Source organism: Ochotona curzoniae, unplaced genomic scaffold (genome assembly GCF_017591425.1).
Source record: "Ochotona curzoniae isolate NIBS_2020 unplaced genomic scaffold, NIBS_Ocur_1.0 scaffold_3835, whole genome shotgun sequence".
NCBI classification, from domain to species: Eukaryota; Metazoa; Chordata; class Mammalia; order Lagomorpha; family Ochotonidae; genus Ochotona; species Ochotona curzoniae.
Genome location: NW_024467114.1, coordinates 37,369,140 through 37,441,228, shown reverse-complemented (window position 1 = coordinate 37,441,228; position 72,089 = coordinate 37,369,140). Strand labels below are relative to the sequence as shown.

The 72,089-nt window shown below is 42.8% G+C and overlaps 1 protein-coding gene and 2 pseudogenes across 3 annotated transcripts; 2 read left to right on the top strand and 1 right to left on the bottom strand.

Annotated features, from left to right (window-relative positions):
* The first annotated feature begins 20,691 nt into the window (after positions 1-20,691).
* Positions 20,692-21,208, top strand: LOC121145793 (annotated as a pseudogene).
* Positions 21,209-27,807: 6,599 nt separating this feature from the next.
* Positions 27,808-57,444, bottom strand: LOC121145792 (annotated as a pseudogene).
* Positions 57,445-58,005: 561 nt separating this feature from the next.
* Positions 58,006-63,166, top strand: CD99 (CD99 molecule (Xg blood group)). Of its 3 annotated transcripts, none has more exons than XM_040964629.1 (8): positions 58,010-58,270; positions 58,865-58,895; positions 61,092-61,139; positions 61,546-61,605; positions 61,708-61,752; positions 61,857-61,898; positions 62,264-62,377; positions 62,956-63,166. In XM_040964629.1, exons 1-8 carry the CDS (start codon positions 58,205-58,207, stop codon positions 62,970-62,972), a joined length of 423 nt encoding a protein of 140 aa, XP_040820563.1. In that variant the 5' UTR covers positions 58,010-58,204; the 3' UTR covers positions 62,973-63,166. The 3 variants fall into 3 exon arrangements, with proteins under 3 accessions (XP_040820564.1, XP_040820563.1, XP_040820562.1); XM_040964628.1 differs by having other exon boundaries at positions 58,011-58,280; positions 58,869-58,895; XM_040964630.1 differs by lacking the exon at positions 61,092-61,139 and having other exon boundaries at positions 58,006-58,280; positions 58,869-58,895.
* Positions 63,167-72,089: the final 8,923 nt, after the last annotated feature.

Here is a 72,089-nt window from a genome sequence, read left to right as displayed (position 1 = left end):
GTGATCAAGTGAATGCAGAATATAGTTCAAGGACTAAGCAGGAATGCGAAAACAGGGGCAAAGGATCTTGCAAGAACATCTAAAGGAGATAGAAGGAACACTAGGGGCATTCTGTATTCTGGAATCCTAGGAAAATGAGCTAAGAAGACAGGAGCACTGCTGTGTTTCTTGTTGTTGACAGGAACACTGGGGCTGCACATTCACACTATTGCTACTGACACAAAACATGTATGATATGTGGATGATAGGCACAGACTAGATGACAGCTTAAGAAGCTTACAGGAATAGAAGGCAGCAGAAGAGCATTGAAGCTGTAGTATTTAGGCTCATGTGCAAACCTTACCATTTTATGGTGGTATCATTTAACTCTGTGTGCCCACTTGGTGATTGCTATGATGAATGTAATTGACTCAGAGTTGTCAATCCTGATATTTAAAGAGCAAGCCAGGTGTTTATGTGGATGCTATATCTACAAGGGTGATGACTGCTACCTTGGGCAGGTTATGTGAGAAGCAGGGAGGGGTAGGGTGAACTGGGAAGGAAATCTGAGGAGAGAAATGGAGGTGGGCTTTTCTTTAGAGGACAGACTCCTACATATGTCCCAAAGAAGTAGAAAAGGAAAGCCCATAGTTTTGATTGGAGGCTGACAGCTATGATGTTCCAAAATAGTCAAGGATTCCAGTGTTTAGGCCAACCTAAGCTCACTGCTGTCTTCTCTCAGCCACCGTGAAGAAATCCCTGGGGAAGAGAATGAAGTGACAGCTCATCCAAAAGCAATGCAGCGACCAAGCCAGATGAAAGTTCCAGCTGCTCAAGAAATCTGTCACCAAGAGCACTCTGACATCCACAAGAGCAGCAAAGCTTATTTCCTGGCAGGGGCTGCTGCCAGTCCTTGGTCCCTCTATGCCAAAACAGGGTCTTATAAGGCAGTTAACTCCATAGAAACCCTCCCCTGAGAAGCAGCAGAGGGAGGGTGGTGACACTGTGGGTGTTTTATTTTAAGGAGTCATCCTAGAATGAATAAACTCTCCATATTCCAATGGTGCAGTCTAGGTTCTGCTTCTCTGAGTTTGAATTCTGAGCAGATGGAAATGGTTCCAAGTTTACTGTGTGAGCTTGTCTCATAGTGGAGTGCTCTGGATGCACTCCATCTTGTGGAGAGCTAGTCCAGGCCTTTCTTGTTTTGTTTTTGTTTTTGTTTTTTTTGTTAATTTCACTGTCTTTATCTGAAGACCCAAACATACTTAGACATAGAACTGCTGCCAATAAGTCAGTTATCTGGGACAGTTGGCATCTTCCTAACCTAGGACACTGATTAAACATAGAAATTGACTTGTAGACCTGCAGGTAATACCTCTTAGAAAACTGCATGAAGGAGAAAAAGCCACCAGACAGGACTACAATGTCAAAAGTTAACAGAAGAAACAGAGGCGCAATGAATATAACCGAAGACTCCCCAGGAAAGGAACAAAAGCCTTTACCACCCTCAGAGATAACTGAGGAAGCCATTGAAAAATTGGGGGACACAGAATTCAGAAAACGTATTAAAATGCTTCTTACCAACAATGAGAAGCACATAACACAAGAGTTCAAAGAATTCAAAGAATTTGTTACACAGGAAATGAATCAGATGAAAGCTGACATTTCAGAAGTAAAGAATAGAGTGGAGCAATTTAAAAGTACAGTGGAGAGTCTAAAAAATAGAATGAATGGTGCAGAAGAAAGAATATCAAAATTAGAAGCTATTTCCTGTCACCAGAGGGAAACAAACAAAAAGCTTGAAGCAGAGCTACGCCAAGCTAAAAAACTTTACAAGAATTAGGGATTCAGGCAAGATGGCAGCATAGGGTAAAGACACGTTCAGTAAGATGGAGAATTTTTAGACAGGGCAAAGTATAAGCAGATTACAGGGAAAAAATAGGGGTCAGTCAGTAAGCAGGGTGTACCTGGAGACCCCCCTGTCCCCTGGACACAAGGAATCTGTGGTGTTGGCACAGCAGTATTGCAGTGGACAGAAAAACTCAACAGCATCAGCAAGTGGCAACTCAGACCCTGGCAATCCAGGCTTCACACAGCTCTTGTGACAGCCAGGGAGGAGCCTGGATCTGCGTGGGGAGCTCGGGAGGCAAGTGCAATCTGGGACCTGCCAGTCACGCTGGGTGATTGGGACCAGCCACAGGCAGAGAAAGATTAGGAGACTCAGGGCACCATCTTGTGTGGAGAGGTGGATTGTGGAATTGACAGAGTGGCACAGTGGAGGCTCATTTCTGGCTGATCACATGGAACTGATCCAAGTGGGGAGGGTAGCACTAGCTTTGCTCCCTGCTGGGTCTGTGTGGTCCCTGAAGCTGAAAGTCAGCAGCTACATTCTCCAGCAGTGTCCTGCCTGGCACCATCTCGGGTAGCAGGGCATCAGGGCATCAAGTGTGGACTTCAAGTGAAGGACCAGACTGGGCTTGTTACTAGCTAATTGCACTGAGCTGAGCCCACAGCACCAGCCTTGCAACCTGCAGGGTCCCTGGAGCTGACAGCCAACAGCCCCCTGATCTTTGTTGGTGTCCCTACAGGTGCCATCTTGGACACAATTTTGCTGTGATGTGGCCTTTGGCCATGAAGTTTATGATGACTTTTTTGAATCTGCTCAACATTCTTCTGTCCCTTGCACTGAAAATACTTATCTTCAAATTGGTTTCCCTCTGTGAACAATACCACATGCATTCAATTCACATGAGTCCCCTTAATCTTGCTTCAAATGTATTTTGTTATCATAATTAAAACAACTTGGTAACTTGGCAGTTCATTAGTGATTTCTACGTTCTGTTTCTTCAGTGTTCTCACCAGAAGATTCTTCACTGTATTATTCTGATACAACATCAAAAGGCTGAAATCCTAACCCAAGTAGCCTACTTCTTCCATCACACATCAAGGGCAGCTTTTGGGGCTGGGGAACTCATGCCAGGGTCTGAGGCTGGGGACTCATGCCAGGGTAGAGTAGGCCTGGGGATTCACCCACATGCTTGAATTCTGGGTGGGCAGTAATGAGTCATAGAAGCCAGACTGGCATGCTGGTGTTGGTATACTGTTGGACTGGGCTTCAAACTCACACATGTGCTTGGAGTACTGAGTACAGGATCAGGTCTGGGGACCCAGGCATATTGGAGTCCTAGGTGGGTTGACAAGGTTCTAGGCCACCCTGCCGCCCTTTCAGGAGACTCGGCTCAGGAAATAGCAATTTCAAGGAGGGAATTTGGATTATTTTTCTGGATCATACCAATGCACCTGCCAACATGAGAGAATTGAGGTGGATTATAAGCATCTACCACCACCCACCAGTGAACATCAGAGCTAGGGCTGGGAGGGCTGGACCACAATACCTATCAGTGAGTGTTGGAGCAGGGGATGGTCACATTAGCCACTATATTAGAGAATCAGGCCTGGGGAGATTCTGAGGAGGATATGTGCCCATGTGGGAATGCAATATCCACTGGTTTGCTCAAGAGCTGGTGATGGTAACAGGCCATAATAGTCATGGCCATGGAATGAACAGACACTCATGGGTACTGGGTTGGAAAAAGGCTTTGGTGTCCCTGACCGTAGCACTTGCAGGCCCACCTCAGAATTTGTTGTGCAGCAGGCTGGGCCACAACTTCTACCAGCACCACAAAAGCAGAGACTAGAATGTGGACTATGCCAATTTAAAAATAGCACCCACTGGCACACATGAGATTTGGGTCTGGGAGTAGGCCTGGTGTGGAAAGTTGGAGAGCTCCCTTGTAAGGCCATAGCTCACACTGGTTGGCATACACATTAGGGCTGAATATGGAACAGACTGGGCAAAGCTTCTCCATTTGTCAGTAGGTGTGTGGACTGGCTTAGGGGGTGGACAGTGCAGGGCTGAGCCAAACCATATCACATTGATATGTACAGGAGGTAAGAGGGAATGTGAGCCAGTTTGTGTTAGGCTATCACACTTACTGGTTTGCATGGAAGCCAGACATTGGGGCAAACTGGCTGCAGCACCCATCAGTGACAGTTGGGACTGGGAAAAGGCTGAGCCAGGCCATGCTGTAGAATCCAATGCAAAAGCCAAGCTAGGGGGCCTGGCGGCTTGGCCTAGCGACTAAAGTCCGTGCCTTGAACACCCCGGGATACCATATGGGCATCAGTTCTAATCCCGGCAGCTTCACTTCCCATCCAGCTCCCTGCTTGTGGCCTGGGAAAGCAGTTGAGGATGGCCCAAGGCTTTGGGACCCTGTACCCACGTAGGAGACCCCGAAGAAGTTGCTGGCTCCTGGCTTCGGGATTGGCATAGCATTGGCCATTGAGCTCACTTGGGGATTGAATCATCGGACGGAAGATCTTCCTCTCTGTCTCTCCTCCTCTCTGTATATCTGACTTTCCAACAAATAAATAAATAAATCTTAAGAAAAAAAAAAAAAAGCCAAGCTATGGCCCAGCAGCGTAGCCTAGTGGCTAAAGTCCTTGCCTTCAAATGCGCCGGAATCCCATATGGGTGCCGGTTCTAATCCCAGCAGCTCCACTTCCCATGCAGCTCCCTGCTTGTGGCCTGGGAAAGCAGTCAAGGATGGGCCAAAGTTTTGGGACCCTGCACCCATGTGGGATCCTGGCTTTGGATCGGCATAGCATCGGCTGTTGCGCTTACTTGGGGAGTGAATCACCAGACAGAAGATCTTCCTATCTGTCTCTCCTCCTCTCTGTATATCTGACTTTCCAATAAATAAATAAATCTTAAAAAAAAAGCCAAGCTAGTGGATAGGCTATTCTGGGCTAAATTCCAGCAATCACCACCACACACAAGATCTGTAGCATCCCTCCGCAGGGGAGTGGACTAGGTCTGGGATGTTCCAGGCTGGGATAGACTCCAGCACCTGCTTGTGATCATGAGAGCCAGGGTGTAGGACATTCCGGGCTACATCTCTCCTCTTGCTGAGCCATGCAAAAGCTGAGTTTGGACATGGGCCAGGTAGAATTTGGCTGTAGCATCCAATGGTAAAAGCCAGCACGGCTGTGCAGTAGTTGGGCAAGGCAACTTTACCTGCTGGGTCAGCAAGTGGGACAAGTAAGGTTGGGTAAAGAACTCACTGGTATATGAGATATGCAACTGGGAAGTGACTTGAAAAAAGAGCTTGGGAAACTGCTCTGCTAGAACACAGTGCCTACAGTTGAGTGCAAGAATCGAGGTTGGGAGTAGCCTGGACCAAAGCATCTACTGGCAGACACAAGTACCAGAATGGGGTGCAGGATAGATTGAGTTGAACCACAATACCAGTCTGTTCACATTAGGGCCAGGACTGGGGACTGTCTGGGCTGGGATAGGATTTACCACCTGCCGGAAGATTCTAAGATGAGGCAAGCTATGCAGGATTGCATCACATCACCAACCAGCACATGTAAGACATTGAGGGTGTGGAGGTTAGCACTGTAGGTGGACTGTGGGGACTTCCTTGCTGGATTTCTGCTGGTGAGTGTGAGAACAGGGATATGGAGCTATTCAGGCTGGAAGGGCTATAACACTCATTGTCTTGCATGTGAGCTGGGTTAGGGGAGAGCCAGGCTGGGTTAAGTGACCTTATCAATTGATGCATGAATGAGCAAGAGTAAGTACAAGCTGATCAGGCTTTGCTGTAGCACCATCTGTCAAATGCTGGTACTTGGGGCAAGCTCTGTTAGGCTATACTACAGCACTACCTACAAAGTGCATGATCCAGAGCTGGAAGTGGGCCTAGTGGGGAAACTGTGGGCACCATGCTAATGTGCTATAGCCCCTCCTGGTGAACATAAGAACTAGGGTTGAGGGCAGGCTTTGCTGGACAGGTGGTAGCACTCACTGGCATAAATGTGTGCTGGATAGTGGGATCGGTAGGACTGAGATAAGTCACAGTACCCAAGGATATGTATAAGAATCAAATGGGTGTGACTCCCTGTGGGATGGAAGGCCCAGTTAGGTTCCAGGCCTTCCCCAGCCTGGGAACCTTTTGGATTGGGGCAGACAGCCTGGTGGTGTGAATCCATGGGGCACAGGATGCCCTGCGAGATTCAGGTGCCAAAGGGCCTGGACAAAACTCTCAGGCCTCCCAGAAGAGTGCTCTTAACATGATGGTGTGGACTTACATTTGGTCTTGGGGATGGCATAGGTCAGGTCAAGCAGGGACCTGAGTGTTCATGTTCAGGACAGGAATGATTTCCAAGGAAGATTCTATGGAAAAGGCCACTGTGCTTGCAAAGCTAGATCACGGAACTCAAGAGCGAGGGTTGAAACAGGGAACGGGTAATGTGAAGCTGGTCCATGACACTAACCAGCATGTGAGTGAATTAGGTCTGGGGGCAGAATCAGTGGGGGAGTATGTAAGCTTGTGCATGTTGAGCAACAATCTCTCATTGGCACATGCAAGATCTATGGCTGGGAACAGCCCTGGTTGAGGAGCTAGGGGGATTCCCCAGTTGGATTGGGATCCCTACTAGTCAGCATGAGAGCCGGAATGGGGCTAGAGGGCTGAGTTTGGCATGGTTGCAGGCTCCCTCAGCATGAGTGTGGACTGGGTCTGGGGAGCACCAGACTAGGCTAGATTTCAGTACCCACAGGTACTTGTGAAATCCAGGGTGGGTGTAGAAAGGGCTGGGCTAAGTCTCATCTGCTGAACCACATGAGAAATGTGTCTGGATGTAGACCAAGTGTGGCTGGGCTGCAACACTCAACAGTAAGAACTGGATTTGGTTTGGGCTAATTAGGCATGGACACTGTTCCTCCCAGGACAAAAGGTAGCCAAAGTCAACCTGGACCGTGGATCCACGCAGTCTGCACAAGATCTGCCACAGGGAGGTGCCTGAGAGAGGAATTTGGGGAATTTCTTTGGCAGGACACAGTGCCTTTAGGTGAGTGCAAGAACCAAGGCAAAGAGCAGCTCAAAATAGGCTAGGCTACAGTATTGGCCAGCATACATGTGGGTCAGGTCTGGGGGAGCTGGGCTGGGCCAGTTCATAACATCCACTGGCAGATCTGAAGACCAGGATGGGTTGTAGGCAGGGCCAGGACAGGCCACAACCAACCAGTTCACATGAAGATTAGCACTGGGTGCTGGCTGGGCCAGCATAGGCTAAAGCATTAATCAGCTGGAGCTGGATATGAAGACAGGTTAGATTGAACCAGGTTGAAGTACCTGCTGGTAGGTGCTGAGGTGAAACAAGCAATGCCAGTCTCGGGGTGTTGGGGCAGGGATAATAATCCCCAAGAGCTGGGGGCCTGGTGGAGCCCAGGTTGTCTGGCTCAGGTCCTTGTGCCCATCTGTGTGGTGGGTGCTAGGTTCATTAGCACCAAGAGCAGGATCCTGGCCTGCATCTTCTGGCCTGCTTGCACAGTGGCTGCCAGGTCCACGAGCACTTGTGGCGGGAATCCAGTGGACTCAGGGATGTCTGGCTCAGGTCCTTTAGTCAATCTGTACAGTGGGTGCTGGAACTGTAAGCTCTGGCAGTGGGATGATGTCCAGTGGGGCTCAGCTCTCCTGTCCCAGCTCCTAGAGCCTGCCTACACGGTGGGTGCCAGATCCATGAGCACACGGTGTAGGGGTTCTGGAAGGGTCCGGGTTGCCAGACTTAGGTCCTTGGGCTGACATGCAAGAACAGGTCCTTCTCTAAGGAATAGATGGTGTTGTGGATAGCTGGCCCTGAGCTACACGAGGGATATGGTAGCCCACTTGAGGCATTCAGAAGACATCTGTTACTATACCAGATGAAGGAGAACAGAACCGTTTGGACAACTACCCCAGCCCAAATATGACAACAGACCTGGGCAAATGGAGACTCTAATGTGGACTATGTCAGCCAATGAGTATTGAAACTGTTTCATCATCTTTTGATTAGTGAAATCGACAATAATTCAGAACTATTTAAACCACCTGGGCAGAGTCCTTGGAGTGTATATTACATCTGTATTGAGTGGCTGTTCCTCGTCCCCGGATGCTGAGGCAGTTGGGAGGCCGGGTGTAGTTTCTCCCCTGGTCTCCCCGCTTCCTTACCAATTACAGGCAAATGAAATGGAAAACTTAGAAACAATGATCACATCCACTTTCCCCTGACCCTCTCTCCTTCCTACCCTGATCAATTATGTAAACCTCACTTAAAACTAAATTTTTAAAGAAGAAATAATACACAAAAAAATGATATGACACTTGGGGAAAAAAATAACCGAATGGGATGTGGGGTCAATTGGACCAGTCTGTTCCATATACTGGCATTCACACAAACCAAGGCTGGGGTGGGTTTGGTGGGGGCTTTGGGGAGTTGCTCTGACTAGGCTACAGTTCCTGCTGGTGTTAATGAGGGCTGAGTGTGTGGTGACTGGATTGGGCTGGGCCACAGAATCTGTTGATTTGCATATGAAATGGGCCTGGAGACAGAACTGACCAGGCAACTGCAATCAACAGTGTGTGTGTATGCTGATGTGTGTAATGGACTGAACTGGACCCTGCACTGGCTGGCACACACACGAGTCAGGTCTGGGGTCACCTCCAGTAAGGTTTCTTTGGGGACCCTGAAAATGGGCCACTGGATTCAGTACTCCAACCACTGGGAAAATTGGAGGATCTGTGGTCTGGCTGTGAAATGCATGTCTTGGAACATATTGAGGTCAGACCAAATTGGACAACTTTCCCAGTAAAGCTTTAACACCAAATATCTGGGTGAGTGGAGGCTCTAACCATGAACTATGTGAGCTGACAAACCTTCCTCAACTTTGGAGCAACAAACACAACTGTTTAAATGACTTAAGCAGTATCCTTGGGATATGCTTCACATTAGGACCCTAGGGTGACATTGAGTGGTCATCTCACATCCCTGGGTACTGATGCAGTTAGGCTGCTGGGAGCTGCTCTCTGCCTTTATCTCCTCCCTTCCCCCAGCTACAGGAAGGAGAAAAAATGGAAACACTTGTGTCATCTTTTACCCCATTCCTCAACCCTTCCCATTTTAATCAGTGGTCAATATGGGCATCCATTCTTCTCAACTACGTAACCATCACAAAAAAAAAATAAATAAATAAAATACCCACAGTATTCCTCCTTATGGGAACTCCACAAAAGCTGTTATGTAAAAACTGTTTGTGAACCTGCTGGTGTCTCAAGTTTCTTCAGAAAATTGAGGCATTCTATAAGAATATGAATCTTGTGTCTTTTCAATGTTTGGCTCATGAGTATTCTGGAAATTTTCAGTATTACTTTGTGAAGGTTGAGTTGTAATAAATGTTACCAGAAAATTCCTTGGGCTTGGAAATTTCATCTGATTTAGAGTTTATGATGAATCTATTAAGAGCCCTCAACATTCTGTTTCCTTGTGCAGTGTACCTGCTTATCTTCATAATAATTTTCCGTAGGGCCCGGTGTGATGGCGCAGTGGTTAAGGTCCTCGCCTTGCATGCCCGGGATCCCATATGGGTGCCGGTTCTAATCCCGGCAGCCCCGCTTCCCATCCAGCTCCCTGCCTGTAGCCCGGGAAGGCAGTCGAGGATGGCCCAAAGTTTTAGGACCCTGCACCTGCACGGGAGACCCGGAAGAGGCTCCTGGCTTCAGACCAGCATAGCATCGGCTGTTGTGCTCACTTGGGGAGTGAATCATTGGACGGAAGATCTTCCTCTTTGTATATCTGCCTTTCCAATAAAAATAAAAAATAAATCTTTAAAAAAAAAATAACTTTCCTTAGAGAACACTCCCAATGACATTGTTCCCATAGGATGGCCACAAGCCTGTTTGGAAACTGAATTGTCAGTCATGGAATCTCAAAAATTTTCAGTTACTTTTGTAGTCCATTACAATTTCCCAAATCTGTTTCTCCCATGCTAACCAATCGTTTCTTCACCTTGGAGGTTGAAATCTTGATAATGTCAAAATGCACAGGTGAAGTTGGCAATGTGGGTCATTTGTAAGGTTTTGTAAGTTCAATCATTTCCTAAATGCACTGCTCTTTTGTTTGTCCTCAAAACAAATTGTTTTATTCCCCAATTAGAATTTTGCATCATAAAAATTCTGATTATATGAATTAAGCACAAATGGTTCCTTAAAAAGCTATGTAAAACTTTTGATGTCTCAAGACATTCTCAATATCTTCAGAATGATAGGCTCACTAAAATTCCTGGTTCTCTTTGTGTAATATATATTTAGCATTGCCATGGAAAGAAGATTTATACGGAATGTTACTTAAGCATCATTTGTTCTTTGTATTTGTCTTTGCAAATGCAGTATATGATCAGTGTCCTGAAAGTCCTCAACATCCTGTATCATGGTGCACTGGAATGCTTATTTTCTTGTGACTACCCCTTAGAGAACAGTACCCACTGCAAACTGTAAGCCTGGTTAAAGATGATCAGTCAGTCATGGTAACTAAAGCAATCTCAGTTAGTTTGTAGTTCATTAATGATTTCAACCAACCATTTCTTCAGTGTGCTCACTACTGGATTCTGTTCACTGGAGCTTGAAACCTTGATACACTGTCAAAATAGACTGGTAGGGCCTGGCACGGTGGCCTAGTGGCTAAAGTCCTCGCCTTCAATGCGCCCTGCAATCCCATATGGGTGCCGGTTCTAATCCTGGCAGCTCCACTTCCCTTCCAGCTCCCTGCTTGTGGCCTTAGAAGGCAGTCGACAATGGCCCAAAGCCTTGGGACCCTGCACCCACGTGGGAGACCCAGAAGAGGCTCCTGGCTTTGGATCGGCATAGCATCGGCCATTGCGCTCACTTGGGGAGTGAATCATTTGACGGAAGATCTTCCTCTCTGTCTCTCCTCCTCTCTGTATATCTGACTTTGTAATAAAAATAAATAAATCTTTAATTAAAAAAAAAAAGACTGATGCAGAGCATGCTCCATGTGTTATGTGTGTATGTGTAAGGTTTTCTAAGTTATTTTATTCATTTAGCCCAGCAGTGTTGTGTTGCCCTGAAAACATCAGTTACCAGTCTAATCTTAACCGCCCCGCCCCCGCCACCAAAAGCATTTTGCCTCACAAAAATCCTCACTATAGGAACTATACGAATGTGAGATGTCTGAAAATCTGTTGGAATCTCAAGTTACTTCTGAAAACAGAGGAATTCTGCAAGAAGAACAAGAGTTCTATCTCCTTGGAATATTAGTCTTGCCAACATTCTGGAGTTTCTCTGTGTAATATGTATTCAGGATTACTGCATGAAGGTTCAGTTGTATCGAATGTTATTGGGAAATCATTCGGGCTGTGAGGTTGTCACTGGATATGGACTTCATGACAGTTCTCTTGAGAGCCCTGTTTCCTGGTACACTGAGCATCCTTGATTTCTCACTAGTTAGCCTTAGAGAACACTCCCAGTGGCATTCTTCCCACGTAATTACCCTTAAAGCTGGTTGAAACTGAGTTGTCAAGTCACGGTATTTCCAAGATTTTTAGTTACCTTTGAATCCATTAGTTTTCCTTGGTGTACTCTGCCAACACTCTTTGTGCAGATGACTCCCCTCTGGAACAGGACTGAAAAGTGAATCGACAATGATGGTAACTGCTACAATGCTTCAGCTTGGACTGTCATGAGCAATTTCACAACTCAGTCATTCAGTGTGCTCACCAATGCATTCTATACCATGTAACTTTTTTCTTGCTAAAATAAATAGCTGTTGAACGCCGTATTATTTGGTAGGTTTTGTAGACTGTACCAAACCTAAACTCTAGGAATGCTTCACTTGCCCTCAAAACATCAGTTTTCAATTTGAAGCAATCCCCAAAACAACAATTTGTGTCTCAGAAATCCAAGATTATATGAATTCTGCAAGTACAATTTATTTGGAAGCTGCTTGAAAACCCATTTTTTTCTCAACCTATGTCTGAAAAGATAAGCATTCTGTAAGAGGAAAGAATTCTGTTTTTGAAATGATAAGTTCATTCATACTTTGGGTTCCCTCTGTATAATGTTTATTCATTACTACTTGGAGAAAGTGCATTTGTCCAAACTGTGACCAGAACATTATTTGGGCTAAGTAGTTGTTCCTGGAAATAGAATTTGTGACAATATTCTGGAGAAACTGCAGCCTTTTTTTGCCCAGTGCAGTGAACATGCTTATTTTCGCAGCAGTTTCACTTAATACATACAGTATTTGTCCCACATGAGCTCTATGAAATCTGCTTGAAAGATGAAATACTATTCTTAAAATGCACTTTCTTTGCAGTTCCATGACCAAATTTGACATTCTCTTTCTTCTGTGTACTTACCAATGGATTCTGTAACTTGGAGCATTAATTTTTGCTAAAACCTGGAAATAAACATGTCCTGTATGGATTCAGAGGATTATTCAGAAAGTTTTGTAAGTTCTATCAAACCTTAAGTCCAGGAATGTTAGGGCCCAGCAGCGTGGCCTAGAGGCTGAAGTCCTCGCCTTGAACGCACTGGGATCCCATATGGGTGCCGGTTCTAATCCTCGCAGCTCCACTTCCCATCCAGCTCCCTGCTTGTGGCCTGGAAAGCAGTCGACGACAGCCCAAAGCTTTGGGACCATGCACCGTGTGGGAGACCTGGAGGAAGTTCCTAGCTCCTGGTTCCAGATCGGCACAGCACCGGCCATTGCAGTCACTTGGGGAGTGAATCATCGGACGGAAGATCTCCCTCTCTGTCTCTCTTCCTCTTTGTATATCTGACTATCCAATAAATAAATAAATCTTTACAAAAAAAAGTCCAAGAATGTTTAGTTTGCCCCCAAAACACTGATTTTCCATTATTTTCTAAGTCAATTCCATAAACAACATCTTGCTACTCAGAAATTCTAAATTGTGCAAATCTGACAATACATCTTTTTTCAAGATCTTTCAGAAACATTTTTATTGCATGTTACTTCAAACTAGAGGCAATCTGCAAGAACAATTCTGTGTCTTTTCAATGCTGTGTTCACAAACATGCCAGCTTCTCTCTAATATGTATTCAACATTATTTGTTGAAAGAAGTGTTGTACGGAAAGTTCCTGGAAAATCACTTATGTTGTGAAGTTGTCTCTGGATATGGAATTTGTGATGAGTTTCTTAAGAGCCTATAACATTGCTTTTCAATGCTCTGAACAAGTATGTTTTATGCTTGTTTCCCAGAAAGAACAGAGCCAGAAGTATTGTTTCATATGATTCTGCTGAAATGACATGGGAACAGATGGTCAGCAAATGTAGCTGAACAAATCCAGTTACTTTGAAGTTTCATGAATGATTTCTTCAACACATTTTTTCAATAGGCTCGCCAAGATATTTTGCTCCTTAGAGCTTCGATTCTTGCTGAAACTTCAAAGAAAAAAGGCCAGACTGGAGCCTGTGTGCAATTTGAAAAATTTTGTGTATATTATCAAACATTAAGTTGAGGAATGTTTAATTTACCCTCAAATATCAGGTTTCAATATTTAGAAATTCCATGAGACTTCAGTAGACATGACTCCTTGAAACGTGTTTGAAGACTTGTTGAATCTCAAGTTATTTTCAAAATGTTCAGCACGGAAAACAAAAATTCCATATCGTTGGAATGTTAAAAACCAAGATTTGGGGTTTTCTCATCATAGTGTGTATTCAGCATTACTTTCTGAAAACACACTTATATGTAGTGCATTTGGACAATGAAGTTGTCTCTGGAGGTGGAGTTTAGGACATCTATCCTGAGAGCTTCAACATTCTGTTGCTCAATGTACTGAAAATGTTTGTTATCATACTAGTTTCTTTTAGAGTATAGTGTCCACTGCATTTATCTCATATAACTCCCCTGAATATTGGTTGAAAAATGAATTTTCAGTTAATGTTAACACCAGGATTGCAATCACTTCTCAGTTTTATGATCATTTTAACACTCGGGTTCTTCATTGTGCTCACCAAAGGATTCTGTTTCTTATTACTTTAATTATTTCAAATACAGCAAAAGAAACATTTGCAGAACCAGCTACATCTGTTGTTTGTAAGATTTTGGAAATGCTAGCAATCATTAAATACAGGAAGCTTTGCTTTTAAAATTTTTTATTTTTGTTGGTGTTTGCCTGGTTGATTAGGGTGGAAAGGGTTGAGAGTGGAAAGTGGGTGAGATCATTGTTTCCACCTTTTCTTTTTTTCTTCTTTCTGTATCTGGAGAAAGGGAGAAGATAAGGGGAGAAGTTGCACCCAGCCTCCCAACCACCTCAGTATCTGGGCATGGGGAGTGTTCATCCAATGTCATGCCAGGGTCCCCGATGTGAAGCATGCTTTGAAGGTTCCACCTAGCTGGTTTTGATTGTTCTGAAATACTGTTTATTTCACCAATCCAAGAATGAGGTAACCCTTTCAAGGTACATTGGCTAATATAGTCCATCTTATGGTCTCCATTCGCCCAGATATATGCTGTCATATTTGAGCTGGGGTAGTTGACCAATCCGTTCTGCCCTTCTTCCTCTGTTATGGTACCAGATGCCCACAGCATGCTAAAATGGGCTGCCATAGTATCCACGTGCATCTGGGCATGCTGCTTCCAGGTCCATCCAAGGCACTGTAGAGGCTTAGGTCCGACACTTGCATTCCATGGTCAGACTACAGATCCTGTGATTCATCCCATGGTTGAAGTTCCAAGTTCAGTGGTTCAGTTGAAATCCCCAAAGAAACCTTGTCTGAAGTGATCCCAGATCTGACTCTTATGTGTGCTTGCCAGTATGGTGTCCTGCTCTGTATGTCACCCAATGAATTTACACACACACTGGTAATTGCAATTGCTGGGTCAGTTCTGTCTCCAGCCCTGTCTCCTACATTAACCAATGGGTGCTACAGCCCAGCCCAATCCTGCCCACTAAACATTTGGCCCTCATGTACACTTGTGGGAACTGCAACATAATCAGAGCAACTTCAATAACCTCCACTAGGCCTGCCACCAGCCCTGGTTCCTGTGCTCGACAGTTTGTGCAGCATACTAGTCCAGACTTTCACACATTCCACTTAGCTCTCTTACACGTCAACTGGCATTGAAGCCTAGCTCAACTGAACCAACCATGCTTTCCACTCCACAGTCATGCCAGTAGGTGCCAGTGCTCATCTTTCCAGGCCTGCCCCCATTCCTGGTTCTCATGCTCATCAGTGGAAGTTGAAACCCATCAGAGAGATATGTACAATTTCCCTACTGGTCCCTCTTCCAGTCCTGAACCAGTTGGTTCTACAGTTTAGTTTGACAGTATTTGCTCCCAGTCCCAGTCCCAACCATCTGATACCGCAACACAGCCCAACCAGCCTATGCCAATTCTCATTGTGCTTGCACCAGTGGGTAAAGTCAGTTGGCCCAGCCTGGCTCTTCCCCAACCCAGCTCACATGCAATGCAACAGGTGTGACAGCTCTCCCCAGCCTGGTCGACCTCTGATTCCAACTCTCAAGCTCACCAGTGGGAGCAGTGGCCCAGCAAAGGAGACCACCACAGCACCCAATCAGGTTTGTACCACCCCTCTTGTGTGTGATGGCTGGGTGCTGTAGCCCAGTCTGGCATGGCCTACCTCACCTCAGTATTTGCCCATGTGTGCTGTAGCCTGGACTAGCCTGGCCTAACCACAGCTCATGCTGGTGGGTACTGCCATCTAGTCCAACCCAAGCCAGTCCCCAGTCCTAGCCCTAATACGAACGGGTTGGTGTTGTTCACGGATGTGCCAATGGGTTCTATTGACTGGCCGAGCTTTGATTCCTGCACTCACTGACAAGGACTGCATCTTGACAGAGGAGTTCTCCAAGCTCCTCCATCAGGTCTCCTCCAACTGGCAGATTTCTTCTCACACACTAGTTGGTCCTTGACTCAGCCCAACTTAGTTTGCCTCCTGCCCTGTCAGGAATAGTGGCCTTGCCCAACCAGCCTATACCTATTCTGGTTCTTACTGTTGGTTGATACAACCTAGCCACACTTGGTCCACGTCCAGACACAACTATGGTCTTGTTCAGTGGGGCAGAGAACTAGTCCATCCTGTCGTACACCCACTATGGCTTTCATGAGCAGCAGTGGGAGCTGGAGTTTAGCTCAATCTGGCACACCCATACCCGGTACACACCCATGAAAAGGACATTGCAGTCATGTCCAATCCAGGTCGTCACACCCATTTCAATTTTCACATTCACCAGTGGAACCAACAACCCAGCTGAAGTGTCCCCTTAGCTCCCAATCTAGGCCTGTTCCCAGCCACAGATCCTGTGCATGCCTGTGGTTGCTTTAATGTATATTGGTAGAGCTGCCCATCTTGGCCTTTGTCATTGAATGCTGCAGACTGACCTGTACCAGTCTGCCTCCAATCCCAACTCTGGCAGGCAGGTGCTATAACCTGATTCTGCTCAGTGCTACCATCTCTGACTCATGCAAACCAGTAGCTGTGGTAGCCTAGCTTGACATGACCTGCAATTCTGCCTGTTTGCTGCACATGGCAGTGGGCTAAGGTTAGCCTGGCTCTACCTGGTCCTCCCCACTTTAGAAGCAACCAAAACACTTGCTGACAGACAGAGCTACCTTGCCTGTCCTGACCGGCAGCAAGGCCTGAAGCACATGTTCACTAGCAAGAGCTTCAGCCCACCAGAGAGGTTTCCCAAGTTCCCCCACAAGACACAGAGCTCACATGTGGCCCCTCCATTCCAGTCTTTGTATGAACCTGTTTATGCTGCTGCCCTGTCTAACCCACTCTATACTTGGGTGGGGCTGCAAGTGCTGAAACCTGAAACTGCCCAGCCTATTTCCAACCCCAGTACCTATGAGTGTTGGAGGGTTTCATGGCTGTGTGTAGCTTAGCCCATCATTACCCCCAGCTCTTATGCTAACCAGTTAAAATTGCAGTTCCACAGGGGTGGACCCACATATCCCAACACAGAATCTATTCCCGGACCTGGTTCTTCCACATGCTAGTTATTTTCATGGGCCAGCCTAACGTGATCTGTTCACTGCTCTGACACTCACTGGCAGGTACTGTGATATAGTCCTGCGAGGGAGACCCCCACCACTAGCTTTAGTGTGGGCTGGTGTGTGATGGTAGGTGATATTCCATGCTAACTAGCCCAGCTCAGGTCTCCCATGTGGACTGGTGCATCAGTCTGACTCAGATAGGTCCTCTGGCTTCTCCTGTCCAAACTGCCTGGTCTCAGTCCACTTGCTTACCTACAAGAACCGTAGCCTTGTCCTTGGTAGTCCCTCAGAAGTCATTCTTCACCTGAAACATACTCCCTAAGCAGTTGTCCCTCTTCCACATTCCCCTGCCCCTTACCCTAATTAATCTACAGTCCCTACACACAGAAGTGCCTGGATTCCCCAGCCCAGCCTTCTGAAGTCCAGAGGGTGATGTGCTGGCTTACAGTTGTGCCTGCCCATAAGGGTTCCCAAGCTCCTGGCACGTGTGCTGGCCTGGGACCTTACTCTTCCACACACCCAAGTTCCAGGTCCATTCAAAGTCCCTCAGTCTTGGTCCACCTGCACACCAGGCCAGTATGCTAATCTGGCTTCCCCTCACCCAGCCCCGCCCCAGACCAAACATGTGGGGGAATCCCCCAGCTAGCTCCACCGGCCTGGACATGAGCCCCCAGGTCCCTGCACATGCTGATGCCATTCCCCTTGTCCTGTACATGCCCACATTCCCAGGTCCCCATGAGCTGCCTTGACAATATGGGTGCAGGAATTGCAGCAGCACTGCCCTTAGCCACGTCTGGGCAGAAATGCCGGAGTCCAGAAATGTTTCAAATATCTTCAAAATGTCAGTTCTCAATCTAATACTAAAGTAATTCTCAGATTGGAGAAGATGGCTGACCACGGAAGGGTTGTGTAGCTGTGTGTGTGGAGAGGTAGGGACAGAATTTGGTGGAGCAGAGAGCAGGAAGACTGGAATTGCTGGGAAAGGTGTCTGATACTCCCTGGAGTTGGCAGGACCAAGGCAGCTTCCATGGAGGCAAGAGAGGACCACAAAAAAAAAAAAAAAAAACACTCATGATGGCAATCTGCAGCCTGAATAGGTGGAAGTTGATGCCAACCAGGGCAAACGGACTCAGACAAAACCTGATGAGTCACACATCGATGCAAGGACAACCCTACTGAGAGTCTTAGCTTACCAAAAGGAGACAGAGAGAGGCAGAAGGTCTCTTAGACAAGGACACTGGTAAGAGAAAAATAGCCTGAGGAGGCAACCGTAGTCATAGACCCAAGCAGCCCCTTCTAGAGGAGGAAATGCCATTGGAGAAAGGGTAATTGGGGAGAGAAGCATCCGAGTGGGAGGCACATGCAATGAGATCTGAACAAACCCCCACCCGAACGCTCTTGGATGTGGGCCACCCAGGGAGACACTGGAATCACCTGAAATGGAGACGCGGGATGCTTCAGGGACAGGGGTTTCTTTCGATGACCCAGCAGTGTGAGGGTGGATTCCAAGAGTAGTGCCAGTGCCGAACAACCACCCAGCAGGCTGCAGGGGAATCGAACGGCAGAAGTGTGAATTCCAGGGAAAACAAAGGGACACAATAGCTGATGCTACTTGCATGTTGGGAGCAAGGGAAGGTGTGGTGGCCCAGAGCGCAGAGTCTAGTTGATGATTGCACACTGTGCAGCAACACCTGAACCACTCTTGCTCTAGGAGACTGCCTGGTGGACTGAGGTTACAAAGCCACGAGGCGGTGGGGTGCCTGTACACAGAACTAGTATGTACAGGCCTTGGGTAGCAACCCTGCTGTCAGAAATTGCAAAACTTCCCCCACTGCATACTTGACCAAGACTGGAAAATACAAATGCCAAGGAGAGTGAAAACACTGGTTGACCACAAGGTGGCAGCAGCCGACAAACATTCTGGTTGTGGTTGTCTGCCTTCTAAGTACGAGGTACAGTTAAAAAGAATCCCCATAAACCCACTTACCACTTCAAGAAAACTAACCATAGGGAAAACATCACATCCACTCAGGAGCAGGGACACATGGTATGTATCTCTGCCTCAAAAATTACCAGGTCAGAAGACACTTGTCCCAGAAACCTCCAACAACACATCAGAGGCCAAAACCTCAAAGTGACAAGAAAGCACATAGACATGAGAACAGGCAGCAGGAAAAGAAATTATTCAGATGAAGCAGCCAGCACCCCCCCAAAAAAATGACCCAAAGATCTCATCAGTCGCAGAGATGCAAGATGAAAACATCAAGGAACTACCAGATAAGGAATACCAAAAAATCACCATGAAACTTCAGAGGCAGAAGAAAGCATATCAAAATTAGAAGATAACCAAAATGAGAACACACAATTAATAAAATATCTGGAAGAAAGAAAATCTGAACAAAGCCAATAAATCTATACAAGAAATGAACAACACTGTCAAGAAATCCATATCGGAATTATAGAAATTCCAGAAGATGTGGAAAGACAGACAGGATGACAGGAGGGAAAGGAGATGTTCCCAAACTCTGGGAACATAAGGAAGCCAAATTCAGGAAGGACAAAGAACCACAAACAGATTCAACACCAAAAGACACTCACCCAAAGGTGTCATTACCAAGCTCCCCTCAAACGAATATAAAAAACAAATACTGAAACAAGCATGAAGAAAAGACAAATTAACATTTAGAGGAAAGCCAACCAGAATCACTGTGGATTTCTCAGCAGAGACCCTTCAAGCAAGAAGAGAATGCAGCAACAGCTTTTCTGACCCTAAAAGAGAACAACTGTCAACCAAGATTATTATATATACCCAGTAAAGCTCTCATTTCTATTTGAGACTGAAATAAAATACTTTCACAGTAAGGAGAAGCTAGAAGTATATGTCAACATTAAGCCAACTCTAGAAATGCTTCTCAGAAGTGTGCTGAAGTCAGAAAGAAAAGAAATAAACCAAAATCAAAGATGGCAAAGAGGAAGATCTTCTTATTAAGACACACAAAAGGATACAAAATTAAACACACACACACACACACACACACACACACACACACACACAGAGTCATGACAGGGCTAAATCGCAACCTTTCAGTACTATAACTCTGAACACAAATGGCCTAAACTCATCAATCAAAAGACATAGATTAACAAAATGGATCAAAAAACAGGACCCTATTGTCTGCTGCCTACAACAGACACATGTAATCAACAAAGAAGGTGAAAGTGAGAAGATTGAAAAGGACAAATCACAGCAGTGGAAAGGAGAAAAGAGCCAGTGTAGTTGCTCTAATATCAGATGATATAGACTTCACCATGAGATATATTGAAAGAGATAAGAATAGACATTACATAATGATAAAGGGAGTCATTCACCAAGAAGAAATAAAAATAATATACATTTATACACTAAACACAAGAGCACCTGGCTATATGAAACTACTATTGGTGGACTTAACGGGAGACATAGATGCCAATACATCAATCGTGGGAGACCTTAACTCCCTATTGATACCACTAAATAGATCAATGAAACAGAAACTCAGCAAAGAAATAACACAACTCATACAAACAATAGAACAAAATGAATCTAATATATCCTTCCATCCCAGGGACACAGAATATACATTTTTTAAAAACTGTACATGGCGTCTTCTCCAGGACTGACTACATGATAGGGCATAAAACAAGTCTTACCAGTTCAAAAATATTGAAATTATACCATGTATCTTCACAGACCATCACGGAGTGAAGCTGAAAAATCCATAAATTGAAATACCCCAGGAAATTTGCAAACTCTTGGAAGATGAACAACTTGCTTCTGAACAAACAATGGGTCAGAGAAGGAATCCGAGGGCCTATGGAACAGAAGCTTTCTTCAAGAACAAGAACAGCCCATTTCTCTGCTGCCCTCAAGCTGTGTGGAGGCAAGGCCTGGATGCATTCAAGCTTCAGCTTCACTCATCACCCACCGCTACTGTCAAGGAAGGCATCGCTGCTGGAAACGTAATAGACATGAGCACTACCACTCAAGAGGTGCTAAAGACTGTTCTCATCTGTGGCAGCCTTGTGTGTGGCATACAGGAAGCTAGCCAAAGCTTTCGATGAGCACCAAGCCCACTTTGTGTGCTTGTAGCTAGCTGTGCTGAGGTATGCCATGTGATATATCAAGTTGGTGGAGGCCCTATATGATAACAAGACACTTGTGAAATGGGCAGCCCTCTGTGACATTAACCAAGAGGGGAAACACTGTAAAGTGGTTGGCTGCAGTTGTGTAGTGGTTAAGAACTATGGCACAGAGTCTCAAGCCAAGGTTGCCATTGAGGAATACTTCAAGTGCAAGAATTAAATAAAAATTTCTCTCGCCAAAAACAATAAAATGAACAAACAAATCTGTATCTTTGTAATGTTAGGTTCACCAACATTCTGGTTCTCTCTGAGTAATATGTGCTCAGCATCACTTCATGAAGGAGCAGTTTTACCTGACAACCAAACATTTTGCTGTCCCGTGCAATGAACATCTTTTTTTCTCATTAGTTTTTTTTTTTTTGAAGAACAGTGCCAACTGCACTTGTTTCACATAATTCCCCTGAAACCTGTCAAAAATTAGCTTCAGAAATGGTAACTCCAAAAATGCTGTTATGTCTCAGTTCCAAGAACCCATTCACTGTGTTCACCAACAAATTCTGTGACTTGGAGCTTTAATTCTTGCTGTATTCAAAATCAATACACCAAACAGAACTTTGTGTCTCAAGAATCATAAATTAAATTAATTTGAAAATGTTTCTTTGAAATATGTTTAAAACCTGTTTATATATCAAGTTACAAATTAACGCAGGCATTTTTTAAATAACTTTGTAGTTTTGGAAAATTTTGGTGGAACTAAAGTTTTAAAGATACAGAAATATTTTTCTTCTTGCAGAAGGCTTCTGCTTTCAAAGTGACTTGAGAAACAAATGATTTTAAAGCAACATTCAAGAGAATCATATTTGGAGACAAAAAGCACTTTGAAAACTGCTTTAAAATTTTATTGCAATTTAAGGTTTTAGGGCAAACTAAACATCCTGGGAAAGATTTGATAGACCCTAAAAAACCTTCCAAATAACACAATAAGATTCATTTAGTATGCATTTGTTTTGACATTTTATTAAGATTTAAAGCTCCAGAGTATAGAATAAATTGGTGAGCACAGTGAAAATATGGATTGTTGAAATCACTCAGGGAACTGCATAATAACCGCATTTCTGGAATTACCATCACTGACAAGTAATTTTTCAACCAGGTTTCTAGGCTATCATGTGTAACAAATGCAGTTGGGGAATTAGTGGGAAAATAAGCCACTTTAGTGAGTAGGCAAAAGAATGAATATAGGTTTTCAGTGTAATGATCAGAAACTTCATATCCAGGTAAAACTTCACAGCCCAAATGATTTTGCAGGAAAAAGGTAAAATCAGTAAAAAAGGAATGCTCAGTATACATGTTGTACAGACAGGAACCTAGAATTTTGGTGAAACTAACATCTCAAAAATTCAGAGTTCTTTTTTATCTTGTAGAACACCTCTGTTTTCAGAAGAATCTTTAGATACAAATGGGCTTTCAAACATCTCTCAAGGCAACTGTGGTTGTCAAAATCATATAACAAAGAATTTCCGAGACGCGATATGTTTTTTGAGAATTTTTTTTCCGAATTAAATTGACAACAGATGTTTTAAGGTCCAATATTTCTGGAAATAAGGTTTGAAGAACTTTCAAAACCCTTGCAGTTAACACCTTGACTCCATACTGCAGGATTCCTGGGGCACAGGGCATTTACTTGGGAAATGTTTTAGAATTAAATTGTAAACTGAAGTTTTGAGAGCAAAAGAAGCATTGCCGTTAATAAGGCTGGGTAGATCTTACAAACCTTCCAAATAAACTGTACAGTGCATTCTGCAACCTGCTTGTTTCAATATTTGAACAAGAATTAAAGCTCCAAGGCACACTAAGGAGCCGGTTTGCAAATTACTCATAGTATTGCTCATTAACTGCATTCCTGGAGAAACCATGACAGACAACTCATTTGGTTTCAGAAGAATTATGTGGGATGAATGCATTTGGATCTGTTCGTAAGGGTAAATTAGGCTGAAAATAACCAGTTTTAGCACATGCCACAACAAAAGTTGAGGGCACTCAGGAAACATGGAAACCCAATATCCAGAGACAACTTTATAGCTCAAATTATTTTGTAGTAACATTCCATAAAACTGTTCTTTCATGAAGTAAAGGTAGATTACATGAGAGAACCCAGAAGGTTGGTGAACGTAACATTCCAAAGATGCAGAATTCTTGTCTTCTTGCAGAACTCCACTATTTTCAGAAATAACTATGCACACACAAGTTTTCAGAGGGAACGCTGTCATCCAAAATTGTGTAATTCAGATTTTCTGAGATGCAAAGTGTTCTTTTGAAAACTGCTTTACAGTCAAAATAAAAACTTAGGCCTTGAAGATAAATGAAAAACTCCTGAGAATAAGGCTTGACAGAACTTGGAAAACTTTCACATTTCTGAGAAACACGGTGTACTTCTGCAGTTTGCTTCTGAGTCAGATTGAAAACTGATGTTTTCAGGGCAAACAAAACATCACAGGACTTTTTTTTTTTTATTTACTTATTCTTTAGCGCAATGCACACAAGCTCCATTTCCAGGGACAATGCCACAGCTCAAAAGATGTTCTGGTACAATTCACTACAACTGCCCTTTCATGAAGTAATTCTGAATGCATATTAAGTGGGGTCATTTTGATAGGACTCAGGATGTAAGTGATTGTAACATTTCTTTTACTGGGTCACTGAATACAGTTATTTTCACATTAGTTTTTCTTAGAGAATAGTGCTCCTTGCATTTGTACACATAATTTCCCCTAAAGCTTGACTGAAAAAATGAATTGTTGGGGCCTGCCACGGTAGCCTAGTGGCTAAAGTCCTCATCTTGCACGCACTGGGATCCCATATGGGCTCTGGTTCTAATCCCGAAGGCCCTGCTTTCCGTCCAGCTCGCTGCTTGTGGCCTGGGAAAGCAGTCGAGGACGGCCCGATTCCAGTTGTTGTGGCCTCTTAGGTTTAAATCAGCTTACAGAAGATCTTCCTTTCTGTCTCTCATCCTCTGTGTATATCTGACTTTCTAATAAAAATAAATCTTAAAAAAAAAAGGAAAGAAAAAGAAAAATGAATTGTTCGTCATGGTATCTCCAGGAATGCAGTTACTTAGCAATTCCACAAGGGATTTCAATAACAGTATCTTTGGAATGTCAGTTTAAAAAAATAGTGCATTTTCTATGTAATGCCTTCTGCATTATTTCATGAAAAGAAGAGCAGTTTTATATTATTAGAAATTATTTGAGCTGTGGTCTCTGTGATTGAGTTTTTGATGGCTATTCTGAGCCTATTAAATATAAGTTTGTTTGTTTTCATATTAGTCTCCCTTAGAATCCAGCACCAATATCATTCTTCCCACATGATTCTCCTAAAATCTGGTTTAGAAATGAAATGCCAGTCATGGATAGCCACAGGAACTCCATGTGTGCTGGTGGAAAAGGAAGAGTGTAGCTCTTACAGAGCTAAATTCATATTTACTCTCTAAGACACCGATTTCTTCCAGCTTTTACTTATAAAGAAGAAAGGATACGTGCATCAAAGTCTGTGGGCAAGAATATAGCAGCTTTACTCAATGAATAGCCATGAGGAGAAATATAAGCTGTGCTATATTTAAAGAACTATACAAGGAGAACAAACTGACACCGTCACTAACATGGATGAATCTGCCATGCCAAGGAAGAAACAGAAGCCAGGGAGTTAGAACTTGCTGCATGACTTCATCCATGTTCATTTGAGCATAGAAAACTACAGGAGTATAGCTAAAGGAATGTAGGTAACTGTCAAACTGAATTAGACTAGACTGACTTAGATCTATTTCATTCTATAAAAATTACATCCTGCACTCCCCAAAAAAGTGGTTGGCAATTACGGCTCTGGTTTAATCTAGTTCTTTAAAGGATTAAGTGGTTTGTCTTCATTAGTCTTGAACCATTTATGTATATGCACTTCAGAGTGTTGGTGGGAAAATATAATTTGTAAAGAAAGGGTTTTGGCTGTAAAAATTATTGAATCTAAGTAATTTTCCATAATTGGTATTTCCCATTAACTGTGGCAAGATCCCTTCACATATAGTCACATATCAGTCTAATTAAAATATCTTTGTCAACTTAAAATGTCTTTAGAATTCATTGGTTGGGGTCCAGCACGATAGCATAATGATTAATGTTCTCTCCTTCAATGCACCAGGATCCCATATGGGCACCGGTTCTAATCTTGGCAGCTCCACTTCCCATCCAGTTTCCTGCTTGTGGCCTGGGAAAGCAGTCAAGGACGGCCCAAAGCCTTGGGTTCTTGCACCCGTGTAGGAGACCCGGAAAGAAGTTCCTGGCTCCTGGCTTCAGATTGGCACAGCATCGGCCGTTGCGGCCACTTGGGGAGTGAATCATTGGACAGAAGATCTTCCTCTCTGTCTCTCCTCCTCTCTGTACATCTGCCTTTGTAATAAAGTAAATAAACCTTAAAAAAAAATTCACTGGTTGGTACTCCGGATAATTTTTCCCATTATTTAGAAAGATTCTGGCATTCGCTGATCACTGAATATGCCTGAACCTGTGTGTGCTGAGGCACACAGCAGTGCCACTTACATCACTGAGGATGCACCTCTTATCTAGCTTTCTCTAAGGGATCTTTAGCTTTCCTCTTCAGCTCTCAGTCTCAGGGGGGAAATGGATTAAAATTCCAGAACAAGCATCTGTCTCCTCTTTACTAGAGTCACTTCATCCTATTTTCACTTTAAAAAAAGCAATATTCAAATTCCCAACTGATTGAAACACTTACGCATGTTGCATAGACTGTAAAGAGCTCATCATATTGAAATATCAAATTTTATAATAAAAGTTGGACTTATCAACTGTATGAGTAGTCATTTATAGTATGGAAATTGAAGACATAAGTGGTAACAGACCTAGTGAAGTGTAGATGGCATTGTCCTAAATAGAAGAGAGATTATTTATCCTAAAAGTGTGAGGGTCTTCCTTATTAGTTGGTTTATCACACAACCACCCCACCCAAAAAAAGTCAATATGTATTTACAAGTATAATCTGAAAGGATTTTGAAAAAAAAAACATCATACAACAAAAAGTTCAGGCTATAATAGCATGTGAGGACAGAAAATAATCAAAAAAAATTTTTTTCACAAATATAATTTTATTACATGTTTTATTTATGAGTATCAAACTGTTTTGAGAAAGTCAACATGACTGATTTTAAATCATGACAAATTAAGAATGCAAATGTATAACTCAATATTGAGTTTTTTTTTGTTTGTTTCTCTGTTTTCAGAGAAAGTGTTCTAAACTTGTCTAAATGTCTTGTATTGATTTTAACTACCTGAGGCTCTAAACTGTGATCACGGGTTTTCAATGCAAACTCCGTCACCATGACAGAATTTCTTAACTTTTAAGAAACTTTCTAAAGGCAACTTGATGAGTTTAAAACAGCAAAGTCTCTTCAACTGATCTGCCCAATTCACTTTGTCTGATTATTTGTAAACAGTCCCGGCTGGTTAAGATCTGAGACAACCTGCGTAAGTCCACTGCAAACACTTTTAAACTGATACAATATACAATTTACATTTCCATCTTTCAAACAGGAATTTACTATTCATTATGGGACTTGGATATAACTGTTCGGCCATAATTAAACTTTATTGATTATATTCTTACTTCTTGGGACAAAGTTCCTCTCTAAGAACCGAGTATCCAACGCCAGAATTTTTATGGACAAAGTGAAGGTCCTAAAATGTGTTTGACATTTTATAAGCTCTGCTGGCAGAGCTTGGAGGCTGCAGTGAGGCTAGGCTCAATGGCCAGAATAAAGGTACTTAAAAAAAAAAAGGGGCTCTTCCTCCTGTGCTTGAGATTTTATTAATTTGGGAACAAAAACAATAGTACATTTTTACTGATCAAAGCAATTACAGTGCCAATCAGATCACACACTTGCAAGTGAGTGATGAAATCAGGCGACAAGCATGGGAGGAGAGATGGGTGCAGTCCATGAAAATGAGCAGAGCAGCGGGATGTGATGGGGGAAATGACTAACACGATACTTCTTAAATTTACACAAATGCATGTGACCTTTTTAGAGGGGAAAAAAAGTCATTATCTCTCTTAAGAGAAAATCAGACAGGTTTTTCACTGATGGGTTACACATACTGGGAAAAAAATCAAGTCAATATAAAGCAGTAAAAAAATATAAAATACATGTTATTAAACTATCATTTATATTCTAATTCTCAAAAAAAATATGGAGAATGTCTATTTAAAGTAAAATCTTCCTGAGAAAAATCCAGAGTGGAAAAGCAACAATTTAGCAGATACCAATACTACACAGAGATAAACAATTTGGCACTTCTATTCGATTTTTAAAGAAAGTGAATACCACTATTGTTACACACAGATTCTCATTCTGGAGAAACAGGATATTGTCCTAAAAGGTTCAAATGTCTCCCATTCTTTTTCACTATTTGTACTTGCTGGCCAAAAGTTCCATAAATAGTAACATTTTAAATAGGGAAATCTTAATGTTCCGAAGGGAAACACTGCTTAGCAGATGCATTGTCCTGGAAATTCTTGCTGCAAATTTGCTCATATCCCTTGGATATGGCCGTTTGTTTCATTTCCTCTTTTTCAGGTTGTATTGTCCTCAAGTAAATAAAATAAGAAAAATTGACTCCGCTGTTACAATCGATTCCTTGGTTTCCGGTTTCTCTGAATGTGAACCAGTGTCAGCCCCAGAATCACCTTTGTGGAGGTGCTGCTTCCTGACTCTCACCGCAGGACCTTGAACATGGCTCTGTGTCAGCCATGGATGGTTCAGGCATTCTTCAGCCAACTGCTGAACCTCTGCATAAAGAAATGCATTTCATACTTAAGACAAATAGTCAAACTTCAGTTAAAAATTACAGCATCTTTTTTTCTAAGAAATAGAAAAAACAGAGCATAAGCTAACTGCATGTTTTGTATTTTATTTTGGGAAGTAAGAAGACTTGAAAAAAATCTTGTGATGAAAAGTAGGAAGTTTTGGAATTTGAGTGTAATTTCCTTTCAGATGGAAAAATCTGTGAGAATTAGCTGTCACATCATTATCAATCATCAGTGTTGACCCATCGAGTTATAAGCTATTTACTACATGACACTTTTGCAATATAATTTGACTAATACTGAAATTCAATCATAAAGCATAATCCATATTTTTCTAAAACACATTCACTTTTTTGCCACTTTTATTCCAACCTGTATGAAGACAGGGTTTTCTTCTAGTTTAAAATTTTCACTCTGATATTTTGGCTCAGCAACCACTTTGTTTAGAGCTGACGAATGAAAAAGTGACAGCGATCCATATTAAATAATGCTCAGGTTTCTTAAGTAAAAGTTTCCTAATGAAGTCAATTACCCAGTATCCAATTCTTTCCCCAGGACAACTTAAATTCATCTGTGAAATGTCCAAGAACGTTTCTGGCTTATCATCTCCTAAGAAAGGGGATGTTCCTGTAAGCATGACATATGTTAACACCGCAGCGCTCCTAAAAGGGGAAACGTGACAGCAGTGAATGCCACATTTCATTTCTCAGCACCAGCTGCAGAAATCTTCACGAGGGCTCTTACCACACTGTGTTGTGCTGATAGGATTGTTGGAAACTAAGAACCTCGGCAGCTGGTGGCAAAAGCAGAACAGCCCAGAGTCTAATTTCATATAAGACAGTCACCATTTGACTTTAGGCTGCAGCTGGACTGCTACTTCTTGTATTGTTGTTGCTACTGTGTAACAAGGACAGTTTTGCTTTTGAGATGGAGAAGACTCTTGGTAGAAAATCTGGAAGCTACCAAAACTAACTGGAAAACATTAAAACACGGCCTCAATCGAGGTGACTATTGTTTTGATATCTTACCTCACTGCCCCACATTCTGCAGCTTTCTGTGCTTTTTCAAGTATATTAGGCTACCTGTCAAAATTGGTTACTATATGTGGCTGTTGCTTTCCCTAAAAAACTGTGAAGTAACAGTTTGTAAATGTACCTAGTGGTAATTATGTATATTGGTAAGTAAATTAATGAAGTATTCTAGTCCATAAAAAAAAAAAGCTTTCAAGACTTTTCTTTATATAGCACGTTCTGCTAAAGTTAACTTAAATCACAGAACTTTAGAGCTACGAATTATTTTCTATACTATCATTGTCAATTGTTTTCTTCAACCCAGTCTTTTCCTGCCTTTCTTTGTCCTCTGAAATTTTCTTTTGTAAATTCTCAGTTCCTTCAAGGACTGTTTCTTTTACCCTGTCTCAGAAAGCAGGCCGGCTATGCCCCGTCCCCTCCACCCTCCTATGTAAGCCACCTCTGCCCCGTCCTCTCCACCCTGCTGTGCAGTCCACCTCTGCCCGTCTCCTCCACCCCACAGCACAGGCTGCCTCTGCCTGTCTCCTCCACCGTACAATGGAGGCCAGTTGTTTGCCCAGTTCACAACTACCCACAGGTGAAGAGCTCTCTCCCTGTCAGGCTCGGGCCAAAGCCTTCTCTACAGCTTGCCTTACTGCAGTAGAGAACTGTCTCCTTTCTGGAATCAGAGCCATTGTTTCCTAACCTCAAAACGCTGTCTGACCACTAAAGCTTTCTTTCAACTATTAATATTCTCATCTTTGGTGACAATTTGTAAATTTTCTACAGCTTTAATCTGCTAGTCTGTTTTCTTCTAGGTAATCTACCAAATGAAGTGAAAGGGCTTCTTTTGGCCCACAATAAACCCATGGTGCTGCCAACCTTCATGTTTCTTGTGCCAGGAGCGCTCCACCTTCTTTGGATCCACATGAATGTCTTCTCTGTTCCACGCTCCTAGCAAAACATTTATCACCAACCAGAATATCTATAAAGCTTGTTACTTATTAAAAAATCCTTAGTTTTACACAAGCTCGTACTTCATTAAAATCCTATTTCTTCAAGAACTGACCCCTTCAAATTCACAGATAACATTTTCACCCTACTCTCCTCTAAGTTGATCATTTTAAAATCTAATCCAAAAAAATTAATACCTTAGAGTAGAATTTCAGTATCAGCAGATGACTGGACCCACGTATATCATGCCACATGTGAACACTTGAGTGATATCTGACCCTCAGCACACACAGAGAATATTCAGGAACACTTACACACATTTCCAGGAGAATTCATCATTTCTCTGTGCTCTTCACTGTTCTTTGCTTTAAAGTCCAAAACCAACTATCTTGATGTCACCCAGTGGAGTTTCACTTGTCAACATGAGATTTTGCTGCTAAAATAAATAAACAAATAAATAAACTCAGATTAGGTAACATTATTTATAGCTCATAAAACATAGAGTTCACCTGTTGATTTCAGATTGAGGAATTTAACAGGAAGTGGTCATTTGCCTAAGAAATAGTTTTACAATACACTTGTTATTTGAAAGTAGGCTATTTCTCAACTGCCTTCCTTACACTGACTCTTCCCCAACATATAAATATACATTTATCTCTACTGTAAGATGAAAACCAAATGACTTACACTTTCCCTTTGACCCCAAATCTACTGAGCCAGCGCATATACCCTGTTCCCTCAAAGCACAACCTATTAAAAGCATAGTCAATTTCCATTCCATAGTACTTAATATCGCTACCAGTTTGGACTTATTATTTCCTCCCTAGACTGATAGTTTTCCCCACTTTATTCTCCACTGTAGAGTACATATAATGATTATATATATTTAGTGATATATAGATATGTATAATTATATATATATATATACACACACATATATATATATGTAATGTTTCTTCTTTAGCTATGAAAAGCTTGTTCCAGATCTTCACATGGATACCAAAATGTTCACTTGAGTCCCTTGGGTAAAATGCATAGCTACCAAATATGCATATTATCCCATATACATTAACCTACTTGTGTGTATGAACATACACACACATATATATGTAATTTTATGTGTATAGATATAAAATATAACTTCTGTGTAGTGAGTTATTGAAGAAATAACAAGAAAGAAAAATCCCTCTGTACAGGGTTAATATCTTTCAAATGGATATTTTCTCTCTGTGGTTGGTTGGTTGATTCCACAGACGCAGAATCTAAGACCTAAGCCTGTGGACAAAGCTCACAGTCAAAGGATGATGCCATCAAGGCTCATTTTCTCAAAGTTGGTATGGTTTTCCACTTTTAGTGACAGACATACTCTTAAACAGCGATGGAGAATAGGGATATATGTGGCAAGGGCTATCAAAGGTTACAGAATCAGCTTTATATGTCTGTGAAGTCAAGTTTACCCAATGGAGAGACACTTTCATATAACAAGACAAGCAGCTTTTTAATGAATAAGAATGTAAAATTCACTAATTATTTTGTTAAATATGAGATTTTGAATTTCTTTTTCTTTTAGAAAAGTCTGTCCTTTCTGTATTCTTACACTAGGAATATTTCCAAAACTAAGGTGAGAAGCATTAGTATTGATGAGAAATACCTTAATACAGCCCCCAGAGCATGCTTGGAGCTGATCACTAGCTCCTTTTCAAGGTTAATCACATGTGACTATTCAGTAGGCAATCTGCATTCCAACTCAGTCTTTCATCCCTAAGTAAGACACATACTCTTGACTTCTCAGGTGTTTGTTTTTGTAGCTTTGTGTAGGAAGCTCCCACCCTTCTCCCTGACATCTCCACCACTCCATGAATGGTCCATTTCATCACTTCAATTTTACAATGCCCTCTCTGAAATTTCTCTCCTTCCAGATGGCTGGTCATATTCTGTCCCTCACATCTAATACACAGCAAACTTATTCCATTGTCTATTAGTATGTTTGATTTTCTGTCTATTGGTTGGCTCTCTTGATGTGGGAATGAATGCATAAATTTCCTTTTCTTGCTCTTTTCTGTCCTGTCACTCCATTCCTGCAGGTTACACAACCTAAAAGATTCCTGTGCTTCCTTCTGAGCAAGTACATTACATTTTTGACATTGTTGTCCAGCCATTCCTTGTTGACACACTCTCCTCCTGGCTTGCATAATCAAAGAGTGGCCTGGCTATCTCATATTTCTCGGCCCATTTCTTCTCTCACTTTCCCACTGAACATTGAGTTTCTCATAGCTTAATCTTGGGGATCTTTTTCTAAATGTATAACCAATCTAAACTGAAGGCTTAAATGACACTTTTACCTTGTGACTCACAACATTTCTTTCAGACTTCTTCAACATTTCCTTACTATCTCTTCTTGAATGTCTCAGAGGAACCTCACAGTCAACAGGAACAAAACCAGACTCACATTTCCTCCAACCAGTGAGAACCTTGTTAGGGAATGCTGCCATAATTCGTCAGGATAGTGTAGAACACTAAGAGGTACCTTTCTCACAATGTCTTCCTTACTCTTCCCATGTCACCATATATCCCCATTTAAACATTTCCAAATGTCTGTTCTCCATCAATATAAAATTGTTTGTCATGCTTTCTTGCTTATCTGCCTTATAGTAAACAGTTGCCTTATTTCCATTTTTATCACATAGCAACAGAAGGATCTTTTGTGTATAAATGCAAAAATAAAAATAAATCATTGGTTATCCCCTTACATTAACTCATTAATAGCCTCCCACTGCTCTTGGATAATCTGCAGGTGTGGAATCTAACTTCTTGCCAGGTCTAGTTCTAATTCTGAGAAGAAAAAAAAGTTGCAACAGATGAGTTCTTGCTTTAAAAATGGCCTTAGGTGTTATGTGCTCTACTTATGATCCATCTCCCTGCTAATGAGCCTGGGGAAGCAATGAAAGATGGCCAAGTGTTTGGGTCTCTTCCACTCATGAGCCACTCTGGATGACATTCCAGACCCATGGCTTCAACCTGGCCAAACCCCTGAGATGGCAGGCACTTGGGGAATGAAACAACACACAGATCTCTTTCTCTGTGCCAATCTGCCTTTCAGGTAAAATAAATCTTAGCCCCCAAGATCACTTCCATTTTAGTAGTTTCAGAAGTGTAAATATTAGTAACAGGAAACCTCTACTATCAAAGAATTCATACCAGAATTCATAACTCTCTTTTCAGAGGACCTATCATACTCAGTTAACTGTTGTGGATTGTGTCATGATTTTAGCAAACAAAAGTGCCCAGGCAATAAATAGATGAGGATTTTTTTTTTTTTTTTGCCTGAAAGAATTAGAGAAAGTATGTGAATAGACAATAAAGGTTAAAAAAAAAAAAAGCATTATTCGGAAAACAAATTTTATTTCCTAAGCTATGTTCCAGAGGAAAGAATAAACAGTCATGGGTCCTTTTAGAACATTATGTTCCAATGGGACAAATAAAAACAGATGGACAATACAACCTCAGGTAGTTTTCAGTCAATGCTATGGAGAACTCCGATAGGGAGACAGGTGAGAGTGCGTGCTAGTGGTATGTGCCCGCACATACTACTGGAAGAGAAGGGTTCTGCAAAAAGGCCTTTGGAGCAGGACTGTGTAAGGCAGGGGCCAGGGATGACACTTATCTTGGGGGTAAGGTGGGGAGAGGGTGTTCAGAGTAGAAGGAAACCAAGGAGTAACAGCCCTGTGGCAAGAGCAAGCTGCCAGTGAAAAATCTACAATGGTAGAAGGCAAGTTGCATTTTCTTTAACTTCTAGATGTTTCTTTGGCTATAGGGAAAACAAAATCAAAACTATGTTGTACCATGATTATGAGTTCCCAGTCTTTTCAAGGCAATTTTAGGCTTACTGTGCTCCTAAACTTTTGCAGTCAAATACAATAAAATGTCAATTATTGAGGCAAATTCAGTGGAACCGCTTTGGCTCACTGACACTCATTACAGAACATGCTTTGCATCTTTTGGTATTAATGGACAAACAGTTGTTGAATCTTAGGATTCACTTGTGATTGGTAACTATGAAACTTCTGTAAATGTTTCTTAAAAACCTTTTGTTCCTTCAAAATAGTTAAGGTGTTTTCTCTTTTATATTTTCTTCACATTTCAGATTCCTGAAACATACATTCTTCAGTTACCATGTAAGAGCTAATCAGTTTGTACCAATGCTCTAAACTCTAAATTAGTATAATCAAATGAATAAAATGTAATTGTCTTACAAATTTAAGCCTAGTCACATGCTTTTATAATATATAACTTAAGAGACTTTAAAAAAAAATGAGGTAAAAACAGACGAAAGCTTGCTAAAAGAAGTTCTCACAAAATCAGAGTTAACTCATTTCAGCTGTATCATGTGGCGGCCAGACCTGGTTTTAACAACTTATTCTTCTAAACAAAGATGTAAGATGAAAATCTGTCAGTTTCTTAATGGGTAAATATACCTACTTTCAATGAGCTAAAGTGCACTGGCATGCGCCAGAAACAAAGGTAAATATTTCAGCATTTAAAATGCATTTAAACCCCTTCCTGGGAACCAAATTCGTGAGAAATAGTTTGTGGCATACAACACCTGTTTCCATTTAAATGGAGCCGACTTGGACAGCAGGGGAGAAATGAGGACATCAAGCAATACAGATGTAATCACAGAATAAACAGGAACACTGTAGATAATCCTTAAATAAAGGATACCATCTGTAGGGAGGTTTTCCCAAAGCCTTATTGCCGCATTTCATGGGAAATCCTTTTATATATCTTGCTAACTTCATGTCTCTGGAACAACCTATCTAACATTTACTGAAAAATCAACACTATTTTGTGATTTGGTGACTAAGCTCCCGGTAAAGTCAAGTTTAAGCTACTCAATAATGCTTCAGATAAAATTTCCTCAGGTTATGAAAGTTCTAGTAAATTAACTTATTAATATCCTGCTTTATGGGAAAAATAGGTCATAATCCTTTCTAAATTACTTTTGGAGATTGTCTTAGAAATAGTTTTATGTTATCCCTTTCATTTAAGTAAAACACTGATGATCAAACGATCAATGACTCAATTTAAATTTGAATGGAAAAGTCCCAGCTTCTACTCCATTCAACCATGCACAAACAGGGTGGACAAACTGATGATACGAAACTTCGCATTAACATTGCTGACTGATTATTGGGAGATAAAGTACACTGATTTTTTTTCTATATTGAATTTTAAGATTAGATCTTTCTATGCCTCTTTGGTCAGTTCTCCCACTAAAGTGAAAAGCAGGCCATTGTGCCAACCTTTTAAGTCAAAAAATGACTAAGACTATTTTAAGGTTTCTCATAATATTTTTTTTGTAACTTCACTGGTGTTGTTTTCTCAAAAATGTTAGTTCTGAGTTAACATTTTAATATTTTAAAAGAATCATATTTTCCCTTTTCTGTTTTTGTACATGGCATGGATTCCTAATTTATAGATGCCTAAATCCGCACCTAGTACTTCCCAAAGAATTTCCGATATAGTTCTTGGCTAACATCTTCAGTCAATCAGTCTTCTGACATACTGGTCATCTGGTGGTCTGCACTAAAGCCAAACGTATGATTCCGTAGTGTATGTCTTTATGGACACAACTCTAATTGTTAGTCTAATCACTAGAACTTCTTTCTGTCTTGGAGAGCAATTTCTTAACCAGAAAGGAGATAAGTAACCTACAAAGTCAGAGTGATCATATAAATTTGAATGATCAGTTTTTACAGAATTAAAATATATTCAACTTCGAGGCAGCATGAGAAAATAACTTTTTTAGCTATGTCTTTTGGAGGCTGAGGACTAACATTACATACATAAAGTCTCACTAGACGGAGAGCTATTAAAGGTCAGCGTTGGTGCAGACACTGCAGTCAGCCTGAAATGATCTTTTGGCAGAAACCACTCCCACCTGCACGGCTGCTACCAACCCCTTCTAAATTCTCTTTAAGTAGTTCATTTCGAGAAATGTCTGACTGAACACATGAAGAGTGCAAGGGCAGAAGAAAGGTTGAGAACACTGGACCAACTGTCTTCTTGTTTTTTTTTTTTTCAGATTTATTCATTTTTATTGGAAAGGCAGAATCACAGACAGAAAGAGAGACAGAGAGGAAGATCTTCCATCCGCTGATTCATTCCCCATATGGCCGCAATGACCAGAGCTGAGACGATCTGAATCCAGCAGCCAGGAGCCTCCTTTGAGTCTCCCACATGGGTGTAGGGTCCCAAGGACTTGGGCCATCCTCCACTGCTTTCCTAGGCCACAAGCAGGGAGCTGGGTCAGAAGTGGAGCAGCTGGAACATGAACCAGCACCCATATGGGATGCCAGCACTTGAAGGTGGAGGATTAGCCAGTTGAGCCACAGCACAGGCCCCCACCTGTCTTGTAGTTCCTCTGCATCTGGGAAACAGGGAGAGTCCATCATCATCATCATTATCATCAAGGCCTCCATTAAAGTTGTAAAGAATTCTATACAACTATTTTGTAGAAAAAGGAATATGATTTATGCTGAAGGTCTTGAGAAGAAAGGTGTATGATTTCCTTATGTAAATACATAGTTGAACCTGGTATTCAAGAACTTACTATTCACCTTTGACTCAATTCATGAGTCCTGGCCATAGGTTGTGCTATAATGAATGGAAAGCTTATTTCTTATATGTACAGTATCATTTCATCTGGAAGTCTTACTGACATCATAACACTACTGAATCAAAATGAAGTATAAAAATAAACATGATAAAAACTATAGCATAACCATGTCTTTTGAGAATTGTGCATGGCTAATATAAAAAAATACTTTTTAATCCAAGTCCTGTAAAGTTTGGACTGTTGAAGTAACCTCTTCCTGTTCTTTCTTCTGGAAGGAAGCATAGGTAGAAATTTCTTGCAGTAAGCATCTGTATTCCTAATGAACATGACAAAAGGAAAAAAAAAAAGCACAGTTTGACTACACATACCATGAGCGGTTTTAAACAGGGTACCTTCAACAATGACATTAGACCACTCCGCATTAACTTTCTGGGACTATATGCACTGCATTTGTATTGTCTTTCCATAATGTCATTATTTAGCCATCTCAGGATTATTAGACAATATAGAACTTACCTTCAAATGAAGAAGAATCACATCATGAGAGTGTGGAACACATTTCTAAGATCTGCCACATGAATTTTTGAGTGTTTTTGCGAAAGGTGCCACATCTATCAGTAACACACTGGTCAAAGGTTTCACGTAGGGTAGCACTAAAAAAGGGCAGAATTGAAGCAACAAGTAACTCATACGGAAAGAGTTCACACAGCTAAGCAATATCTTAATCATGGCCCAGTGAAACTGTATGTGAATATAAACTTGATAAAGCAACAGCCAATATGAGCAGAGCCAACTCAGTCTCAAAAGCAGCAGAAATGCATCATGGCACACTTTGAGTCTATGACTCAAGGAAAGGATGAGCAGATAACAAAAGGGCTAAAATCTTCCTAACTGGATAATAACGATGAAACTCAAATCAAAGTAGCTCTGTAAATCATAAGCAGGCCCAAACCAAATAAAACACAATGTGCTCAAATTGCTGAAAATCAGTGATGAAGAGAGGAATACTGTAAAAAGTACACTTGTAGGTAAACAAAAGAAAGAATGGTCATAGGTCAGTCATAAACAGTTCAAGGGAAAAGACAATGGAATGGCATTTTTAAACCCTGGGGGTGGAAGTGCAGGGAGAGATGTGTATGGTTGGAGAGGGCTAGTGGGGGATGAGGTAGAACAGAAGGTGGACAGCAGGGGATGAGGACAAAAGAATACAAAATACCACAGGTAAGGGTATGATGGGCTGAAATGTAATGCCAAATATTTACAGGAAGAAGCACTCAGAGTAAAACAGCACAGCATGTGGTCTTCAAGTCACACATTCCTGAAATGAAGCTTGACTCTGCTATAGCATAAACTTAAGCTGATTATGTCTGAGTTTTCCTCATAAGGTCTTGCTTTAAGATTTACAAATAATGTGCATTAAAATACACCCCTACTTATAAACAGTGTATGTAAAACATTTAAATAATGCAGCTTAAGCTAACTGGAAGGCTCAAGAGTATCAGCCACATAGTAAATGTTTAATATATTATAAAATTCTTCAGAAGGTTCAGGGAAATACCAAAATTATGCATGGATTACAAAATTATTTTTCATCAAAATAAACCTTTGTTTAAACTGTATATTTATGAATTTATAGAAGCACCCTTGTTTGACTACCACAAATTGTCTATGTTCACACAAGAACTAACAAGAACTGGTAAAACAAGATTTGCTACAAGCATGTATATCTATCTCTTTCAATAGATTTAGCATATGGAGGGAAGTAGCTATGTCATTTCCACTTTCATATTATCTATTAGTGTCTACTGCACATGCAAGTAAGTTCAGGTATCTGCATCTGACAATGTTTCCCAAACAACCATCTATTGACATGGCTGGGTATTTGGCTACATATTTGGCTACGTCCATATCTAGCACAAACCCACAATGATTTTCCAAACTCAAAATAGGATGCAAAAAATTTTGGCTAAATCACCCTGATTTTGGTGTCACCAAAGCCATGCAAGCTAGAGAATGATATTACCATATCTGAGTTACCTAATAGTAACAGGAGGAACCTAGAATTTATGCCATGGTGATCAGCTAAGAAACATTCGGTCATTCATTATGTGTGTGTTAAAGGAGATAAAGGAGTGAAGGGCTGCACTGCTGTCTTAGTCTAAGCAATGAAATATGTGGAGCTACAGAGGAAATGGGAAACAAAAGAAAAACTGGTATTAAAAGGAAAATGCAGGAAGATAGCTAGATGCAGAACATAGCTAAATTTAGAACAGAGAGTACAGACAAAGACTTTGAAATAATAGCATGTAAGTAATATTTAAGGCAACAAAAACACATGACTGTCACTAAGGTTAATCTATAAGAACATATATGAATACCAACAGTCTCATTGATGGAGCCTTGGGACCATTTCTATTTACATAGAATGGGGTAGAAAGCTCTAAGAGGAAAACTTTTTTGGGGAAAAAAAAAAAAAGGCTAGTTAAACTAAGGAAGAAAATAACTTCAAGAAAGAATATTTAATGTCAAGTGCCTGGAAAGAGTAAAGAAGTAAAAAGAATGTTACAATGAAGAGATTGATCTAAATAAACAGTTAGTGACCTGAAAATTTCAGAAGAGCAGATAGCATCACTTTGAAAAGCTTATAAATTCTTGGTGGGTAGAGATGAACTGATTATTTAGTAGAATAAAAACCAGTGGAAGATGACAAGAACTGAGAAGTAACAAAAAAAAAAAGCAAGAAAAACAGATAGTTGAAAACGGATGGAAGGCCTCTCTTTTTTTTCTCTTCTTTCATTGTAAAACCTATCTTTCAAATAAAAAAAGGAGAAAATAATAACTTTGAGTTAATGTGTTTACAGAAAACAAATAGAAAACAACAAAGACCACAGGTCCTAGAAAAGGTAGCCTGAGAACTACAGAAGAGAGATAAAGGTTTTTGTCTCGGAATTGGTTAGTTGCATCACTTCTGTGGAACAGAAAGTAAAGATATCAAAGCACGACTATCTGGGGCAGGGAAAAGTGCAAGTGTGACAGCTCCAACACCAAGCAGATACAACTCTTCAAGTCTGAGGTGGGTGTGGTGGTTCAGCCAGTTGGGGACCCATATCCTGGGGTCGAATCCCATATCTGCTTATGATCCAGCATTCCTGCTAATGCATACACTGGGAGGCAGCTGGGGATAGTTCAGTGTGTGGTTCCATGGGGAGACCCAGATGGAGGATAGCTTGGCTGGCCCCTGACTGGACTGGCCTTGCTACAGTTAGTGCAGGCATTTGGGGAAGTGAATCAACAAATGGATGGCTGTGTGCTTGCTCCCCTCTTGCTTTGCTTTTCAAATAAACATAAATAAATCTTAAAAGAAAAAAAAAAACCCTCAAATCTAAAACAACAGGAAAAACTAGAGGAGACAAAGGCATGGCAGCATGTATTTCAGATTTCAAATGGGAAAAGGACGAAGATTGAACTGCTCATGAGTGATGAGCTGAAATAGAAGGAAATAAAAAGAAATGAAGTCAGGAGTTTGCTAAAGAAGTACTGAGAAAAGTCTGAGAATTAAAAGCTGGAGAGCAGGTTTTATGATAACGGGCAAGGTAGCTTTTGTCAAAGAAAAATATTCAGAGGTTATTATCTAGATTAACTTTTGATTTCTCTCTGATCCTTAAACAAAAATCCAAGAACCTATATCAATGAGGCTTACTAAGATTCCTAAACCATCTAAAAACAAACAAAAAACAAACATGTAAACAAATTAAAACAGAGGCAGGCAATACTTACCATTCCAGAACCAAGATCACATGTGATGGAATCTCATAAATTTCATGAAAATTAATGACCCAAGGATTATCCTGTGCTAATTCAAGCACAGCAATTTCATGAATTATTTCCATCCAGCAATCTTGGCCTTTTCTTCTGTTTCTCATGAACTCAGCTGCAAATTCATTTCCAGCAACTTTATTTATGCATTTCCTCACCACTGCAAATTTCTCCCTAAGAATCAAACACAGGCATTCATTGTTCATCACTGACAAATTTCCAGAGATGATAATAAAATTTTCTAAATGCACACTGATATTCAAATTCAGCTTAGTGACAAAAGTAGCAAGATGACACAGGAATTTACAAAGATTGTATTTACAGTTTTAGCAAATAGAATAATTTTAATATCAAAATCCATGTTTCGGGCCCGGCGCAGTGGCGCAAGTGGTTAAAGGTCCTCGCCTAGCACCCCCGGGATCCCAAATGGGAGCCAGTTCTAATCCCGGCAGCCCCGCTTCCCTTCCAGCTCCCTGCCTGTGGCCCGGGAAAGCAGTTCGAGGACGGCCCAAAGCTTTGGGAACCTGCACCCTGTGGGAGACCCGGAAGAGGCTCCTGGCTTCGGGATCGGCATAGTATAGGCCCGTTGCGCTCACTTGGGGAGTGAATCATTGGACGGAAGATCTTCCTCTCTGTCTCTCCTCTCTGTATATCTGCCTTTCCAATGAAAAAATAATAAAAATAAATCTTAAAAAAAAAAATCCATGTTTCTAACTATAGAATCAGTGGTTGTGGTTTGTTTGGGACTACCAAAATCGTTGTTTCAGACACTTACTCCCTCTGAATGGGTGAACGGCACCTTCACAGGTGTGGGTGCCTGATAAAAGGAGTGTGTGGTCTTCTTCCTCTGGTGTTGCATTCACTTGCCTTTTATCTTCCATCATAAATTGATGCAGCAAGCGGGTCCTTGCCATTTAAGGCTACTACATCTTAGAATTCCCAGCCTGCAGAATCATGAACCAAATAAACTTACATTTTCAAAAATTTTCCAGTGTGCTATACTTTAAAGCAGCACAAAATGGAAAAAACAAATGATCGAACATTAAAAGTCAATATATTCTGCATAATTATATATGTACACCTAGATGTGTTAACATTCACACATAAAATGATATAAATCCTTAAAGTTCTGAGCTCTCAGCATTGGATGTGGCCTAATCAAAGCTGCTGTGAGCATCTGGGGAGAAAGCCAACAGACAGGAGCTCTGTCTCTGTGTCAACTCCAGGAGCTGTCAACAGTTTTTTCTGTTCCATGAGTGATATCAACAACCCATTTCTTTTTTGTCTTCACCAATGGATTCTGTATCTTAGAGCTTTCATTCCTGGCAATACGCTGAAATAAACACATGTAAAGTGGGTTCTATATGTTATTTACAAGGGCTTATAAGTCCAATAATGTTTTTTTTCAAAACATAAGTTTTTAATCCAATTCCAAAGCAATTCCCGAAACATCTCTTTGTATCTCAGAAATCCTTCATTATATGAATTTAGCAGTTATGGTTCCTTTGAGAGCTGTTTATATCAAGTTACTTCTGAAAACAGAGGTATTTTGCAAGAATTCTGTATCTTGGAAGGTTAGGTTACCAATATTTGGGTTTTCACAGGATAATATGTATTCATGTATTCATGATTCCTTCATGAAAGAGTAGTTGTATTGAATGCCTTTGGGCAGTGAAAGTGTCTCTGGATATGGAGCTCATGACAAGTTTCTGGAAATTCCTAAACATTCTGTTTCCTGCTACACTGAACATGCTTATTTTCTCATTATTTTTCCTTGGAGAAAACTGCCATCTGCATGTGTCCCACATACTCCCCTGAAACCTGGCTAAACAATGGATTGTCAGTCATGGCTAACTCCAGGCATGTAGTTACTTTGAAGTTCATGGGTGATATAGAAAACAGATTTCTTCAGTGTCCTCACCAATGAATTTTGTAACTAGGGTTTTTAATTCCTGTGAAAATATCAAAATAAAACACATGCAGAATGGATTCTGTATAGTATTTGGAATGATTTAAGTTCTGGCAATCCTTTTTCCAGGAATATTTGCTTTGCTTCAAATCAATCTCAATCCCCCAAACAAGCCTTTGCATCTCAGAACTTTCACATTACATGATTTCACAAACAGAATAACCTGGAGTACTCTTTGAAGACCTGTTTGTATCTCAAGGTATTCATAACAACACAGGTGTTCTGCAAGAACAAGAATTCTGTAACTTTAAAATGTTAGATTCACTAACATTCTGCGATCTCTGCATAGTATGGATTCAGTACTACTTTATGAAAGGGCAGTTGTACTAAATGTTATTGGAAAATCATTTTGCCCGTGGATGAAATTTATGACAAATTTCCTGAAAGACTTCAACACTCTGACCTGGTGAGAACAACACCGATTGTTATCAACCCATATGACTCCCCCAAAAATGAGCTGAAAAATGAATTGTCAAAGAAAGTCCAGGAATGCAGTTATTTGTTGCTGCGTAAGGTATTTCAACAAATCATTTCTTCAGAATGCTCATCAATGGATTACATGCGTTGGAGCATCAGTTCTTGCTAGAACACTCAAGGGACTCTGTGTGTTATCTGTAACATTTTCAAAGTTTTATCATTTCCTAAGTTCAGAAATGTACTGTTTGCCCTCAAAACATCAGTTTTTAATTTAATTCTATAGTAATTTCCAAAACACCACTTTGTGCCTCAGGAATCCTGAACTATACAAATTTGGCAAATACAATTTCCTTGAAACCTGTTTTAAAACTTTTTTCATCTCAAGTTACTTCTGAAAACCTAAGTATTCTGCAAGAACAAGAATCCTTAAACCTAAAAAATAAAATAAGTTATTCTGTTATCACTGCAATTTTGTTTTCCAACATTTTGCATTGTGTTCTGTGACATGTATTCAGCATTTCTTCAGGAAAGAGTAGTTGTACCTAGTGTTCCTGGAAACTCCTTTGGGACATGAACTTTTCTCTGGATATGAAGTTTCTGAAAAGTTTTCTTAGATGCTACAGCACTCTGCTGCCTAGCACACTGAACACACTTATTGTCACACTAGCTTTCCTTACAGAACACTGCCAAGTGCAGTCACCCCGAACGATCCTCTAAAAACCTGGTGAAAATTGCATTGTCAGTTATAACTCCAGGAATGTAACTCTTTATAGATCATCTTATAGCTCAACATCCCATTTCTGAATTATTCTCATCAATGTATTCTGTTCATTGGAGCTTTATTGTTCGCTTAAAAAAAAGAAGATATACGGGACCCAGCGCAGTGGCGCAAGTGGTTAAGGTCCTCGCCTTGAACACCCGGGATCCCATATGGGTGCCGGTTCTATCCCGGCAGCCCCGCTTCCCTTCCAGCTCCCTGCCTGTGGCCCGGGAAAGCAGTCGAGGACGGCCCAAGGCTTTGGGACCCTGCACCCACATGGGAGAGCCGGAAGAGGCTCCTGGCTTCGGATCGGCATAGCATCGGCCGTTGCGCTCACTTGGGGAGTGAATCATCGGACGGAGGATCTTCCTCTCTGTCTCTCCTCTCTGTATATCTGCCTTTCCAATAAAAAAATAATAAAAATAAATCTTAAAAAAAAAGAAGATATAAACTTGGGCAGATTGGAATTTGTGTGTAATTAGGAAGGTTTTTAAGATCTATCAAGCCTTACATCCAGGAAGGTTTCATTTGCCTTGGAAACAATTTTCAGTCTAATTCTAAAATAGTTTTCAAGCACACTGCACCTGAGAAGTTCTGTATTGCATTAATTAAGCAAATATGTTCTCTCACAGCTATCTGAAAAACTTTTTGTATCTAAAATTACTTCTAAAAATATAGGTGTTCTGTAAGAACAAGAATTCTCTGTCTTTGGAATGTTATGCTCACCAACATTCTGGTTTCTCTCTGCTTAATACGCATCCAAGATCACTTGGGTTGTGAAGTTGTCTCTGGCTGTGGAGTTTATGGTGAGGGTGGTAAAAGCCTACAACATTCTGTTGCTTGGTGCAGTTGCTTCTTTTCCCACCAGTTTCTCTTAGAAATAGGCCCAACTGCAATTATACCACATGATTTCCTTGAAACACAGTTTAAAAGTGGACTGTCAGTCCCATCATTTACTTCATACTTAGCATCTGCAACTTCAACAACCCTTTTCTTCAGCGTGCTCACTGATGGATTATGTAAAGGGCTTTAACTTTGCTAATCTCGATATTAACATGTGGTTTGCATCTCAGAATTTCCTTGTATGTATTCAGTAAACAAGGTCCCCCTGAAAGCTGTTTGAAAATCTATTTGGGTCATATTGGCAATCTATTTATCTTCTTTTTTAATTACTGGCATTATTATTTTCCATGATACAGTTCTGTAGGTATTGGGATTTTCCCTGTCCTTCCACTTTCTCCGTCTCCACTGTAATAGCATAGTTCTTCATTAACAGTCTCAAATCCAAAAATGTGCTATATTGGTGTATCATGACAGTATAGGTATAGAATATTGTAGAAAATCTAAAATAAAATTGTCAAAGTATATTGAGTGGTTTCATTGGGAATCCTCCTTTTATCCAGGAGTAACAGTTTTACACATGTGCTTTCATAAATGACCTGCATAATAAGACTGGCATACCAGGAAATATTGAAGAAATATTGCAACAATCTGCATTCTAAAGTAGAACACTTAGTATTATTATCTGAAAATCACTACATTCAACATTCCTCATTTGGTTTCTCATTATACAAACAGTTGATAGTTGGCCTATAATTGAAAACACTGATACACACACACACACATAAACACAGTGACAGAGAAAGCGTGCAATTGTAATAATCTGTACAAAGAATTCTGCCTAGATAAAATGTATATCTATTTCAGCCTTTATTCTTCAATTCTAGGTAGTGTTTTAGCCAATTATGAGCAGGTAGGATCATATTCAGAGCTTTCAACAGTCTCAACTACAAAAGACAGTGATTGGGGCCCTACGCTGTGGCACAAGTGGTTAAGGTCCTCGCCTTGAATACCCGGGAGCCCATATGGGTGCCGGTTCTATCCCGGCAGCCCAGCTTTCCATCCAGCTCACTGCCTGTGGCCCGGGAAAGCAGTCAAGGACGGCCCAAGGCTTTGGGACCCTGCGCCCACGTGGGAGACCCGGAAGAGGCTCCTGGCTTCGGATCGGCATAGTATCAGCCCGTTGCGCTCACTTGGGGAGTGAGTTATCGGATGGAAGATCTTTCTCTCTGTCTCTCCTCTCTGTATATCCGCCTTTTCAATAAAAAAATAATAAAAATAAATCTTAAAAAAAAAGACAGTGATTTCTGGAACTAAGTAAACACACTCACTAATGGTCAGCTAATTTACGCTGTCAACACTTCCTACAAGATTTAAGATTTCTATTTTTCCCTTTCCTTTTCCAGGTATCATCATCTTATCTACTCTGGTTTAATACAAGAAAATGAAAGACTTATTCATCAATTACAGAAATAACTCCTAAGTTGGTGGGTTACAAGCTGTCAAATGGCAGTGGTATACACAAGTGAGTGTAGACCATCTCAAGGATAACACTCTAATGCCATCTGAATATTTATGCAAATGTATTTCCCATGATCAGAAATTAAACAGGGAGACATCTAACACATCATTGTACCTCTCCCTCAGGGACAGCATTCATTGGTGAGTGCTCTTCAGGGTGTCTGCTTTGTGTCTCCTGCTCACTCTTTCTGAATTCATGTTGCAAGGCCCTACACAGCTTCAAGAGCTCCACCAGCTACCAATGACTGTCTCTCAACCTCAGACTTTATTCTGGAGCTAAAATAAAGATATTTTCTTTTCAATATACTCAGTCTGTGTCATTTATTATTAGGCAAAGAAAAAGACTCAGACCCCAGGACAAGCCCTACTGCCAGGTCCCAAGATAGGAAACTTAGGGGATTTAGGTAAGTATTAGGAAGATAGGAGTGACCCATGCGCCTACATATCACAGTTCATCTACACTTGTTCCTTATGCATGCAGTCACATTTAACTTTAATGACTTCTGTACTCACTGCAGAACGGTGGGATAAGGGCTGAAGACACACCACTGCTCACAGCAGCCTCCAGGACTAAGGCGAACTTGCTACTTGCAGGAATTGGATCGGATGCGCTGATGGTGTTTGGGTGCAGTGGACTGTGGGTGGGGTAAATCCAGGGATACGCTTCTTGATACGCTTCTCCAGTCCTGAGGCTCGCTACATTCCCAGCAAATTGCCACCTACTACACATCCCAATGAGATCCCAGCCCCACACACTCAATGCCCATCCAGGGTGCCCTGGCATCCTGCCAGCTCCTCTGCTAAGGAAAGAGTACAGAAAACACATCCTGAGTCGCTCACCATCTTAATCCGCCTGGCTTTATAACTATGGCTTTATAAGCCATCTATAACTATGGCTTCTCCTAAGAGTTAAATGAACCAAAACACGACTATCTCATGTAATAGCTGTTTCCTAGTCTTCCTTTTGCTATTAAATACCATCTTCTGGTTTTGGGTGGCAATTCACTTTTAAACTATGTTTCCAGGAAATCACGTGGCATGATTGGAGTTGAGCCTATTTCTAAGGGAAACTAGTGTGAAAAGAAGCATGGACAGTGCACCAGGCAACAGAATGTTGTAGGTTTTTACCACCCCCACCATGGTAATTTGGTGAATTTTATTTATTGATACTATATCGAGTAATTTTGATATGTGTTGTATACAAGATCTGGATTATGCTGGTTGGAAATATTAAAAGAGTTAAACAAAAATATCGTTGACATTTGTAGACACCATCAAAAACCCCTTGGAAAGCTCAAGGTAACCACTTTGATTCCAGTCCTATTTCTCTTCATAATGCTAAGCAAGTCCTGCAACCATTCTAGGCCAGGGCGAAAGTCTGAACGAAAATCTCTAAGGGTACCACCTACCAGATCCATAGCTAAGAGAACACTTTGATTAAAAGACATACAATGGCCAATAGGCATGTGAAAGACAATGGATGTCCACCAGTTATCAAAGAAAAGTAAGTAAAGTCACAAATGAAAGTTCCATCACACATCTATTCTATAATGGTTAAAATGTCAGATAATAAGACATACTGATAAGGATGCAAAGTTATTGGAACTCTCCTTTTTTAGTTAAAAGCAAAAAGGTAGTCGAGCCCCTTAAGAAAACAGTATGTCTATTACCCTTTAAGGGCAAATCTAGCAATCACATCTAAGGTATTTTCAAAAATAAAAGATACTTCTACACAAAGATTTGTCACTCAAATGGTCATGAAAACTTTACAATACCTGAAAACTCACACCTTGAGGAATGGATGAATAAATGGTTAGGTAAACACACAACACAATTCTGCACAGGATTTTTCCCTAAGAGGCAAATGACTCCACGTGGCTCTGAGCTTAAAGGATCCACGGAAAAAAGATCACACTGCATTTAATTCCACTTGGAGGACATTTTAAAAGGGGCAAAACCAGCAAGCCAGAGCAGTCAGTAGGCTGCTAAGGCCAGAAGAAGTGCCCTGTACATAGTGGGGCAGTGTTTGGTCTAGCAGTTACGGTGCCTGAGTTCAGTGTCTCACCCTGGATCTTGACCTTGTGAGGATGTCATCACCTCTAAAGCAGTTATGTCCCTCCCTCCCATGACCTCAGTCCATGCCAAAGCCAGCTGTGGGCATCTGGAGATTGAGCCTGTGCATGGAAGACACCCTCTGTACATCTCTCTTCTTTTAGAATAAGTAACTAAATAAGTTTTTTGACAAGAAATAGTTCTGAGGTGACATTAGCTATGTTACACCTGTAGAGACAGACACAAGACACATGTAACAGAACTCACTTAGTACAAAACTTAATACTCATCAGTTTTATTGTGTGTAGAATTTCTCGGGTCCGGCGCGGTGGCGCAAGTGGTTAAGTCCTCGCCTTGCATGCCCGGGATCCCATATGGGCGCCGGTTCTAATCCCGGCAGCCCCGCTTCCCATCCAGCTCCCTGCTTGTGGCCTGGGAAAGCAGTCGAGGACGGCCCAAAGCTTTGGGAACCTGCACCCGCGTGGGAGACCCGGAAGAGGCTCCTGGCTTCGGATCGGCATAGTATCGGCCCGTTGCGCTCACTTAGGGAGTGAATCATCGGATGGAAGATCTTCCTCTCTGTCTCTCCTCTCTGTATATCCGCCTTTCCAATGAAAAAATAATAAAAAAAAAAAAAAAAAAAAAGAATTTCTCAAAATAATTAGTTTACACCTCTTAAAAACTCCAGAAAACGGTGGCACCTGTGGTCTGTAACCCGAGGAGCACAGCTTGTGAGGGCTGCTGTTTATGACCAAATGTCACAACACCGGATGAAAGGCTGGGAAGCTGACTCCCACACTGCCGGCATGTGCTCCTCATTTTGTACTTTCCCAATACCCCAATGTGACTTTTTGATCTGCATTGATGTAGTGAATATTCTCAATCATCATCTGGAGTTTGACTTCCTGGGTTGAGTTATTTAAGCCTAGAACAGTCCCAACATCAAAGGCTCAGTTGCCCCATTTACTCCACTGAACTTGGTGACTTCCTTGCCACTTGCATATTTGCCGGAATCCGCACTGTGCTTCAGGGCCTTTCCTGACATGGAGTACACTACATCCAACATCTGGAAACATCACCTGACCTGGTCAGGAATCCCAAACAAATTTATGACAGCACAGTGATGAACTACAGATAATGTCAGAAATAAATGTTAAATGAAAGTGGGGAAAAGGACCAAAAAAGTTAACATATACTTTCCTTCCCCACCCTCATCCTCATCTCTGATCTCATGTATCACTGCAGTAAACTATAGTAGAGTGTCCCTCTTGTCAGTACTTTGTTAATCTTGCACTGTAGCCTTTCAATTACATCATACTTACAGCAACTTCTGGTGGCCAACAGTCTTCCTCATAACAAAAGGTCCCTAGGAAAGTTGTCTGCACCCTGACTTGATTAGTTTTTCACCATGTCCCTCAGGTCCTCCAAAGGGACACTAAATTCCAAAATTCTGTAGCCAAAATGGAGGAAAGAAAGAGGGCAGATCATCCACTATACACTTGTCGTATGTAGTCAATCAGCAGGCAGTACACACTTATGGAATGGTAGGCTCCTGCAGGGCTGTTCTGGCACCTCAGCGTCCCTACCATTTGTGCTGAGACTTGTACAAGTCAGGCTTTGCAAGAAACCCAGGCTCAGCATCTATGTGGAGAATGGCATCCCCAACTACTGCAAAAGAGCCTGTGCCAAACGAAGATATATTTAAGGACCCAGTGCGGTAAAGCCTTGTGGTTAAAGTTCTCACCTTACACATGCCGGAATCCCATATGGGTCCTGGTTCTAATCCCAGTAGTCCCGCTTCCCATTCAGCTCACTGCTTGCAGTCTGGGATTTCAGTTGAGGATGGCCCAAAACCTTGGGATCCTGCACCCATGTGGGGCACCCATTAGAAGTGCTGTAACCTTGCCTGGCCTGGCCTGCCTCCAGCCCCAGATCTTGTGCTACTATGTGGGAGCTGTGACCTAGTAAGCACTTCAGCTAAAGTCCTTGTCTTGCACATGCCAGGATCCTATGTGCGTGCTGGTTTGTATCCCAGCTGTTCCACTTCCCTTCCAGATCCCTGCTTGTGGCCTGGAGAAGCAGTAGAGGACAGCCCAAAGTTTTCAGACCCTGCACCTGCATGGGAGTCAGGGAAAAAGCTCCTGGCTCCTGGCTTTAGATCAGCTCAGCTCCGGCCATTGTGACCAATTGGGGAGTGATTCAGCGGATAGAAGATTTTTCTCTCTGTCCTTATCTTCACTTCGTAAAATCTGACTTTCCAATAAAAATAAATAAATCTTAAAAAAGAAAAAAAGGTAAGTGAAGAAGGTGGAGAATTCAGCCCGGACCCTGACACCTTATCCTGGCTCCAAGTTGAAGGGATGCAGATTGCTCAAGGAAGGAGTCTGAGGGCGTATTGCAGTAGGAACAGCTAAGAGAATGTATGACAGGGAAAGAATGACTTCTAGACTCTTCCATGGACCAGGCCACTGCACTCGCAGGTAGGCAAGGGAGCTGACACCAGAGTGATTTAGAAGGCTCAGGCCAAGGCACTGCCCTAGTGGGAGAACTGGAATGGGCATGCAAGGCCCTTGCATGTCTGGTTGGGTTAGACTGCAGTACCTGCCTGTGAGTTTAGGAGCAGGGGATGGATTACATCAGACAGGGCTGCAGTACCCATCAGAATATGAGAAAACCAGATCTGGGGGAAGATTCTGTATGGTAATTGTGGGTTTGCCTTTGAGGGAATGCTGTACCCACTGACTTACGCAGAGCTGAGTGTAGTGACAAGTCAAGCCAGGCTGGACCACAGAGTCCACCTGACAAGAAGCCACCTGACACTCATGGGAGCTGGGGCGTGGAGAAGTCTGGGTGAAGCTAGAACTCAGAACGCACCAACATATGCAAAGGCTAGGACTGAGGGCTGACTATGCACCAGGGCTGCTGCCACCTCTGGCACGCATGAGATCCAAGGCTGAGAGCAAGCCTGGTAAAGGAACTTGAGGGATTCCCTTACTAGTTCACAGCTCCCACATAGTAGCACAAGATCTGGGGCTGGAGGCAGGCCAGGCCAGGCAAAGTTATAGCACTTATGTTTGTGTGGGCCAAGCTGGGGGATAAGCTATGTTAGGCCAAGCCTTAGCACCCACTGGCGTGTAGAAGTGTCAGGATGGAGGGTGGGTTTTGCCTGGCTGGGCTAGGCTGCAATACCCACCAGCAATAGCTGAGACTGCAGGTGGGCCAGGCCAGGTTGGGTTGAAGCACCCACCAGTGTGCACCAGACCCAAGGCTGGAGGGGGCTTGGTAGTGGAATTCTGGGAACTCCCCTTCTGGGCTGCAACACCCACTGATGAATGTGAGAACCTGGGCTATTGGTGGATCAGGCTGGGCAAGGCTGTAGCACCCACTGTCATGCATGTGGGCTCGGTCTTGGGCTAGCCAGATTGGGCTAGACTCTAGCACCCAATGGTGATCACAAAAGTCAAAACAGGTGTGGGACAGACCTGGCTAGGCCGTAGTACTCATCAGTGAGATCTGGAATGGGTAGTAGCCAGTCAGACTAAGCTTCAGAATCCACTGCTGACTGGCCATGCCAGTCTGGGTAACAGCACTCACTGGCACACTCAAGATCTGTTGCTGGTGGCAGGCCTGGTAGGATAACTTGAGGAACCCCTCTGATAGATAGCTCGAGCTGGTGAGTGCGAGAGTCACGACTGGGAACAGGCTAGACCAGGCTGAGCTGCAGTACCCATGTGTAATCCAGTCCTTGATACACACTGGCATGAGAGCCAAAACAGGGTACAGGCCATGCTAGGTTGGACCACAGCACCCATGAGTTCACATGAGGGCAGGGGTAGGCCAGGATGGATCAGGCTGTTGCACCTACCAGTGAGACCTGGGATTGGAGGCATGTTGGACTGAGCCAGGCTGTAGTACCTGCTAGTGAATACTAAGGCAAGGGGCCATTTCCAACTGGGCCACTGCACCCGCTGAAACAGTCAAGACACTGGGCTGGAAGCAGGCCTGGTAGAACTTTGGAGATGTCCTTGCCAGGCTGCAGGTTCCACTGGTGAGTATTAGAGGTGGGATTGTGGGTAGGCTAATTTGGGGGCAGGCCAGGCTGGCCTAGGCTGCTGCTTCCACTGGTGTACACACAACCCAGAGTGGGCGCAGCCAGTTGGCTAGGTCACAACACCAATTGGCAAGTGCCAGATATGGGTGTGAATCATGTTAGGCCAGTTTGCAGTACTCTATGGCAGGCTCAAAATCCAAGGCTGGGAACATATCTGCAGGGAATCTGTGGGCACTCCTCATGCTGGGCTGCACCTATTGTTGGTGAGCACAAGAACCACAGCTGGAGATGGGCGAGGCTGGATAAGGCAGTGGGGTAACTCTTGTCATACAAAGGCCAGCTGTATGGGTTGGTCGGGCTGACCTAAACCATACCACCTACAGGTGTGCATGGGGGCTGAATGAGACACAAACTGGGCCAGGATAGGTTGCAGTTTAGGCTGGTATGTGCAAAAGTGTATGGTTAGAGGAGGGCTTGATGGGATTTATCGGGGGCCACCCTGACTAGGTCATGGTACCCATTAGTATGCATGAGGACCAGGTAGTCTAGCTGAGTTGGGCTGCAGTACCCATCAGTTCAGTGGGATATGGGGCTGGGGTGGAACTGATCAGGTAGCTGCATCCACTGGTAGCTATGTTGGATGGTGCAGATAACAGACCAAAATAGACCCTGCATTGGCTAGTGCATGTAAGAGTCAAGTGTGAGGCAAACCCAGGTGTGGTTTCTTGGAGGACTCCCCAGCTGGACTGCTTAGACTTGGTCCCTGGCCACAGGGAAAAGACAGGATACGTGGTCCAATCTTGGACTGGGCCTCCTCAGTTGCTGATGCCTGTATGGTAGACAGCATGCTCAGATGCACACAGGGACATGATAGTGAATTAATCTAGGCCAGCAAGGGATGTCAACTGCCTCATCAGAAGATGGAAAACAGAACAGATTGGATAATTGTCCTAGCCAAGCTTTGCAGCATGTTCCTGGGTCTATGGATGCACCAAGGTGGACTTTTTTTCAACCCTGGACCAACAAACCAACAACTTCTCTGACCTATCAAAATCAAAATCACTCAACACCCTTAGAACATTCTTCCCCATATAGATAAGTCTCTGGTGTTACAGACTGTCCCAATCCCTGGATGCTGATGTAGTTTGATAGCAAGGAGCAACACCCATTTCCTTCCCTGAAACCTGTCCCACCCACATTCCTCTGTCATCTGTATGTGAATGTCCCCACCCTAATCAGAGGCCAACATGGTTGTGCATCCCTCTCAATTATGTAAGCAATATTAAAAAGAAAATAAAATTAATTGTGGCCTGGGAAAGCGGTTGATGACAGCCCAAAGCCTTGGGACCCTGCATCTGCACGGGAGACTTGGAAGAAACTCCTGGCTCCTGGGTTCGGACTGGCTTAGCTCCAGCCAGTGAGGCCACTTGAGAAGAGCGAAACTGCAAAAGGAAGATCTTTCTGCCTCTCCTTCTCTCTGACTTTCCAATAAAAAGAAATAATCACTCAAAAAAAGTATATTCATGGAAACAAATTAAAAAAATGGAAAATACAGGGTACAGGAATTGCATGCATGCATTACACGCCATGTCCTAGGGTGGCTGCCATGGTGAAGGTGAAGAGCCACAGTAGTGAGTGTTGAGATGTTAAAAGCTGGAGTTTACTGCTAATGTGCGTGAGCAATGTAACTTCACTTTTGATTTTAGTTCCTGCTAATGCATACACTGGATGACAGTGCCATCTCTCTCACTTAAAGTATAGTAGTGTTGTAGCCCTTGGGGGATATTTCTTGGATTTTTATCCTTCATTCTAAGCCTTTGTTTCTCCGCAGGCAGGCAGGTTGTCTGCTGATGTCTGTCACATTCATTTCTTCTTGATGTAACCATGCTACCTAATGTAGGCTGCTTGAAAATCCTGAGTACAAATCATCATGTGTGGTTAAGTTCACTCCAAGTTAATCAGAATTTTGCACAACAGTCACAGTGTGAGGCTTTGTTCCGGCAGGAGCTGTCATCTTATCATATCGTTTCTCAGGTTCCACTGGCAAGAAACCCAAACTGGCTCGGTAAATTTCAATTACTCTGAAGGCAAGACTGTTCCCAGTTATCTTGGATCATAGCAGCAACAGACTTGTCTAATGAGCCAATTGTGGAACACCCACTGAGTTTAAATCTATCTTCCTCCAAGACAAAAATAGCTTTATTTTCTTGGCTGCCTCTCAAATTTGTAACAGATGCTCATGCTCAACTGAGTAAAAGGCACATAGCAGAGCACCAAGCTGACAGTGGGCGTGAGATTTCTGAGCTGAGGATGAGCATCCGAAGGAGGGATCTTGGATTGTCTTGATCTCTGCCAGCCACTTAGGAGACTCGCATCACTGTGTGCCCTGCAGGCTGCCATGGGCTGCAGTGTCCATCTCTTTACAAGTTCCCATAGACTTGTCCTTGCCCACACCCATGTTCTGTCTCACAGCCTTTCCCAATTAGTGGATGCTGAGAGAGGCTCTAACAACTTTCAATAGGAAATCTACTCCTCTTGGTTACTTGTCTTTCTGGCTGCCTGCACTGATGGCAATACCCACATGTTGGCTCTTTAAGACCTAAGGCAGCCCACTGAGGATTTCCTCAGCCCACAGACCTTTGTTCAGATCCCTGCTTCATTGTGAAGTTGTCCTGCATGTTTGCATCAGCTCAGCTCCAGTTGATGTGGGCATTTGGGGAGTGAATCATCAGATTTTTCTTGCTATTTCTCCTTCTTGTGAAAATTTCCCCTTCTAATAAAAACAAATCTTAAAAAATATATTTATTTGTATTGGAAAATCAGATATACAGAGAGGAGGAGAGACAGAGAAAGATCTTCTGTCCATTGATTCACCCCAAGTGGCCAAGATGGCCAGAGCTGAGCTGATCCAAAGCCAGGAGCCAGAAGCTTCTTCTGGGTATCTCACATGAGTGCAGAGTCCCAAGGTTTTGGGCCACCCTCAACTGCTTTCCCAGACTACAAGCAGGGAGCTGGATGGGAAGCTGGGCCACTAGGACACAAATTGGTGCCCATATGGGATCCTGGCAGTGCCAAGGCTAGGACCATAGCCACTCGGCAACTGCGCCGGGCCAAAAGTAAACTTTTCAAAATACAAAATAAAATAAAATGTTTCTAAGCTTGTTTGTGTAATCATTACTGTTCTTTAAGAAGACACATCTGATGAATCCCGAGCCTGGCCATGTGCAGTCTCAGACCCTGGGATTCATTTCTGCCTTTTTTCCCCCTGCCTTGTTTTCCTGCTGCTTGCTTCCAATTCTGTCACAGGCAATGGTGAGAAATCTTTTCAAACACAAGCATGAATTAATGCATGGCAGACTAAGACAAAGCAAGACTAAAGACAGCGATGATTTCCTGTTCCTCATGGAAAGCTCTGGGATAGATTGTGCTCGACAAATCTATGCCCATCAAGACCCTTACAGTCAAACCTTAATCATCACCCTGGCCTTTGAGGAGAACCTGAACATGGGACTGTTGCCCCATGTACTCCAGAGTGTACACCCGTTATGGGTGAAATGTCTGGGAGTTTAGAATCATTCCGCAATCCACATCTTTCATGAATGAGAGGGTAACATCTTTCTATGGCAACATCTGTTTAATATGAAATTAAAGCTTCACTAATATGAAGAAAGAACGATTAATGCAAACACTGAAACAGGCACAAGCAACAATGATCACCTCCACAGCCCATCATAGCTAAGCTTTATGCAGTTGAACATAAAGCAATATACTTAAATATACAAGCGAGAAAAACTGATAAAAATTTAGTGGACCCCAAATCTGACACACAACTCCTAGTGGACCCCCAATCTGACACACACTCAACTTCTCATCAGAAACTACAGGTTAAGAGAGAATGGTTAGACATAATGCAGATTCTAAAAGAAAAAATATATGAATATATATGTATATATATATATATACATAACATACCACCCTTGCAAAGCATGCACTTTTTATATGAAGCAGAAATAAAGAAAGGAAACAGTTTTCTCTTCTCCAAAGGAAACAGAAATGGAAATAATTGATCATTATTCAAGAAGCCCTACAAAACTGCCTAAAGATGAAAAAGAGAATGATATCCACCATAAAAAGGCACAAGTGGAGAACTTCCCACTGAACCCAAGAAAGACATCTAAAGCAAGCAAAAAGGAAATGTATGATAGATGATAGCAATTCACTATATTTTAATAACAAACTTGGATCAAAATGTCCAAACATGACAATCACATCATAAAACCACTGACTGGATTTTTAAAAATCCACTATTTCCTGCCTGCAAGAAATAACATCTCTCAAAATAGACACACATACACTGGACATGAAAAAGAAGATACGGCACTGGGATGGAAATCAAGCCATGGCAGTTATTCCAGTATGAGGCAAGGTAGATTATAACACACACATTAAAAAAAAAATCTTTTAACATGATGAATAACGGCACTACATAATAATCAAAGGTTTCGTTCAACAAGAAGCAGTAATTACACTGAATGCAAATGCAACCGACGCCGGATACCTGGCTACTTAAAAGTAAGTGGTGACGTGCTTAGAGGAGATTTCCTAAGTTTGCTTATACCTACAATTCAGTTATGCAAGTAAATAGCAGAATGTAGAACTTGTAACTGTTACTGAAGAACCACACAACTGCAATAATATGGACGACAATGATGGGAGAGGAAATGGGAGACTGAGAAAGGGGAGGGAAATGGGGGCATCTCTACCCCTACACAAGCTATGTCATGGAAAATAATAAAAAATAGTTTCTGGAAAAAGCAATGAAGTGACATACATACACATGCACAACAAACACCCACTTTAAACATTTGAACACTCACTGATACGATGTTTTTCACCTTCATCATGGCAGAGCCATTCTGGACACACAGCTGGCTTTCAATAAATACTCATTAAATAAGGGGAATACTTATTAAATAAAACCAGTGGGCTTCAGGGTAACTTCCTTTTCTGAAAACTCTCAAACTCCTCTCCTGGCACCTTCATCGCTATATCTCGAAGCTAGAAACATTGGTCCAACTGGGGCCAATCTGCAGGTGTAGGTCTACACAGGTGTAGAAAAAAATTCTCATTTTACAGCAGTTACAGCTTTCTCATAAACTACAAGTCACAGCCCAGGCTCACAGGGAATTGAGGATGTCTAGGCAACATTTTCTTGATCGGTACTGGGGGTATACACGGTGGAGCAGACGTTAGCAGCCAGCGTCCACCCGGGTCTGCAGCTGTCCACCATCTGCCTTCCTCACACACAGCCCCCAAAGAAAACCCTGGCACCTAGGAGCCTCCGGGACCTTCCCGGAGAGCCCTCGCTGCCCAGAGACCTCCCCGAGTGACGCACTCACCCCGAGTCCTCTTCCCCCAAAAGATCAAAGTCAGCTCAAGGTTGGTCCAGGGTCACAGCCCGTGATCGCAGTCCGCGTCGCGGCAGATGTACCAGAGGATGACGTAGAGGATGAGGAGGATGGCGAAGATGAAGAGGGCCACCAGGATGGCCTTGGTCACCGGTGAGATCAGCGACTGCATCGCACCCCTCCCCCAGGTTTAGGGTACACGGGGGTCAGCTCAGGGGAGAGGTCACGACCCTGCCGACCCCCGTGCCCCCGCCCCCAGGACGCGAACCCGCGTCGCCACATCCGCTGTGCCGCGGGCACACGCGCAGCTAGGTCGTGTGGGGCTGCGGGGCGGCCATGGGCCAGTCGGGGTCTGGACACAAGGTCCCCCCTGCCCCTCCGCCCCGCACCCTCCAAAACCCGCAAAGTCGAAGACACTGCGGCGAGACAGTAGCCGGAGCGCGTGCGCGCGGCGCTTGCTCGTTTAGGCTCGGGGCACGTTCACTTCCGCTAGGGGCGGGCAAACTTCCTCTCCAGGCCATTTCTGTGACATTCGGGGCGGGCTCACCGCTGGTAGCTTCTACAAAACTTTGATTCAATCACGGCGCAGCGTGAGCTGATTGACGTAGAAATGAGGTGTGACTTATACTTTGATTTAGTGAAAGCAAGTCACTGGATGATTGATATGAGGATGGGGCGGGACTCCAAACTTTTATTCAATCACAGCGCACTGTTAATTGACAATAAAGGAAGAGCGCCAAACTTTGATTCAATCACAGCGCACCGCGGACTGATGGACGTGAGGATGGGTGGAGCTCCAGAGTGTGCCTTTCTCGTTCTTGGGGGACTGTGGGCGCCGTGATTGGGTGGACGCTGTCCTGGGACGGTCCTTCTCCCGGCTCGGCCGCGCCCCCGGCCTCTCCCCGCCGCTCCCTCTCTCGCCGCGGGACATCATGGCACGCGGGATCTGCCTGAGGCTGCTGGGGTTCGCGCTGCTCCTCGGGGTGCTGCGCTCGGAGAACAGTGACGGTGAGTGCGGGGACCTTGGGAGGACCGGACTTTGGATGGCCGGAAAAGGGGGTCCACCAGAAGCTGGTCACTGTCCAAGGGATCCCGCCCGGCACAACCCTGTGTCGGGAACCGCGCGTTGCCCCCGCGGGATGCCGAGGTCGGAGTCGGGATCGGGCTGTGGGGTAGTGGTCGAGGTGGCGGGGTAAGATTTGGGGGTTCAGATGAGGCGACAGGGGTATCCCCGGGGCGGGGTGGCCACAAGACCGTGGGTGACTCATGCTCGGGACGCGCCCTGACCGCGTGGGCGGGGCTGGCGATGCGGGCGGGGCTTGGTTGCTAGTGCCAACGGGGCGTGGCCGCGTGTGGGCGGGACTTGTGGCATCACTTGGGTGTGCCCGCCTGAGCGGGGAGGGAGAGTGGGCGTGGCCTGAGTGGGCGGCCCTGCTGGGGCGGGTATGAACGGTGGGTGTGGCCTGTGGCATGGCTTGGGTGGGGCTGCATGGGCGCGGCCGCGGTTGCCAGAGCAACGGGTCTGAGCCCTGCGCGCCTGCGCAAGGGATTACTCCAGTGATTAGTGTCTTCCTCACGTCTGTTTTTGCTTCTCAGACTTTCAGCTGGAAGATGCTCTGGAGGGTAAGTTTCTGATAACGCTAGGACGGAGCACGTGTCCACAATGTCAACTAATGACGTAGGGAGATGGCACAAATCACAGTGTATGACGTCATATGGGAGCTGGATCATTCCAAGTAGTACTACTATTCATATTAATATTAATGATCAAAGTTAGCTAGTATAGGACAATAATTGGAAATATCAAATAGTAGAACGAAACTTTTATATAATTTTATGTAGGTTTTATTTAAAATAAATCGTTATTAATATTATTAATGTTAATATTTTATCAATATTATCCAAATACTATATAGATTTTATATTAACCATGTGATATTAAATTGCATTGATTTTGCATTAACATTTTATAAATTTTGTGTTAACACCACACAGATTATATATTAACATTATTACATAGATTTTATATTAATCATAAGACATATATTTCAGGTATATACATTTTTGTTAGGTGATAATATTTTCAATCTTTTTCATATTGTAGGGATTTGACAATATTAGATTTGTATTAATGACATAGATTTTACAATATTCTATACATTTTGTATAACAGGTGTTTATATTAACAATATACTATAGATTTTATGAATAGCATTATGTGAAAATATAAAAATAATATTGATATGACCAAAATCTACATTTTATTTTAATAGTATCATTTAAATGTATATTAATAATATCTGTTAATACATTGGGTGTATCTTATATGACAATATTAGATTTTATTTTGATGACTGGATAACATGTTGAATATATTTCATACAATGTTATATACATGTTTTAAAATATATAGGCTGCTAGAGTAGATATATTTAAAGTATAGATTTTATTACTACTGAATTACATATTTTACTATATTAAGATTATATTTTATTAATGGTATTTTGTCAATTTCATATCATATATTAATTTTTATATGATGAGATAGCATACATATGTAACAGAAACAAAATATATGTGTATTTACCATAAATATGAATTAATAAAATTTTATCAAGATTATTAATGGCAAATGATATATTCATTAGTACTCTTGTATTCATATATTTTATCAATGATATTTTATTGCATTGCATTAATTATAACACATTTGTTAATAGCTCAGTATTGCATTATACTAATATTACTTTGTTAATAATCCATTAGTTATATTATATTATATATTAATAATCCTATTGGGTAAGATAGTCAATATATTCAACAGGAATAAGATATATATTAGTCAATTATTATTAATATTTCTTTTCAATACTGTGGTAATTATATATAAATTATGTTTGTCAATAATTTTAATATGCTATAGTACATGTTACAATATTTGTATAACATTTTTGATAATGCGCTAGAGATGTTTTATGCCAATGATATAAAGTTTCATTGATAATTTTATATTACAATAAGGTAGATATTTTTAATGTTAACAAAATACAAATTTTATTCATAACAAAAATATATTAATGAATAATATTATATCAATATTACAACAAATATTACCTCAATGTTTCAACATTATGATATAATGATGCTTGTATGGTTTGATTCATGACATTTCATTATGAATATGCTGCATATTAATAATTTCATAGGATAGACCCTATATTTAATAGCAACAAAACTGTTTTGTTTGTTATTAATATACTAATTAATAATGCACAGTGTTTATGAATGACAGTATATTAATACTTAATAATATTTCTTTCCAACTGCATGGCAGTAATGATTTCCTCCTCCTTTTTGACAAATAAATCCCATCCGTGCCTACAACAGGTGCATGGCTGTCAGTTACTATGGAGAGCACCCCAAGGCCCTGGGATGGAGCTTGGGCCTGTCTGGTGGGGTTCTGCACCCTGGGAGCCCCGAGAGCAAGATGATGGATGAGAGCCGGAACCAGTGAGGGCTGACAAGCAAGGAAAATTATAAAATCAGGAAGAATTGAGATAAATTTAAAATGATTAAGAAATTATGAAACAATTGTTATCAAACAACTTTTAAATCTAAAAAATAAGAAATTACCCATAAAATTAAAAATTGGAGAAAATCAAGAAAAATTTAAAATATAATTAAATATATGGGAAAATTAAATATCTGAAAATGAACATTGAAAATTAGAAAATTGGAAGTTGGGAGAAAATTAAAGATTAAAGATAATTAAGGATTAAAGAAAATTAAAAACGTAGAAAATTCTGAAAATCTCCGCAGGCAAAGGTGAAGCCAAGCCGACGCTGACTCCCCACAAGGCAGATGCAGGTGAGCACCTAATGATTGCCAGGGCAGAGGGGCTGGTCCACGGTCACCCTCATGGAAATGTCCAGAATAAAGGATGGCTCCATCATGCCATCCTTATGGACCTGGGGTGGTTGCCATCAAAAGAGATTGATGGGTTGGGCACTGGGGCTCTTTTTGGTATTTTCTGTCCCTGAACCCTGCAATCAGCAATTTTGACCTGAAAGATGACCTGGATGTGGGAAGTCGCAGTGGGTAGCCACTGCCCCCCATGTGAAATCATGCAGGCAGTCTTGGAATGCAAAAAAAAAAAAGAAAAAGAAAAATGCAGCCTGTCCATAACTGTGAGTGAGTGCCCATGATGCAAAACAAAACAAAACTAGTTAACCTGTCTCTTTTGAGTGATATCCCCCCTTGTCTTTCTATGCAGGTGACCCTGGCCCTGCTAAGACACCACATAGGCCACAACCCAATGCACATGGAAATGATGGTGAGAAACAGACCCTTCTGCTCAACAAAAATACCTCCAGGGTGCAGGCCAGTTACAGCTGGCTCCTACCAGTATGAGCTGCCTCCTCTTCCTTCTTGGCAGGTGGATTCTCAGACTCTGACCTCATTGGCCACACAGAAAATGGAGGTACCTGGACCCCAGACTTCCACCCCTGGGTGCACATATGTGAGAGGGTGTGACCTGGTTACCCTTGACCTCATCCAGCACCGCCCCTTCTCATTCTCATGCAGGAAGAGATGATTCTGGAAGCCACGCAGGTGATGGGCAACAGGGTAAGTGCAGATTTCCCTTGGCCTTCCCTCAGGCTAGGGCCCTCTGAGCCTTCTAGGATGGAATGTATAGTCAATGCACTCACACTTTGATGGAAGGTTCTGGAAGTGTCCAGAAAGTTCCACTTGGCTGGGTTGGCATGTGTTCATGTTCCTGGAAAGCTCATGGAAGGATCAGAAAGTTTCTGGTAAGTTCTAGAGGGTTCTAAATTATTCCAGAAGGTTTTGAAATGTTCTCAAAAGTTCCAGAAGGCTCTAGGTCTTTCCATTCCAGATTATTCTAGAAATGGAAGGAAGACCAAGGAAAGAACATCAACCTTGTGCATTCCCTACTCATTGGATCCCCCTATTACCTTTCTTCCCTCCAGAGCAGCCCCAAGGCCTGGTCCCCGGGATCGTGGGGGCTGTAGTGGTTGCTGTAGCTGGGGCTGTGTCCAGCTTTGTAGCATACCAGAAGAAGAAGCTGTGCTTCAAGGAAGGGGGTAAGCAAGGACACCCCAAGAAGTGTTGCAATACCCAGACAACCCAAAGTAGCTTCCTGATAAACAGGAGACCACCAATGACACCTTGGTAGAAAGCAGACATGGAACAGCGCCCTAATTGAAAAATGGTGTCCAAAGGAAGCCCCAGCAAAACCCTAATTGATGGAAAGGGGACCCAAAAATGCCTTCCTGATTGAAAGAAAACCCTGAATGCATGGAGATTGGCAACCACCAAAGACACCCTGATTGACTAAGGACCGCCAAGCAACTCTTATGCAGGGGACCTCAGATAGCTGCCTGATTTACAGTGGACCCTAGCAGCTCTGTGATTATCAGAGAACGCCCAAACAGCTTCCTGATAGGGAAACCCAATCAGGTCTCTGACAGGAAACCCCCAAGCACAAAGCTGAATGACAAGGTAATACAAAAAGCACCCTGATATCCAGGGGCACTCACAGACTCATTGAGATGAGACCCCCGAATGACACCCTGATCCACATAGATTGACAGGGTAAAACCAAACGGCTGCCTGATTGATGGGGACCACATTCTTATTTTTTTCCCACTATGCATTGCAGAGTCCTCGAACGTCTAACCAGGATTGGAGACCCTACCTGGGTCCCAGAATCATCCTGAGATGCCGCCACCCCACCTGCAATGACTGGTTCGGAAACTGGTCTCCCCTACCCCCCATGGCACCCAGTAGCTGATGGCCATCACAGTCTGCTCCACCCCTCACACGCACCCCAAGCAATAAAGAGAAGCAGGGACCTTTGTCCTGTAGCCCTATGGCGTCTCACTTCTGATATTTTTTCACCCTTCTGGCTTTGGTTGTGACAGACAGGTGGGGAAGGGATGAAAGGAGCTAGTGTGTGACTAACCAGTCAGAAGCCTGGGGGCGGGGCTGACTGAGTGATAGGGGCAGAAGCCTGAGGGCAGGGCTGGCTGAGAGAGAAAGGAATAGAAGCCTGGGGACGGGGCTGGCTGAGACTGAAGGGGCTGAAACCTGGGGGCGGGGCTGGCTGAGACTGACAGGGGCAGAAACCTGGGGGCGGGGCTGGCTGAGACTGACAGGGGCAGAAGCCTGGGGGCGGGGCTGGCTGAGACTGACAGGGGCAGAAGCCTGGGGGCGGGGTGGGGCAGGGCTGGCTGAGACTGACAGGGCAGAAGCCTGGGGGCGGGACTTGCTGAGTGATAGGGGCAGAAGCCTGGGGGCGGGACTGGCTGAGACTGACAGGGGCAGGCACAAGGCGCCAGCCGCAGGATCCTCAGGGTACCAAAATGTTTCTGAACCTTGTCAATGGGTTTCTGAAACCACATGAAGTTCCTGAAACATTCAAAAAATTACAGAAATTCCAAAAGTCTCCAGGGCACACAAGACCGCTTCCGTGCATGGCAGCCTCACCACACACAGGCACTCCCCATCACATCCAGGACAGCTCCCAGATTAGGGTCCCCCTAGAATCCATAGATTTTGGGAAGGAAACAAACATGACCCAAGAGAGCACTGGTGCACAATAGAACCGTGAATATCAGGAAGCCCATAAACAGTAGCCATAATCATGACAGGGCACCCCCACACCCCCAGAGACAAAACCCTGTCTAACAGGACACACGAACAGCTCCCTGATGGACAGGAGACCCAAGACAGATCCGTGATTGAAAGGGTTCTCACAAACAGCGCTCAGATTGGCAGAGATGCCTGTGATGTGCAGGGAACCCCAACAGCTATGTGACTGACACAATACTGCCTAGCAGCTCCCTAATTGAAGTGAAAACGGGATCCCCCAAAAGATACCTGGTTTGCAGTACACATCTCAAACAGCACAATGAAATAAACGCATCCCTGACTAACATGGGCTACCCCAAAGTACACCTTGATTCATATGGACCCCCAAACAGCGCCCTGATAGACAGGCACCTCCCCCCCCCCCCAGTTCTCTGATGAACTGGGTATCTGAGACAGCTTCCTGACTTACAAATGACTCGAAACAGCATTGACTGAAGGGAGATCCCCAAACACCTCACGATGAAAGGAAACCACCAAAGGTATGGTGATTGATAGGGAATCCAACAGCACCCCTGATAGACAAGGGACCCGAAACAGCCTTAAGTTTGGTGGAAGACCAGCAAACGGCTCCAGGTTGACAGGAGACCTCATTATTATTGTTTTGTGCATTGCAGAGCTCTTGAACATCCGAAGCGGATGGGTGACCCCACCCAGACCCCAGGATCATCCTGGGGTGATCCTCTTGCACCCCTCCCCATGAGCCCCCAGTGGCTGATGCCATCATGGCTTCCCTGCCCACTGCACACATCCCAAGCAATGAAGAAAAACGAGGACCTTTGTCCTGCACCCAGATGGCTGGTTTCACTTCTGACATTTCACCCTGCACATCATCATCTATATCGGGGCATGGCAAGGCGGAGGGGGGCGCCAGGCTGACTCACACAAAGGGAAGGGATGGGCGGGGTTGGCTGTGACTGATGGACTGGCACCAGGGCCAGCTGCAGCATCACTCACAAACCAGAGTGTTTCTCAAGGTTGCCTCCAGAAGTATCCAACAGGTTCTGCAGGCACCGCAGAGTTCCAGTGGCTAAGACCCTTTCCCCGCACGGCAGCCGCAATGCGGGGCAGCGCAGGGCAGCGCGGGGCAGCGCCGAGCAGACGCTCCTGTCACACCCTGACTGCTGGCTGGAGATCGGGACCCTCACATGGGTGGCCATTGGGAAGAAACAAAGGGACTCCAAGAACCTGGGCATTCAGCCTGACGGGGCTGAAGTGCTTTCCGAATATGATTGGGAACTTGCCTCTTTGGATGAGGACAGCCTGGACCGAAACTGATTTGTTCATCAGGCAGAAGATGTTTTCCTAACTACCTCAGTGACCCTCGACGATTGGCCTTACCAGATATGCGCACAACTGTACAGATTTAAATTTTTAGTATTGTTGTATTCGGATGTTGATTTATGTTTGTATTTACAATTATTTAAGTTTATAACAACGATTTTATACACATTTGTAAATTCAGCATTACCAAATTTTATAGTGAATTATGCATTTTATACATTTAAATTTTTATATATGGATGTCTGTAATTGAATTATTTCAGTGTTTGTAGATATTTAATTAGCTCGATACTTTTAAGTTTGTTAATTTATTTTCATCAAAATATATAGTAAATTATGTATCTTGATTGAAATATATTTGAGCAAAAAATCATCTAGTTTATATTTAATTCTATACTTACATCTATATCGATATAATAATTGTGTATCTTTTCCTACATTGAATTTAATCGACATATTTCTAGCTCTTGGAATAATATTGATATTCATTAATTATGTGTATTGATACATTAAATTATATCAGCATATAAAATCAAATTATATCTGTAAAATCCATTTTTACATATATTGCATTCTCTAGGTTGTTATAAATGCATATATTTTATGTTGCATGTGTTTCATATGTTTTATTATATATTTGAACATATTTATCTAACAAATCCATATAAACCTTTCTAAAAATATTGGAATAATATTGACATTTATAGATAATGAAATATATATTTAAACCTTAGAATTGATCAATAGTTATATACATTGAATTATATTGATACATATATTAAATAATATCTACAAATTAAAAATTTGTTTTGAAATTGTATTTTGCATGTTTGCAATATATATCTATATATGTAGATATTTAGATATCAGTATATCCATGGATAAGGTATCTATCTTCCTATCTATATCTCACCAATATTAAAGTATAGGTATTTGCAGATCAATTTGCTCAAAATCTGTATCAGTAGATTCTGCATCCTTATACTCTTTATAGTATCCTCATTTTGGGTATTAGGAAGAGCAAAGACTAAAGGGGAAAAAATTCACCAAATTTTACTGGTGGGCAAGAGGTGGAACTTGGTATCATATACATATTTATTAAAAATTTATATTGACACACTAAATTATATAATTATGTAAAATTAAATTATAATTCCATCAAAATTCATTTTACATATATTGAAGTCTCTAGGTTGTTATAAACAAGCACATGTATATGTTATATTTTGTGTATTCATATAATTTACTGTATATTTAATCTAATAAGTCATATCAACGTTTCTATAGGCATTGAATTATGTTGACATTTATAGATATTGAATCATGTATTTATGAATGTTAAATTCTTATCAATATTTGTATATACTGAATTATATTTATATATAAAAATAAATCATGTCTATAAGTTAAAACATTTTTTTGAAAATCGGATGCTTTGTGTTTCTAATAGATATGCTTCTGCAATATTAAATTATAACATTTCCAGGGCAATCTGATCATGTCTTTAGTAACAGGTTCTGCATTGTTACACACTTTCGGATGCCAGAAACTGCAAATCATAAAAGAAAAAAATTCACACAGTTTTCCTGGTGGGCAAGGTATGGATCTGAGCAGGACCCAGAAACCCACCTACATAGCACTGGGCATCTCTGTGTACTTAACAAGAAGTTGTTTGAGAACCATAAACATCCTGAGGAGGTTGGAGCCTGTGACAAATGGGAATACTGACAGGTGATGGGAAGTCACGTTTCTTTCAGCAGGGATTAAAGACACAAATCCCAGAAGACTGGCTCTGACTGATGGGGACAAACATGCCCAGAGAACATTCAGGAGGCTGACCCTCCATGTGCAGCTGCATGTGAAAGCTCAAAAGCAAACAGGACCAGGATATGGGGAAACGATTCTGACCTTTACAGAATGGAAAGTTGTGAGATATTAAGGACAATTCCAGTAGGTACTGGAAAGTTCTGGAAAGCTTCATAAGGTTCTGTAATATTACAATCAGTTCTGAGATATTCTGGAAGATTGTGAAACATTGCATAAATGTTCTGAAAGGTTAAGAAAGAGTCTGGGAGCTTCTGGAAAACTCTGGAAAATTCTGGAAGGTTCAGGAACAATTGGGAAGACCATGGAAAAGAGTGGCCTCTCAGAACCATCTGTGCTCTCATGTGTACCCTGAGGGCCTCCGTGGCCCCATGGGATCTAAAAAATGGATGTCCACTTTGGTATGGGGGGCGGTGCATGAAACAAGAAGAAACCAGATCCATTCACCCATGCAAGACACAACAGAGCATGAAGGTCATTGTTGCTCGCTGGATTGTGCATGAAGCCAAGTTCCGACAAAAGGACACAATAATTAGATGTGGCAGCCATCACCTCCGATGAGCTAGTGTCTGTAATTGTTTCTGGAACTTTCCACATGCCAATTTGTAACTAGGAAGTTAGGGTAGAGGTTGCCAGGCGAGGCTGTGGACCAAGGATGCAAATCAAGGTCGCAGAAGTAAGAAAATTTACGAGAATATTTTGGGAGAAAAAGACTTTCAGAACGTTCTGGAAAACAAAGAATTATTCAGAATGCTTTGAAAGCCACAGACTGCTCAAGAATGTTTAGGAAGAGAAGGAATTTCCCAGAATGTTCTAAAAGAGGTTCTTTCAGAGTGTCACCGATGTTCTCAAAGTTGGAGAATTTTGTAGAATGTTACACAAAGCAGAAATAGAGCCAAAGGCATCCATGAGGGTCATGACAGTGAGAAATACCTGGGGGTCGTACGCATGCCCCACATCTGTCTCCATGACACCCGTTGTGACCATTTCCCTTCCCACAAAGTGATGCCCATAAGCCACAGGCCAAATATTTGTACACAGGGGAGGATGGTGCTGGTCCTTCCCTCAGGGTTGCTTGGCAGTGACCAACCAGGATGTTTGCAGATTAGCCCAGCGCCACGTGATGGGCAAGCACTGACGTCCAATCAGGACATTTGCAAAGGCTCAGCCACAGCCCACGTGATGGATGGGTGCCGTTATAAAAGGGGGCAGTTGCCTCATCAGCCTGAGTCAGACCAACTGGTGATGAAGAAGATGATGACGATCAAGGCTGTGCTGCTCTTCCTCGCCCTCGTGCTGGCCGCAGTGCGGGCAGATGTGGACTCAGCAGAGGTGATCCTTGGCCCTGGGGCTGCTGGAGTGACCTTGCTTTCCCATGGTCGATAGGCAGCTCTACAGTGTTCTTTGTGGACATTGCGTGGATTGACAGGGAGGAGGCAGGGCTGGTGACAGGAGGACAAAGGGACAAGTGCATTGGTTCCCCCGCAGGTGACTGGCTCCTGGGCCACCAAGGCTGTGGCCTCTGATGACCCATCCAAGACGAGCGAGGGCGGGCCTCTACGAGGCTATTTGCGGACAATTGAATGTGCTGGGGCCGGCTGCCAGACCATCACCCTGAGCTTCTACATCAAGTGGGCATGCTCCCTGGGCACGCTGGGAGATTGTGGGGGCGGGTCGGAGGTAGGTGCAGAAATTTCACCTGAAGGGCAGAGTAGTGAGAGGATCTGCCAAGGTTGCCATGTAAATGTGAGTGATAGATGTCCTAGAGGTTGGTTTCTCCTGGTGGCCATAGCGATGTCCATGGTTGATGTGCCTGAGGGTGAGTCCTTCACAGTTGCGCAAAAGTCTGGGTGACTGACACCTCATCCCACATCCCAACACCCTGCAGGGAGGATGGCCGCTGTGTCCTGTACACTGTCGTGGGTGAGAAGGGGGCAGACGGAAACTACAGGAGCGAGTGTGAGTGACAGGGAACCCTAGGCTCAGTTTGGATTCTGGGGTTAGGGTGGACCGCCGCCCTGTAACCCTGCCCCCCAACCACCGGAATTGGTCACTCTTTGCATCCCTCACAGACTCTGGGGACAACTACTACCGGTTCCTGGTGCAGAAACCTGGCTTCATTGTCTTCTACAACCACAACGTGGATGTCAATGGGCATGAAACGCACGTGACTGTGGCCCTGGGTGAGTCAGGCTCCCACCTTATCTGCATATTCATAAAGCACACTCACATATGCAAACCTATGATCTGCATAATCAGACCCCTTGTCTGCATATTCAGCCCCTCCATTAACATACAACTTTGCATGTCCATGGTTTTCATTCGCATACCACAGACTCTTGATTTGACCACTCTCTCCTCTCATTTGAATATCCATCCCATTCACCTGTTTCCATGATCCTCATTTGCATATTCACAGTCATGTGTCCATAGCCTAGGCCCTCAATATGTATTTATGGTACTTGGTTTGCATATTCACCACAGATCATCTCACATGGGGTTTCAGCCTGTGGCCAAGGCAGGTCAGGGTTGGTGGGACTTTAGTGTTACAACTGGCTTTCTAAGAATCATTCATGGCTGAGCTCTGACTCATGTCCTTCCTGCACCCCATGCAGCCCAGGGTGGCCAGCTAAGTCGTGCACAGATTCGGTCATATGTAGAAGTCACTGAGGCGAATGGCATCTCCCGAGAAAACATCCAGGAAGTGGCATCACATGGTGAGCTGCCATGGCAATGCCCACATGGACAGTGTCAGGTGGGGTCAAGGGCAGGGCTGATGTGGCACACTTGTCTTCCCTGCAGACACTTGCCCGCAGTGATTCCGTGGACAAATCCTGGTGAGTTGACGCTGATGTGGGGCTGGGGCAGGTGGACCCAGACAGATGTGGGTGGAGCTACCCAAAGCAGTTGTGCGCTTTGGACATTGCAGAGGCTACAAAAGAAGAGACATATGAGGTGATCAACAGGTGCTGACTGAAGGGTCCTGAAATGCTTTCTAGAAATTTTCTGAAAATTTCTTAAAAGCCTGCTAAAATGTTCTGGAAAAGGCCTCCAGGAAGGTTCTGTAAATTATTTCTAGAATATTTCAGAAATGCCTTCCAGAAGTGACAGAAACTTTTTCCAGATTGTTCCAGAAGCTGTTTCTACTCTGAATGACAGCCACTACCAGCATTTTCCCCACAATTGAGACACCTGCTTCTGGAGTCCACGGCAAAGACATCCCCCTGATCTTCTGGGAACTCCTGTCATCACATTTCGATTTTTTCTTCTGACTCTTGGATGTTCCCACAGACGACGGCAAGCACAATGCCTTAGCCACTGTGTGTCCTTTTTCTCTCCCCTGTGTTCCTCATACGAATGTGATGCAATAAATCTGTTTCCCATGCAAATGTGTGTTCATGTCTCAGAATCAAATGTTTCCAAGTCAGTGTAGATGCAGCTGACTCTTCCATTGCTTAAGGGAGTCAGATAATTAGAGAGACAGAGAGAAACCTGGTAAGGAATTTCACCTTCTGGTAAGTGCACCATAAATCTGGAAAAACTTCCCACAAATATTTCTCTTTCTCTCTCTGTCTCTCTCTCTCTTTCTCTCTCACACACACACACCAATGCATCCATCTTCATTTCTGTTCCTTAACGTTTACAGACCCAGGCCAGATATCAGCTGCTGGATTAATTCCAGGTCCCCGGGGAAGTTCTCAATTTGAATCAATTTGAATTCTTTCCAATGTCTATGACTGTCTATGTATGTTATTTTATTTTATTTTATTTTATTTTATTTTATACTTATTTTTCATCTGAGATGATCCCAAACCTGATTCTTGTGTAAATTTACTAGTACAGGGTCTGGCACAGTCTTCTGTCTGTGCTGGTCATTGCAATTGCTGGGTCAGTTCTGCTTCCAGTCCTGTCATCCACTTGAACCAATGGATGTTGTAGTCCAGCTCGATCCTACCCATTTCATACTTGGCCCTCATGCAAACCAGTGGGAGCTGCAGCCCAGTCGGGGCAATTCACTATAACCCCCACCAGGCGTGCTCCCTTCCCTGGTTCCCATGCATGCCAGTATGTACTGCAGGCTTGTTCAGTGTGTCCCAAATCATATTTAGCTCTGGCACTTGTCAATGGGTATTGATACCTAGTTCAATCCAACCAACCTAATATCCAGCTCACATACATACTGGCAGGTACCTTTCATCTAGCCACCCCTGCCCCAACCTCGTTTTTGTGCTCTCCAGTTGTAGTGGTTACCCATGATGGAGGTGCCCACTATCTCTCTACTAGGCCACTCCATCCCTGGATTATGCACTCTCCAGGTGGTTCTGGCATTTGACTTAACAGAATTGGCCCCCAGCCAGCCTCTGCCAGTTGATGCTGCGGCTAAGCCCAACCAACCCTCACCCACTCTAATTTTTCTTGCACCAGTCGGAATCTTCTAGAATTTCCTGGAACCCTTTAGTGGGATTGTTCTTAGTTCCTATATCCTTTAAGAGTGTTCCAGATAGTTTCCATTTTGTTAGCACCAGCCTGAATCCTTGGCTTGCTGAGGGGATGAGGGTGGACTGCAGAAGTTCCGGACACTTTGTAGTCCACATGATGTTATACCCTGTTGTTTGATTATTTGTGGGCCAGATTGCAGGTCCCACTGCTGACCCTGGCAGTGTGAAAGGTAAACAACAAGGTAGACGGTGTGAAAGGTATGCAGGTGGAGTTATCCCAGATATCACTGGAGCACACATGAGATTGTGCATGGTAGCCAAAGTGGCCTTGGATCTTCAGATGCGAAGTATGATTTGTATTGTGTAGTCAGCAGGTGTGATGGAGCCTTGTCTTTTGTTGTCTTGACAGGCTGGTCATCATTGTTGTGGGTGTTGTGCCAAGGGTGGGATGCCACTGCTGGGTCTGTCACCAGTGCACATCATTTTTGTAGCAGGGGGTGGCAAAGGTCCAGTTCTTGAGTAACAGGAGTGAGGCACTGATGGGAATGGTGATTATGAGCTTGCCCACATGGTTGTCATGTGTGGCAATGATGGCAGCT

Excerpts from the sequence above, each read along its gene's own strand:
- CD99 (XM_040964628.1), top strand. The coding sequence starts at position 58,205 with ATGGCACGCGGGATCTGCCTGAGGCTGCTGGGGTTCGCGCTGCTCCTC. Across the intron at positions 58,896-61,091 it reads GCTGGAAGATGCTCTGGAGG|GCAAAGGTGAAGCCAAGCCG; the intron begins GTAAGTTTCTGA and ends AAATCTCCGCAG. Across the intron at positions 61,899-62,263 it reads CGCAGGTGATGGGCAACAGG|AGCAGCCCCAAGGCCTGGTC; the intron begins GTAAGTGCAGAT and ends TCTTCCCTCCAG.